This window comes from Giraffa tippelskirchi, chromosome 1, assembly GCF_054371585.1.
Source record: "Giraffa tippelskirchi isolate mGirTip1 chromosome 1, T2T-mGirTip1v1.2.pri, whole genome shotgun sequence".
Classification (NCBI taxonomy): Eukaryota; Metazoa; Chordata; class Mammalia; order Artiodactyla; family Giraffidae; genus Giraffa; species Giraffa tippelskirchi.
The window spans coordinates 45,448,953-45,521,041 of record NC_137275.1 but is presented as its reverse complement, the minus strand read 5'-3'; the positions used below and the strand labels follow the sequence as shown (position 1 = coordinate 45,521,041).

General features: G+C 42.1%; 1 protein-coding gene and 1 pseudogene across 1 annotated transcript; one reads left to right on the top strand and one right to left on the bottom strand.

Annotated features, from left to right (window-relative positions):
• LOC145515490 (histone-lysine N-methyltransferase SETMAR pseudogene) overlaps positions 1 to 11,720 on the bottom strand; it is a 14,642-nt pseudogene extending 2,922 nt beyond the window's left edge.
• A 7,553-nt stretch (positions 11,721 to 19,273) lies between these two features.
• CWH43 (cell wall biogenesis 43 C-terminal homolog) lies at positions 19,274 to 71,710 on the top strand. The gene is made up of 16 exons (XM_081590156.1): positions 19,274 to 19,401; positions 22,394 to 22,585; positions 24,465 to 24,585; positions 24,944 to 25,098; positions 28,176 to 28,377; positions 31,334 to 31,422; positions 38,321 to 38,578; positions 41,347 to 41,472; positions 42,917 to 42,996; positions 46,417 to 46,522; positions 47,547 to 47,682; positions 49,518 to 49,667; positions 55,964 to 56,108; positions 61,882 to 61,943; positions 67,606 to 67,761; positions 71,178 to 71,710. Exons 1-16 carry the CDS (start codon positions 19,359 to 19,361, stop codon positions 71,254 to 71,256), a joined length of 2,100 nt encoding a protein of 699 aa, XP_081446282.1. The 5' UTR covers positions 19,274 to 19,358; the 3' UTR covers positions 71,257 to 71,710.
• The last annotated feature ends 379 nt before the right edge of the window (positions 71,711 to 72,089 follow it).

Genomic DNA, 72,089 nt, shown 5'->3' with positions numbered 1-72,089 from the left:
GACTCAATTACTGGGTTACTGACGCCAGTTTATGACTGTCTTTGAAACAATGCAAGAGGAAGAAATCAAGATCCAATCACCTTGTTCCTCATCACTGACTCCTGACTGTGAGCCTTTGGCTTATATAAGCCCTTAGAATCCTCATGCAGCAGGGAGCACAGTTCTTGAGGCATCAGCCTTGTGTTCTCTCTGCCGGCTGAGAATTAAAGCCATCTTTCTATTTCCTCCAAACTCTGTCTTCGTATTTTTTTGATTCAGCTTTGGTGGGCAGAGAAAGCCAAGAGTTTGGCCAGCAACAATACTTATTTAACAACTGATATTCAATTAATGGCAGAAGAGAAGGAACTAATTCCTCCTGGATCCTGCAAGAGATAAAGAAGTCTACCAAGAGCCTGCAAAGCTTTATCCTAAAATTTGTATGCATTTTACAGCACTGTCTGTAGCTTACCTCTATTTGTTTTAACATGAAAATGTTATGAATTGCTTACTCTAGGTAAACTTATGGGCTTCCCAGGTGGTTCTAGTGGTAAAGAACCCACTTGCCAATGCAGGAGACATTAGAGATGCGGGTTTGATCCCTGGCTTGGGAAGATCCCCCAGAGGAGGAAACAGCAACCCACTCCAGTATTCTTGGCTGGAGAATCCCATGGACAGAGGAGCTTGGTGGGCTACAGTCCATGGGGTCGCAAAGAGTCAGACACAACTGATGAGACTTAGCACGCATGGAGGTAAACTTAATGCTTTGAAAAGATGTGCAATATTAAATTTCTGAGTCTCTATATCCTCCGATGGGCTTCCCAGGTGGCTCAGTGGTAAAGAATCTGCCTGTCAATGTAGGAGACACAGGAGACTCGGGTTTGATCCCTGGGTCGGGAAGATCCCCTGGAGAAGCGAGTGGCAACCCACTCATGTTCTTGCCTGGAAAATTCCATGGACAGAGGAGGCTGGTGGGCTACAGTCTATGGAGTCTCAAAGAGTCAGATTCAAGGGGGCACACATGCATGAGGCAGATTAACAAGCCCCACAATAGCTGTAGCTGTGAGTAAACAGACCATACTACCAGGGCCCCCAGGCCCCCAGGAAACTCAGGCTGCTGAACCAACTCCCTCCTGCAGGACTCCAGCACCAATTCAGAACTTCACATATACTTTTCATGCTGGGTTGAGATTATTGGAGCACTTCAGACTCCACCCCTGGGTCAAGAGCTCCTCCTTGCTGGGACTATGTCTTGTTCACCTCTCTCTGTGCACTCAGCCTGCCACACAGAGGGTTCCCAGGAAGTGTGAAAATACATAAGTAAAAATGTATAAATCCAAGAAACTTATGAATGATTCTTGATTTTACAAGTCTTTTTAAAAAAAATTTTTTTATTGCATTATAATTGCTTTACGAATGTGTTACTTTCTACTGTATAGCAAAGTGAATAACTTATACATACACATATAACCCTTCCTTTTCGAATTTCCTTCCCATTTAGGTCACCACAGAGCACTGAGTAGAATTCCCTGTGCTATACAGTAAGTTCTCATTACTTATCTATTTTATAGTAGTGTATATACTTCAGTCCCAATCTCCCAATTCATCCCACCTCCCCCTTCCCCCTTTAGTATCCATAAGTTTGTTCTCTACATCCGTGTCTCTATTTCTGCTTTGCAAATAAGTTCATCTGTACCATTTTTCTAGATTCTACATATTAGTGATATTATACGATATTTGTTTTTCTCTTACTTCATTCTGTATGACAGTCTCTAGGTCTATCCATGTCTCTGCAAATGTCCAGGCCTGTCTTCTATAAGCCCTTTTGTGTTTAACTTGTGCCAAGTTTATAAGTCTAAATGAAAAAGAATCTAGTGCTTATATGAGAACGTGAACTCAGTGTTTCTCAAGGTGTTCTTACTCTGTTTTCACTGTATTGAAAATGTTCACTCAAGCAGATCTTCTTTACTTTGGATTGATTCCCTTTCACCTCTTCGGGAAACCCCTGTAGCCCAGGACACAGTGATTGTTTTTGTCTCAAAACAGGCACTTCCTACTCCGCTACGGCAGGGACACAGCTTGCCTGTCTTCTGCGGTGGTGGCTTAGTCACTAAGTCATGTTCTACTCTTGTGACCCCATGGACTGTGGCCCGCCAGACTTCTCTGCCCATGGGAATCTCCAGGCAAGAATATTGGAGTGGGTTGTCATTTCCTTCTCCAGGGGATCTTCCCAACCCAGAGATCGAACCTGGGTTTCTTGTACTGCAGGTGGACTCTTTACCGACAGCTACCAGAGAAGCCCTATGACATATATCATCTTGGTCACCGCTGTCACAGGACCCCAAGTTAAATCAGCTTCAACTAGATATAAGGGGAATCCCTTCTTAACTATGTTATAGGTACGGATGGCAATTCTACAACTTTAAATAGTTTTTAAAAGCAGCATTGTTGAGATATAGTTCACATGCTATGAAATTCACCTATTTACACCATTCACTGGCTTTTGGGGTGTTCAGAGTTGTGTAACCATCACCACCTTCCATTTTGGAACATTTGCATCTGTGGGACTATCATAACCGCCTAGGATCATTTTATTAAAATTTTATTTAGTTATTTATTTATGGCTGTGCTGAGTCTTCGTTGCTGTGAAGGTTTTTCTCTAGTTCTGGAAAGCTTGGGCTACTGTCTAGTTGTGTTGCATGAGCTTCTCATCACGGTGGCTTCTCTTGCGGAGTGCAGGCTCTACAGCTCGTGGCCCCAGTAGCTGCGGTTCCCAGGCTCTGGAGCATAGGATCCATAGTTGTGTCAGTTGGGCTTAGTTGCTCTGCAGCATGTGGGATCTTCCTGGCCCAGGGATCGAACTCATGTCTCCTGCACCGGCAGGCAGATTCTTTATCACTGAGCCACCAGGGAAACCCAGCCCAGGGTTACATATGCTAACATTATTAAGAGAGAGACAAAGCCTGAATCTTGTTCAAGCCACTGTTATTTTAGAATTTCTGTCAGACTTGATCAAAGCTTGGGATAAAAGATTGGAAAAAAAAATGTTTCCTATTCTAATAATTTCTCAATCTCAATGGATTGTACTGACAAGGTAAGACAATGATATTTGCAGGTAAATCCTCAAAAAAGGAAAAAATAACCAACTTCCTGGTGGCTCAGTGATAAAGAATCTGTCCGCAATGCAAGAGACCCTGGTTCATTCCTCAGGTGGGAAGATCCCCTGGAGGAGGAAATGGCAAGCTACTCCAGTATTCTTGCCTGGGAAATCCCATGGACGGAGGAGCCTGGCAGGCTGCAGTTCATGGGGTTGCAGAGAGTTGGACATGATTTAGGGACTAAACAACAACAGCAATGTACTCTTTTTTAGGAAGTCACGGGAGTAAACCAGTTAAGAGGAAGACATGGTCCTGGCAATGCAGAGTCCAACACAGGAGACAGGAGAAAGCATTTCTCAAGTGGGACTGAAGGGAAGCTCCAGGACAACAGGCGTGCAGCCAGCCTGGGAAGCAGCCTGTTCAGATTAGAGCATGAGCAGATTCTTCTCAATTATAGATTCTTTTCCATTATAGGTTATTACAAAATATTGAATATAGTTCCCTGTGCCATACAGTTGGACCTTGTTGTTTATTCTGTATGTAATAGCTTATATCTGCTAATCCCAAACTCCCAATCCATCCCTTCCCCCTCCCCCTCCCTGCTTGGCAACACAAGTCTGTTCTTTATGTCTGTGAGTCTGTTTGTTTCACAGATAGGTTCATTTGTGTTGTATTTTATAAGTAATATCATATATATTTGTCTTTCTCTATCTGATTTATTTCACTTATATTCCAAGTCCATCCATGTTTCTGCAGATGGCATTATTTCTTTCGTTCTTACGGCTGAGTAGTATTCCATTGTACATATCAATACATACCACATTTTCTTTATCCATTCATCTGTCAGTGGACATTTACGTTGCTTCATGTCTTGGCTATTGTAACTGGTGCTGCTCTGAACATTGAGGTGGATGTAACTTTTCAAATTAGAGTTTTCTCAAGATGTATGCCCAAGAGTGGGATTGCAGGATCATACTGTAACTCTATTTTCAGTTTTTTTAGCAACTTCCACACTGTTCTCACAGAAGTTGCACCAATTTACATTCCCATCAATAGTCTAGGAGGGTTCCCTTTCTCCCCACCCTCTCCAGCCTCTATTATTGTAGACTTTTCGGAGATGACCATTCTGACTGGTGTGAGGTCCCCTCTTAACAGTTGTATTATGCTCCTCACTTTGCCAGTTCAAAAGAATGTGGTATTTCACCTAAACTGAGTTTAAAATCTGAAAAAGGACTCTGGGAGTTGAGCAGATAGGCTCCCTGCCTGTACTGACGCCCCCTAGGTGGTGTTTACTAAACAAATATTCATTCAAGGCAGCATAACAATTTCTAGAGGAGAAATTATTTTGAGCACAACATTCACATTTTGTAACTTGAATATTCTTCTTTCTCTCTTTCCTGTGCCCAGAGGGGCATAGGATGACTGCTGAAAGGTATTCCCTTTATTATTTTTTTAATTTATTTTAATTGGAGGCTAATTCCTTTACAATACTGTGGTGGTTTTTCCCATACATTCACATGAATCAGCCATGGGTGTACATGTGTTTCCCATCTTGAACCCCCCTCCCATCTCCCTCCCCATCCCATCCCTCAGGGTCATCCCAGTGCACTGGCCCTGAGCACCCTGTCTCATGCATCGAACCTGGCCTGGTGATCTATTTCACATATGATAATATACATGTTTCAGTGTTATTCTCTCAAATCATCCTACCCTCACCTTCTCCCACAGAGTCCAAAAGTGTGTTCTTTACATCTGTAAGGTATTCCCTTTAATTTGTTTACCCCTTAGCCTCTGGGGAAAGCACTGGATGGGATGTCTTGGTCAGGGCAATGTTAGTTCAGTAATGAAAAAGCCCCAACACAACTATGGCTCAGTCACACACAGCAGCCTGAGACCCGAGTCCCAGTCAAAGGGCTGGCTCTCCTCTTTGCAGCGATTCAAGGACGTAGGCCCCCTTCTTCTGGTGTCTCAGCCTTTCCCTCAGGCCTCCTTATCACAAGCAGAAAGGGAGAGACAGGAGGAATAACGCTTTCTAATCTCCTTGTCTGGCAGTGACACGTATCACTTGGTCACCTTCTACTGGTGACAACTAGTCACTCAAGATTCCATGAAGATGGCAGTGGAGCTGAGAAACATAGCCGCTGGCTGGCAGCGCCTTTCCAGCAGCAACTCTACTGCGTGACAGGGAGGACCAGCAGGGACGTTTGGTAGATGGTTAACCTTCTCTGCCATAGTTAGCTTCCATTCAAGAAAAGACACTTATCTGTGGAGAAAGGCAGGCAAAGGGTACTCCTCCATTTCCTCATAGGAAGTCTAAAGTCTGATAATCGCAAGCAAAACCCAGTGCCTTGAGACTTGGCTAAAACAGAGCTGAAACCCACCACCTTCTTAGAGAAGTTCATTACTTTTTCCATTTATCAAAGACAAGTAACCTCTCTCTCTTTTTTTTGATATCTATTTTTTCTAATTTTATTTTTTAAATTGAAGTATAGTTGATTTACAAAGTTGTACAAGTTTCAGGTATACATATATATATATATATATATATATGTATGTATATATACAGCACAGTGATTCAGTGATACATATGCATATATCCCTGGTAGTTCAGCCAATAAAGAATCCTCCTGCAATGCAGGGGACCCCGGTTCGATCCCTGAGTCGGGAAGATACCCTGGAGAAGGGATAGGCTACCCATTCCAGTATTCTTGAGCTTCCCTAGTAACTCAGACAGTAAAGAATCTGCCTGCAATGAGGGAGACCTGGGTTGGATCCCTGGGTTGGGAAGATCCCCTGGAGAAGGGACCGGCTACCCACTCCAGTATTCTTGCCTGGAGAATTCCATGGACAGAGGAGCCTGGCAGTCTACAGTCCATGGGGTTGCAAAGAGTCGGACATGACTGAGTGACTTTTCATTTTCACTTATGTATGTATCTATGTATACGTTCTTTGTCAGATTCTTTTCCCTTATAGGTTCTTATAAAACACTGAGTATCCACCAAGGACATATATGGTAGGTCTATTTTATATCTATTTTATATATAGTAGTATTGTGTGTTAATCCCAACCTCCTAATAACCTCTCTGTTTTGAACAGACTGTATGAAAAAAAAAGTTGTTCATGATTTCTAGGTGTTGAGTCTGTCCATTTGAATGTTACCCTAAACAAAGCCACTTAAATATCAAAAGAGGAACGTTAAGTAAATTAGATATAACCATGCTACGGAGTATTAACCAGCTGTTAATAGTTACTGTGCACAAGACACTTTATCAACATGAGAAAATATTCATAATGTATTAGGTAGAAAAAGCAGGGAAACAAAGATAATTAAATAGCTACTAATCAAAGACTAACTAAAATTAAACAACTAACCGAACTATATGTATCTTCTTTTTTTTTTAAAAAAAAAAGAGAATTGTAATAGACTGCATTATTATCCAAAAACCTCCTCGAGCAGACTCTGCCCCATTGAGACTGGCTTGGCCAGTGTAGGTGGAAGTGATGTGGTCCTCCCAAGAGACCTGCAGGTAGGTGCTGCTCCTAAGCTTGAGTCCCAGATGCACGATGATGGAGGACAGGTGCAGTAAACCCACTGTGGACACATGATTCGACTGAGAAATAAACACTTGTCAATGTAAAACAGGAGCTGAGCTTATCCTAAAGTCAGAGAATAATCTTTTTTTGAAAAAAATTATGAGCATAATTGAGAGCCTGAAGTAACATGGGTGGTTTCTCCTTATTTCACTTCTTCAAAGAAAAACACTTCTGTTTTTTGCTAGATCAGAACATCTTTATTATACCATAAAAGTACTATCTCTTAGTAGAGATTCTTGTCTTCTGATAAAAAGAAAAATAGTCTCAACATGTTCTCACTGAACTTGATGTGCTCATGCTGCAAGAAATAGGAGAGGCAGAAGGAAGCAGTAGGCAGTGCCATAATGGGCTTCATTCATTTCTATGCAGAGTAAGAATGCAAATGGCAAGTTGAAGTCCTAGAACAGACTCCGACAAAAATGAAAAGGCCACGGCCTTTGAAATGAAATTTAAACCAGGCAGATTGTAAACACAAAAACAGAGGTAGTAGCAATGAATTTACATATAATGGGTGCATTCACAGAGCAGGGTAAACTGGATGATGCTATTAACAGTTATACAAGTAATTCATATCCTATATGTGATGAGTAAAAAATCATATACAGTAACTATTTAAATAGCAATGACATTCAATGAAGAACAAGGTAATTAAAAATTCATTCTATTTGACTTGTGATATTTGGGAAATAACTTAAAAGCAACTTCATAGTTAACTGACTATAGGGACAATATAATTCAAACTTACAAGGTACAAAGGAAAGGATCTGGAATCATAAAATTTCTTGCCATGTGCCACCAAGGGACAAAATGATAAATCATAATAATTATTATAAACTAAAACATTCAGTTCAGTTCAGTCGCTCAGTTGTGTCCGACTCTTTGCGACCCCATGAATTGCAGCACGCCAGGCCTCTCTGTCCATCACCAACTCCTGGAGTCTACCCAAACCCATGTTCATCGAGTCGGTGATGCCATCCAACCATCTCATCCTCTGTCGTCCCCTTCTCCTCCCACCCCCAATCCTACCCAGCATCAGGGTCTTTTCCAATGAGTCAACCCTTCGCATGAGGTGGCCAAAGTATTGGAGTTTCAGCTTCAACATCAGACCTTCCAATGAACACCCAGGATTGATCTCTTTTAGGATGGATTGATTGGATCTCCTTGCAGTCCAAGGGACTCTCAAGAGACTTCTCCAACACCACAGCTCAAAAGCATCAATTCTGCGGCGCTCAGCTTTCTTCACTGTCCAACTCTCACATCCATACATGACCACTGGAAAAACCATAACCTTGACTAGACAGACTTTTGTTGGCAAAGTAATGTCTCTGCTTTTAAATATGCTGTCTAGGTTGGCCATAACCTTCCTTCCAAGGAGTAAGCGTCTCTTAATTTCATGGCTGCAGTCACCATCAGCAGTGATTCTGGAGCCCAAAAAAATAAAGTCTGACACTGTTTCCACTGTTTCCCCATCTATTTCCCATGGAGTGATGGGACCAGATGCCATGATCTTAGTTTTCTGAACGTTGAGCTTTAAGTCAACTTTTTCACTCTCCTCCTTCACCTTTATCAAGAGGCTCTTTAGTTCTTCTTCACTCTCTGCCATAAGGGTGGTGTCATCCGCATATCTGAGGTTATTGATATTTCTCCCGGCAATCTTGATTCCAGCTTGTGTTTCTTCCAGCCCAGCGTTTCTCATGATGTACTCTGCATATAAGTTAAATAAGCAGGGTGACAATATACAGCCTTGACGTACTCCTTTTCCTCTTTGGAACCAGTCTGTTGTTGCATGTCCAGTTCTAACTGTTGCTTCTTGACCTGCATACAGGTTTCTCAAGAGACAGGTCAGATGGTCTGGTATTCCCATCTCTTTCAGAATTTTCCACAGTTTATTGTGATCCACACAGTCAAAGGCTTTGGCATAGTCAATAAAGCAGAAATAGATGTTTTTCTGGAACTCTCTTGCTTTTTCGATGATCCAGCGGATATTGGCAATTTGATCTCTGGTTTCTCTGCCTTTTCTAAAACCAGCTTGAACATATGCAAGTTCACGGTTCACGTATTGCTGAAGCCTGGCTTGGAGAATTTTGAGCATTACTTTACTAGCATGTGAGATGAGTGCAATTGTGCGGTAGTTTGAGCATTCTTTGGCATTGCCTTTCTTTGGGATTGGAACGAAAACTGACCTTTTCCAGTCCTGTGGCCACTGCTGAGTTTTCCAAATTTGCTGGCATATCGAGTGCAGCACTTTCACAGCATCACCTTTGAGGATTTGAAATAGCTCAACTGGAATTCCATCACCTCCACTAGCTTTGTTCGTAGTGATGCTTTCCAAGGCCCACTTGACTTCACATTCCAGGATGTCTGGCTCTAGGTGAGTGATCACACCATCATGATTATCTGGGTCGTGAAGATGTTTTTTGTACAGTTCTTCTGTGTATTCTTGCCATCTCTTCTTAATATCTTCTGCTTCTGTTAGGTCCATACCATTTCTGTCCTTTATCGAGCCCATCTTTGCATGAAATGTTCCTTTGATATCTCTGATTTTCTTGAAGAGATCTCTAGTCTTTCCCAATCTGTTGTTTTCCTCTATTTCTTTGCACCGATCGCTGAGGAAGTCTTTCTTATCTCTCCTTGCTATTCTTTGGAACTCTGCATTGAGATGGGAATATCTTTCCTTTTCTCCTTTGCTTTTTGCTACTCTTCTCTTCCCAGCTATCTGTAAGGCCTCCTCAGACAGCCATTTTGCTTTCTTGCATTTCTTTTCCCCCTTTGTAAAAAGGGAGGGGGAAAAAAACCTCTGATGAGATTGCCCTTTACATCCTGAGTACGTTTCTTGTTTCTGCAGTCGGAAAAAAAGTCAGAATGAGAAAATCTGAATCAGTGAATTGAAAGTTGCTCAGTCGTGTCTGACTCTTTGCGACCCCATGGACTATACAGTCCGTGGAATTCTCCAGGCCAGAATACTGGAGTAGGTAGCCTTTCCCTTCTTCAGGGGATCTTCCCAACCCAGGGATTGAACTCAGGTCTCCCACATTGCAGGCAGATTCTTTACCAGCTGAGTCACAAAGGAGGCCCAAAAATACTGGAATGAGTAGCCTATCCCTTCTCCAGCAGATCTTCCTGACTGAGGGATTGAACTGGGATCTACTGCATTGCAGGCAGATTCTTTACCAACTGAGCTATGAAGGAACCCCCAGAGAAAACCTAGCAAAGGCAATGATCTCAGGATGGAGAGGTAATTGATGTAATTGCCAAACAAGCTTAGCACAAGGCCCACAGGATGTATAAGGTAGGTTTTTATGGCAGAAATGGACAGCTGCTCACCAAGACTTGGTTTCTTTTGTTATAGCCACGCGCTCCGGGAAACAAGCTCACTCAGAAGGATGATGCAGATAGTGAAGTGCAGTTTATTACACCGGCGGGCCCAAGGCAGAGTCTCCTCTTAGCCAAGGACCCCAACCAGCATTTGTGAAAATCTTTTATACCCCATGTGTATGTGTCTGAACCCACCACCCCAATTTTTTGTGACTTACGTAAACAAAGGAAAGGTAAATACAATCACAATAACCCCATGTTCAAACAATCAATTATCAATAAGCCCGAGGTGACAGAAAAAAATCTATGACTTGTCTGGAGGTAGGGGGATTAGTGTATGTTTTCTCTTAGGTGATGAGTAACCTGAATACAATCTTCAAAATTCCCCTGTCCTGAAGGGGTCTTATCCTTCTATTGTCGTTTCCACAGGCACTAAGCACAGAGTGTGGTGAGTAACCTGAATACAATCTTCAAGATTCCCCTGTCCGGAGTGGGTCTTATCCTTCTATTGTCGTTTCCACAGGCACTAAGCACAGAGTTCAGAGTTCATTAGAGAGGTGGCCGAACATGATCAGCATGAACAGGCCTAAGATGGAGTCCAGGCCCCATGAATTCCTTTTTCACTTTCCTTTCTGGGCTCATAGCTAGACAGCATTTTCCAGACTCCTTTATAGTTAGTGGTGATCAACCCCACCCCCATCACGGTGGGGAGCAGGTAAATTTGTTGGAGATTCACCCAAAATTCCAAGACAAGAATAGCAAGACAATTAAGGGAGGAGGCTGGGCCCTGCCCAGACAAAATATTTCTCATTCTTGAAGTCAGGAGACCTCCCTGACCACACATGTGCAGAAGGCTCCTTGGCGGTCAAAGGGGAATGATGCTAATACAAGGCTACTCACAGGCCTTTGAGATAGAATCCATCTTGGCTAAGAGGTGCGTGCACACACATGGGAGGATCCTGAGCTATACCAGCTATGGACTGTGAATTGGGCAAATCAAAATGACTGGCCTTGGGCTTCCTTGCTATTCCAGTGGTTAAGAACCCACCTTACAATGTAGGGGGCATTTTGAGTCCTTCTGCTGTCTAGTCTCTCACCTCACTCTACGCCCTGAAATCTACTATGAGAATTTCTCTGCCTCCTGCCCTGGCTCTCAAGCCTTGAACCCCATGCCATCTTCCGAATGCCCATAAGAAACATTCATGTTTAATGGTCTATTTTCAAGAATAAACACTAACTTAAGAATGAGGAACTATTAATAACTAGCTTGAATAATGACTTTGCTGTTGTAGCAACCGTAGGAGTTACAAAACTGGAAAGTCTGGGCAAACAAAGGGAAGGTGGGATGCCTAGGGTTTGAGGTGGGCTCATTCTATTGGTGAATTCAAAACATAAGAACAGGAATAACTGCATGGGAAAAAGGAAAACAAGATGTCAGTGAGGGGCCAGCCCATAAGGAGGAAGGGAATAAACTTAGGCAACCTCTGGGAAGATTGTTCAACCCATAGTACTCAGCCAATGAGGAACTGGGGGAGGGACTTGCACGCTAGAGAATAAATTGCTTGCTGTGACTGTCCTGGGTGTGCCTGCTCACCAGACACTTGATCTTACCCGACAGTCATTAAAAGTCTTGCTTTCACTGTGTTTTGTGTGTCCAAGTCCATCCTTTGGTTTTGGGCTAGCGAGCATGTTTCTCATACGTCTAGTTCCAAGTTTTCCAAGGGTTCCTCTTTGCATCTATCGGATCCCCTTCACTCCAAGCCTTGGCAGCCTCCACATTGCTACAGACAGCCTATTGGGCTGGCAGCTAACCAGAAGCCCAAATTATACTTTGTGGATGCTTAGTCTCAAGAAATACACTCCTAAACTGGAGGGCATAAGCTCTACAGACAAGGGATCCCTCTTCAGGAAAGTCCTGGAAACATATCTGGACTGGTTCAAAAACACTTCTCTGGCTGTACTGGGGCAGGCACCTAGTGCAAGGTCACAAGGAGGGTGTGAGACGTCTGATCAGAAGTCAACTGGCGCATAGAGGATGCTTGAAACCCAATCGGGTTCAAAGGGAATTTGGGGGGCACCCTAAACCCCTTCAGGTTTCCTGGTCAATGCTTCTAGGATTCCATTTTAGGAGTGCTCTCTTGTTATTGGTTGCAGAGTACTACATGGAGAACCCCCTTCTAAGCCAGAAGAAACACCTCTGGAGTGTATCCTTAAGAATTGGAAATTCTTTGAAATTGAAGGATTAAAAAGGGAGGAACTTCAGTTCTACTATAGCAGTGCCTGGCCTTTGTATAATTTGGGGAACAGAGAAAAATGATCTGAATATGAGTTTCTAAAGTATAATGCCATTCTGCAACTGGATCTTTAATGCTGCAGGATGGGAAAGTGGAGTGAGATTCCCTATGTTCAGGCCTTCATGCTCCTTTACAAAAATCCCACCCTATACGGCTATTGTCATTTAAAACCTGGACAACCAGAAGACTCTCCCAACATTTTGGATGATCCCCTTCTAAGCTCTCCTGTCTCTCAGCAGGGCAACTGAGCTCTCCCTGCTCCTGACAGTATTCCTACCTCTCCCGAGCCACCTACTTGTCCAGAGCCATCTACTTCTCCGGGCCCCTCTGACCAATTCCAAACTCCACCTCCCTATGTCCCTCAAACTCCACCTCCCTATGTCTCTCCTTACCCTCTGTTACCTCAAGAAACAGAGACTAGTCCTTCTGGGGTAAGACGCAGTGGAGCTTCCTATTGCCCAGGACCAGAGAAATTGTACTATCTTAGGGAAGTGGCAAATGGTGAAGGGACAATCAGAATACTTGTACCCTTCTCTTTAACCGAGTTAGCCCAGTGCAAACAGGAACTGGGTAGATTTTCTGAAGACCCTAGTAAATTTGCTGAAGGGTTTCATGCCCTCATTCTGGTCTATAATTGAACTTGGAAGGATGTGCAAAGAGTTCTATCTACCTGCTATACTCCTGAGGAAAACAGAGAGTCTGGATAGTAGCTCAGGGGCGTGCTGACCAGCTTGCCGGAAATCAACCTGAACACAATGCTACAAGTGGAGATGCAGTCTCAAATCAGGAACCCTCTTGGAATTATAATTCCCAGAAGCACATGATCCAATTAGAAAGGATGAGAAAGTATATCAAAAAGTCAGTTAACTAGGAAAAGGGATAAGGAGTGACCCAGGAAGAAAAGGGAAATCCACTCCTTCTTCACAGGCGGCTTATGGAGACATTTAGGAAAGATACCAGTAAAGATCCCTCCGACTCTGAAGGTCAGTCCCCGCTGGGACAGCCTAGCCAGTCTGCCCTTGATATTAGATGGAAACTCCTAAAGTTACAATTTGGCTCACAAACACCCATGCCCCACTCCTAGATGTGGCCTTTGAGTATTTAATAATAGAGACCAAGCTCAGGAGAAGAGAGGACCCAGTGTGAGAAAAGACAGGCCAGGGCTCATGTATAACTGATAGCCATTGCTGTCAGCCATGCCTGTGACCTTAGGCCAACCCAAGGGGTCTGAGAAGGTCCAACTATCCATCTGGAGGTAAGACCAACAAGGAGCAACATTACAAATGTAAGTCAACTGGCCACTGGGCCTGGATTGCCAGAAAGAGCCCCCAAGACCGTGCCCAACTTGCAAACAAAGAGTTCATTGGAAGAGCAACTGCCCTCAGTCCTGTAGGAGAAGGGGGATCCTGCTCCTGAGATGGCCATGTTGGATGACTGAGGTGGCCCGGGGATTCTGGTGGGTAACCCCCACCCACCAATGAGAAGTATATCTCCATCAAGGAGCCTTGGGTAGTCCTTGACATGACAGAAAATTGGTTTCTTAATTGATATGGGAACCACTTACTCTGTCTTAATTTCTCATGTTGGACCTCTCTCCTCCAAAAGCTGCACTGTGACTGTTGTCAATGGAAAGCTTTGCACCCATTATTTCACTGGGCCTCTCACTTGCCAATTGGAGCAGTGGTTGATTTCACATGCCTTTCTAGCTATACCTCAATGTATAGCTATACCTCAGTGTACACTTCTCCTTGGGAGGGACCTTCTGAGCTCTCTTGGGGTCCGTTAGGAGGCCATTGAGAAGCCCCTTATTTTGACCAATCCACATACAGAGTAATTGATATGCTCTGGTAAATTCAAATAAGTATTGTTTTCTCTGCTCTCACTCTTGCTCTCGAATTCACTGAACTTCTCTGCCGATGCTGGGTGATTTAAATATGACCCTGACTGGTGCTACTACGATGTTACTAATTGCCTTAGCTTTTCTATGTGTATTTTCCTTATCTATAGGCTGGACAGAAAACTCTCTGGTTCACATTGCACAAACTCTTGCTTCCTCTACTAGGTTGACAGAATGCTCTTTTCAAAAGGGCTTAGCTTAGTGGTTGTTTACCCAGAGCAAAGTTCATCATGGGCCATGGCGACCCCTTTATCCATCCCATAAGGAATTTTAGCCAAGTTCCTGATGGGAAATGGTCTTCTACCAGAGGCCCAAGTCTCAAAACAGTAATGTACAGGGTCAGAATTGTTCATTTTCCTACTGAAGAAAATTCTAATGTCTCTTGCCTAACCCAACCCTCCCAGAAGAAGACTTGGGACCAACAGTTTCAGACCTTCCATTTGGGAAATAGAGAAAGATATGCTGACCATGTACAACCAGATTCCTACCCTTGCTTGAGCCTCTGATTATAACAGTCTTACTGATCTTTAGCGCCTGCTTCTCTAATCTAATTATTTAGTTTGTTTTCTCTAGAGCATCACTGGACAATGGTGCTATGCAGGGACTCCAGCCACTCCCCACAGCAGATCCTACTGAAACCACAACAGAAGTCACACTGGGGCCCATTTAATAAGACACAGTGAGAGCTCCATGACCCCAACTAGGTGGGGTCTACAAGCCTCTGTCTAGCCTTAAGAAGTTACACAAGACAGACCTTCCCTCTTCATTCTCCCAATAAAGTTTTTTTGGGTTTACATCTCTCAGGGGGGATTTGAGACAAGAGATAGATGGGCACCCCCAGGGTAAAGTGATTGGAGATTTACTCCCTAAGGATCAAAACTCCAAAATAAGAATAGCAGGACAAATAAGAGAGGAGACTGGGCCCTGCCCAGACCATATATTTCTCATTCTTTAAGTGAGGAGACCTCCCCAACTGCACATGTGCAGAAAGGCTGCTTGGAGGTCAAATGGGAGTGATGCTAACTAAGGCCAGGCCACCCATAGGCCTTTGAGATAGAATCCATCTTGGCTAAGAGATGCATGTACACTTGGGAGGATCCTGAAATATACCGAATATGGACCGTGAACCAGATAAATAATAATTGGCTCAAGGAAACCTGGAAGAAATGCCCCATATAAGTGATTTAAACTGTCATGAGGGTACAACTCACAGACTCTCCTTCTGAGTCTGCCTGTGTGTCTATCCATATATACTGTACTCTTTTTCCTCCTAATAAATAAAACTTGTTTCACTACTTTCCGTCTTTAGGGGAATCGTTTCTGCAAAGCTGAAGGGCCAGGGTCCTTGTCACTGACCACTGGTTTAGTGGCTAAAATTTGGTGCTCTTTCCACCATGACCCAGCCTCAATCCCTGACTGGGAACCCAAGTTCTGCTTCAAGGTGTTGCTGGCTGAGGTCATCTGAGATCAAAATTATTAAAGATTAAAAAAAAACCCAAAAAACCACTAAGACAAAAACTGAGCTTTGAGTGGAAGAGAAAACACATTGCATCCTTAGTAGAAGCAAAGTTTTTCCTAGCACTTAGCTTTGAAAAGGGACAAATTTTGAAGAGCACCCACTAAGTATACACAGCTCAGAATTAAATGCTTTTCATATAGGTGCCTGGAAAAGAAACAAATTTAGGCAAAGAGAAAGGAAAATGCAATGTCTGATGTTTTCAATCACTAAAGCCTATCACAAGTTAAAGAATGGCTGATACTAAATGACTGGAATCCAGTCAAAACATGATGTAACTAGAATGAATTGCATGTTAAGAGCTGTCTTATTGAGATATAACTCACACTCCATATAATTCACCCATTCATTCAACATGTGCAGTGCTGTGTTTTTAGCATATTCACAAAGTTGTACAACCATTGCCCATCTAATTTGAGAAGATTTTCATCCCCCTTGAAAGAAACTATATACTAATTAATTCCTTTTCCCTCACTATCCATTTCCGCAACCCTAAAAAATCACTCCTCTACTCTAGACCACTACAAATTTGCCTATTTGGAACATGCAAATGGAATCATATAATATGTGATTTATTTATTGGCTGGCTCCTTTCACTTTGCTGTTGTTCAGTCACTTACCACTATGTTTTTGAGGTTCATCTACGTCATAGGATGTGTTGGTACTCCATTCCTTTTTATTGCTGGATGACATTCTATTGTGTGCTTATATCACGTTTTATTTATCCATTTATCCATTGCTGAATATTTGGGTTGTTTCCATTTTTGGCTATTATGAGTAATACTACTATTTGTCCACAAATTATGTATGTTTCATTTCTCTTGGGTATAAACACCTAGGGAGCTTCCCTGGTGGCTCAGTGGTAAAAGAATCTGCCTGCAATGCAGGAGACTTGGGTTCAATCCCTGGGTCAGGACAATCCCCTGGAGAAGGGCTTGGCAACCCACTCTAGTATTCTTGCTTGGAGAATCCCATGGACAGAGGAGCATGGCAGGCTACAGTCCATGGGGTTGCAAAGAGTCAGACAAGACTGAAGTGACTTAGTACCAATATTCATGCCTGGAGAATTCCATGGACAGAGTAACCTGGTGGGGTTACAGTCCATGGGGTCGCAAAGAGTCAGACACAACTGAGTAGCTAACACATACATAAACACCTAGGGGTAGAACTGATATGTCATAAGGTAATTCTATGTTTAATCATTTGAAGAATTATCAGACTGTTTTCCAAAGTGGCTGCACCATTTTACATTCCCATAAGCAATGTAGGAGTTTTCACTTCTTCCACAACCTTATCAACACTTGTTATTTTTTAAAATTTTATTTTAATTGGAGGATAATTACTTTACAATATCGTGATGGTTCCTGCCATATGTCAACATGAATCAGCCATAGGTATACATATGTTCTTAATACTTGTTATTATCTGACTTTTTGGATTATAGTCATTTTAGGGAGTGTGAAGTGGTATCTTTGTGGCTTTGATTGGTATTTCCCTAATGAAATAATGTCGAATATATTTTCCTGAGTATATTTTGCTTATAGGTTACTTGTAGATGTTCTTTGCAAAAAGGACTATCAAGTCCTTTGTTCATCTTTAAAGTGGCTATTATTAAGTTTTAATTATTAAAAATGTATATTCCAGATATCAGTTCCTTATTAGATGCATGAGGGCTTCCCAGGTGGTGCTAATGGTAAAGAACCTGCCTGCCAATGCAGGAGATCTAAGAAACTCGGGTTCAGTCCCTGAGTCGGGAATATCCCCTGGAGGAGGGCACAGCAACCCACTACAGTATTCTTGCCTGGAAAATCCCATGGATAGAGAAACCTGGTGGGCTGCAGTCCATAGGGTCCCACAGAGTAGGAGACAACTTGAGCGACTTCAATTCAGTTCACTTCAGTCACTCAGTCATGTCCAACTCTGTGACCCCATGATCCGCAGCATGCCAGGATTCGCTGTCCATCACCAACTCCCAGAGCATACTCAAACTCATGTCCATCCAGTTGGTTATGCTATCCAACCATCTCATCTTCTGTAGTCTCCTTCTCCTCCCGCCTCCACTCTTTCCCAGCATCAGGGTCTTTTCCAGTGAGTCAGTTTGTATCAGGTGGCCAAAGTATTGTAGTTTCAGCTTCAGCATCAGTCCTTCCAATGAATATTCAGGACTGATTTCCTTTAGGATTGACGGGTTTGATCTCCTTGCAGTCCAAGAGACTCTTAGCATGGGCCAGATGTATGATTTTAGAATATTTTCTCCCATTCTGCACATTGTCTTTTCACTTTCTTCAATTGTCTTTTGAAGCACAAAACCTTTTAATTTCCATTAAGTCCAGTTTAACTCTTATTTCTTTTTTCACTTGTGCTTTGCTGTTGTATCTAAGAATTCATTGTTTAACTAAAGATAATGAAAATTTACTCCTTTGTCTTGTGATTTTTACAGTTTCATCTCTTACATTTAAGTTTTTATCCATTTTAAATTAATTTTTATCTATTGTGTGAAAATGGGGGGGGGTGTCCTATTTGTTCTTTTTCATGTGGATATTCAATTATCCTAGACTGATTTATTGAAAAGACCAATCTTTCCCTCTTGTAATTGTTTTGGCAAGTTTGTTGAAAATCATTTGACCTTAAACAAGCAGGTTTATTTCCAGAACTCTCAATTCCATTCAGTTGATCTTTATCCACTTACAATGAGAACTCTTTGCTTAAAACTGCTATGGACTTACAGCAATAACTTCTCTTCACTGATTCTTATGCTTTTAGACCATCCATCATTACTTAATTCCACGGCAAACCTTCCAGAAGTGCTAGATGACAAACTGTCCCCGCCAAATTAAAGCGAATTAAAATACATTTACTTTGAGAAGGTTCTAAAAAAAATCCAAAACATTCTGGGGTGTGGTAGTATTTGAGCAAGAAATAACCGGCCTGGTTCACTGGCTCCATTGTTTGTTAGACTGTCTCTCCCTGTCTCCTCAGGGATGGGCACTCTCAAAGATCATTATCCATAGAGAGGAGGAGGGCAGCGTTTCCACTGCCATCAGTTGCTCTCTTTCCCAAGAGCAAGCGTTGAGACGTCTCTGAAAGCCAAAGAAAATTCTGTAATCTGTAGAATTTTTCAACCACCTTTCCAGAATGTGATTTCTTTACTACCAAAGCTAAGAATGAGAAGCGCACACAGGTGGCCGTCGCAGGTGCCCGCTCGCCCGAGAGCGTCGCTGGGCCTTAGGAACGCCAAGGTCCTGTTGGCACCTGCTCGCCGAAGGCGCCAGAGCCCCTGGCTGCTCAGCTCCCCATCTCGGTCTAAGCTTGCCCCGCTCGCCACGCGCCCTCGGGCCTCCTTTAAAGAGCACCGCGGGTCCAGAGTTGCCACGCTGCCGCCCTCCTGCGCGCTCGCAGCGCGCCATCCCCGGGGCTGTTCCGCGGGCTGGCCGAGAGACCTGTTTTTTTTTTTCCCCCGGAGGCAGGTCGGAGGCCCCCGGCTCCTTCGCGTTGGCGTCGGCGGTGGCGCGGGGCACCTGGCGCTCAGAGAAGCCCCGGGCGTGGCGGGGCGGAGGCGGCGGGCCCCACCCTCGCCAGGGCCGGGCGTGCGGGCTGGCCGGGGCCGGGGGCGTGGACGCAGACTCGGGAGGACGCGGCGGCTGGCCCGGGACGTAGGGGCTGCGGCCATGACCTCGCCATGGAGAGAAGTGCTCCTGGAGAGCCTCCTGGGTAAGCCGAGGCCGTCCGCCGCGCGTTCGCCGGTCGGTCCCCCTTGCCCTACCGGGAACCACGATGCTCGGCGGGCTTGGCTGAGCCCCGGGAGGAAGGAAAGCAAGCTCGGTGCCCGGAATAGAGATGCTTATCGTCCCCTGTCACCTTCTGCTGCTGAAGGAATTTTCAAAAGAGAGAAAAGCCCTAGATTGAGGTTCCGAGGAACCGGCGCTCCCCCGTCTTCCCGAGCTTCCTACGCTACCCTGGTGTTGCCCCCAAGGGGCACGACTTCTTCACCTGTCGGCCTCGAACCGCGAGGCTGGTACCAACCCCGAGTCCCCTCACCCATGACCTTTAACTGAATAAATTTCAATACCGAGCTTTGGCTTCCCAAGCGGCTCGGCGGTAAAGAATCTGCCAGCCAATGCAGGGGACTCCATTCCTGGGTCAGGAAGATCCCTTGGAGAAGGATATGGCACCTTCCAGAAGGGGGCGCCGTTCCCCCCTCCCTCGGCGCCCTGGCTGTAACACTCAGGGCCGTGTCTGCTGCTTGGGTTGGCCCGGCACAAGTGGGCTTGGGTAGTGGTCGCACCTGTGAGCATTTGGCCAAAAACATCCGACATGGGACACGAGTCCCGTCGTGTGCTCCCTTAGCAGCTTTGCAAAAAGTACCAGAACAACTGTTGTTAATATTGTCTGAGTTGTGTGGTTGATATCAGAACTCCCAGACAAACGTTGGGGAGATTGGTAGTTCACAATGAAAGGAAGGGGTGCCTTCCTAAGAACTGGGTTTTCTGGGAGCTGGTAATGCTGAGCGGTTGGGGGGTGGGGGGTGGGGGGTGGGGGGTAGGGGTGGCGGGGAGGCTCATTATTTGGCCCAGTCTGTATCTCACAAGTACACGATGTAAAAAGAATTATGCACTCAGTAGGTACCTAGGGTGCTAGGTACTCTGTGTACTTGATCTTTTTTAATCCTAATAACTCTGTGAGGTGGTTAAAAGTACTGTTTTCAGTGATTAAGAATAGTTTGGAACTGGATTGCTTGGTTTTCAGTTCACTGCTATTTGCTACTTTTGTGACCTTAGGCAGTTACTTAATTTTCAGGATCTCAAGAGTTTTTGTTGTTTGATTTTGTATTTGTAAACGAGGAGTAGAAATAGTGTCAGTTTCATAGGACACAGGTTGTCTGAGGAATCAGAAAGAAGATCCCTGTGAATACTTAGAGTTTCATACGTGTTAAATGTCCATTGGTTAATTATCATCACTGTAGAAGATTACAAGTTTGGCAAATGTGAAAGTAACTTCAAATCTGGATTTTCCACTACCCCACACTGCCTCCCAAGGCTTAGGTTTAAAATAGCCTACTCACAAGACTTCCCTGGTGGCTCAGATGGTAAAGCATCTGCCTACAATGTGGGAGACCTGGGTTTGATCCCTGGATTGGGAAGATCTGCTGGAGAAGGTAATGGCAACCCACTCCAGTACTCTTGCCTGGAAAATCCTATGGACAGAGGAACCTGGTAGGCTACAGTCCATGGGGTCACAAAGAGTCAGACATGACTGAGTGACTTCACTTTCACTTTCTTCACTTTCACTCACAAGAAAAGGATTATTTCCTGACTAACCTGCCTTTGGCTGTTGTCTGGAGTGGGAGGAAGGAGTTCTGTTTGATTTTCACTGTGTTTCTCTTCACTGTGTTTCTCATTAAAGAAAGGTCAACTTAGTTGAGGAAATTTTTTCAGGGTCCTGACAGGAAACCAGATTGAACCTAGATGGCTGAGATGAAGAGCCTTTAATAAAGGGACTGCCACCTTACAGGGCTTCCCTGGTGGCTCAGATGGTTAAGAATCTGCCTACAGTGAAAGAGACCTGGGTTTGATCCCTGATTTGGGAAGATCCCCTGGAGAAGGGAATGGTTACCTACTGCGATATTCTTGCCTGGAGAATTCCACAGACAGAGGAGCTGGTGGACTACAGCCCCTTGAATTGCAAAGAGTCAGACACCACTGAGCTACTTTCACTTTACCTACCTGTATGAACCTAGACAGCATATTAAAAAGCAGAGACATTACTTTGTCAACCAAGGTCCATCTAGTCAAGGCTATGGTTTTTCCAGTAGTCATGTGTGGATGTGAGAGTTGGACTGTGAAGAAAGCTGAGCGTCAAAGAATTGATGCTTTTGAATTGTGGTGTTGGAGAAGACTCTTGAGAGTCCCTTGGACTGCAAGGAGATCCAACCAGTCCATCCTAGAGGAGATCAGTCCTGGGTGTTCATTGGAAGGACTGATGTTGAAGCTGAAACTCCAATACTTTGGCCACCTGATGCAAAGAGGTGACTCATTGGAAAAGACCCTGATGCTGGGAAAGATTGAGGGCAGGAGGAGAAGGGGACGACAGAGGATGAGATGGTTGGATGGCATCACCGACTCAAAGGACATGAGTTTGGGTTAACTCTGGGAGCTGGTGATAGACAGGGAGGCCTGGTGTGCTGTGGTTCATGGGGTCTCAAAGAGTCGGACACAACTGACCAACTGAACTGAACTGAACTGATGAATGAGGTTAAAGGGACAAACGGGATATTGAGGGACTGAAAACAGCTGGAAGCCGTTCTCATCCTGGGCCTGAGAAGGGGATGGAATTCTCTTATTGGAACCCAGTTAAGGCCAGAGTCATGAAGGAGGGCAGCCAGCCAGAGCAGTTGTAATAGTCATTGTTGTTTAACTACTAAGTCATGTTCAGCTCTTTGCAACCCCATGGACTGTAACCTGCCAGGCTCCTCTGTCCATGGGATTCTCCAGGCAAGAATACTGGAGTGGGTAGCCATTCTGTTCTGCAGAGGATCTTCCCAACCCAGGGATTGAACTGTGTATGTGTCCCCTGCATTGGCAGGTTGAGTCACCAGGAAAGTAGTCCAGTTGTAGTGGAGGGAAGGGCTGTTGTCTGAAACAGTGACAAAGTTCCACTCTCTCTCTCTCTCTTAAAAACTGTTTTTTCCCTTTTTCCCTCCTAGGATATGTTTCTTGGTCTCTCTGCCATGACCTGGGCCCAATGATCTATTACTTTCCCCTGCAAACACTGGAACTCACTGGGCTGGAAGGTTTTGCCGTAGCATTTCTTTCTCCATTACTCCTCACAATTACTCCTGTCTGGAAACTGGTTAATAAGAAATGGATGCTAGCCTTGCTGCGGATAATTGCTGTTGGTAAGATTTAAAAGTGATTCTTTAAGTTTCTTTTCTTTTTTTTTTTAGTTAAAAATCCAGGGAAATATGTAGACTGTTCTTTGAATGCTAAATGATTAAGTAAAAAATAAAAGATGTCTCTTTCTCTTACTACTGCCTTGAAGAGTTTTAGTAGAATTGTAAGTCTAGACCAAGAGTCAGCATATTTACATTTTTAACTTTTCTGTCAGATTGGAAAATTTTAAGGACCCCTGAACTGAAGAGGGGAAAGATACCTTGGAGATGTGAAAGTATTAAATATGTTTTTGTTCATTTTTCCAGCTATGATACAAAATTCAGAAGTCATTAAAAAGTTGTTAAATGATAATGCATAAAAATAAGGAAATTATGCATGATGAACATTGTAGTAAGCAAAGGCTATCAATAAATTAGGAAAAATATTGCAACTCTTCTAGTCAAAGGGCTAATTTCACTAATATATGGAGTTTTTACAAATCAGTAATAAAAGGACCAATAACTCAATAGAAGAGAAAGCAAAGGATATAATCTCAGGAAGATCCACTGGAGAAGGGATAGGCTACCCACTCCAGTATTCTTGGGCTTTCCTTGTGGCTCAGGTGGTAAAGAATCCTCCTGGAATGGGGGAGATCTGGGTTTTATCCCTGGGTTGGGAAGATCCCCTGCGGAAGGGAAAGGCTACCCACTCCAGTATTCTGGCCTGGAGAATTCCATGGACTGCATAGTCTATGGGGTTACAAAGAAACGGACACGACTGAGTGACTTTCACTTTCAATAAAACGACCAATAACTCAATAGAAGAGAAAGCAAAGGCTATGATCAGTTTACTGGAAAAGAAATATAATTGGTTCTTTAAAAGATACTAAAAGGTATAGAATACAAATCATATATATACACACATATATATACATATTTATAGATATTTTTTCATATCAGATTGATAAAGAACAAACTTGGATAACACTATTGTAAGCATGGGAAAACAGGCACTCATGCATTGCTGGTGGGAATGTAAATTTGCACAGCTTCTGCAAAGGATAATTTGTCAGTGTTTATCAAAATTACAAATCTGTATTTTTCACTCAGCAATTCCACTTCTGGGCATATATATATCCTATAGATATATAATCAATATAATTGATTTAGATTAGTTTTGATCTTAATTACTTCGACTCACTAACATAGCCCTGATTAAAAAGATAGACAATATTAAGTTTTGACAAGAATATGAAGAAACTGAAATTCTTACACATTGCTGATGGGAATGTAAAATGGTGCAGTTGGTTTGGAAAACAGTTTGGCAGTTTCTCAGAATGTTAAACATAGTTGTCATATGATCCAACAACTCCACCCCTTGGCGTTAGACCCAAGAAAAATGGAAACATTCGCATAAGACCTAGTACATAAATGTTCATAGCAATATTATTCATAATACCCAAACAGTGGAAGCAATCCAGATGCCCATCAATGGGAGGAATGAATAAACCAAAAGCAGTATATCCATGCAACAGAATATTATTTAGCCATAAAAAGGATTGAAGCACTGACATATGCTACAACATAGATGAACTTTTTAAAAAAAAAGTTTTGTATTTAAGTTTAGTTGGTTTACAATGTAGTGTTCATTTCAGGTATAGTTGCACAACTTTGTAAACATATTAAGAACCACTGAGTCATACATCTTAACACAGTGAATTTTATGGTATGAATAATACAGCAATAAAAATGTTCAAAAAGATTTATACATACACATAATTATACATTAACTCTATCTTCCTGAGTGTAAACATGGTATTAGACACAACAGTTATCAAAGGCAGATCATTAACTAGCAGGGCATGCTTGCCACAAATGTTTAGCTCTCCTTAAAATTTGTTTGTAGGTAGCATCGCCTCCTTCCAGGCTCCAAATGCCAAACTTCGGCTCATGGTCCTTGCACTTGGTCTGTCTTCCTCGCTGGTTGTGCATGCGGTGACGTGGTGGACAGGAAGTGGCTTGCAAAGGTATAGTTTGCATCTTGTGCCTATAGGGAAACAAGTGTGGTCAGTTACCAAAGGGAAGTTGGGACCAGGTATTCCAAGATATAGTATTTAGCTTTCAGGAAGGCCTTGTCGAAGTCTCATTTTTTTTCCCTTTCACAAAACCAGGATGTGAGTATTTGCCATTACTCTCAATAATGTTGTGAGAATGGAGAAATTATAATGAGTTGCCTAGGTAACAGGCTATATAAAGGCTAAATTGTGTAGATTACCAACAAGACTACCTCATATACTCCTTCTGTGACACTGTGAAATTCATCGTGGAAGGAGTACATTGAAACCACTCACAAAAAAGTTGTTAAAAATATTTCTATACTTACAGGTACTTCAGAATCTGGGGATTTATTTTAGGACAGATTCTTCTTCTTGTTCTCCGCATTTGGTACACGTCACTAAACCCAATCTGGACTTATCAGATGTCCAACAGAGTGATACTGACATTAAGTACCATTGCCACACTTGATCGAATTTACACAGGTAAGCATTAGCCCCAGTTTATTTAGGGATTTTTCTCTCTTGCACAGTTTATTTGCCTTTCTTATCTGAATGTCACACATCTTGGAAAGATAAAATGAGTCTTTCTGCACTCTGTCTCTATGTCTGCTTTTTCTCCCTCTGCAAGAGTACCTGGCCTAGGAAGTGGACTGTTATCTGAGCAGAAGGCACCTTTTCCTTGGCAGCATGGAGGGTGACAGTAACCATTCGTCTCTGGCTTGTCTCATTGTGGAGTGGGAGAGTAGACCCAGGCCTCATGTTCCCTGCTGGCTTTCAGCTCTGTCTTCTCCTCTTTCCCTCTGAACAGGGCTTTCCAGGACGAGATCCATCAGCCCTCTGCCTCCACACTGACCCCAGTCCATCTGTAACACTCTGAAAAGTTATTTGTTAGCAAGGGCTTTGAGAACTGCATCAGTTCCATTCAGTTGCTCAGTTGTGTCCAGCTCTGCAACGCCATGGACTACAGCACTCCAGGCTTCCCTGTCCATCACCACCTCCTGGAGCTTGCTCAGACTCATGTCTAACGAATCAGTGATGCCATCCAACCATCTCATCCTCTGTTGTCCCCTTCTCCTCCTGCCTTTAATCTTTCCCAGTATCAGGATATTTTCCAATGAGTTGGCTCTTCGCATCAGGTGGCCAAAGTATTGGAGCTTCAACATCAGTCCTTCCTATGAATATTCAGGACTGATTTCCTTTAGGATGGACTGGTTTGATTTCCTTGCAGTCCAAGGGACTCTCAAATCTTCTCCAACACTGTGAGAACTGCATGGATTTGTTCTTTTTTTTTTCTTGGTTTGTGGTTTGCTTTTGCTCCCCTCCCCCCACCCACCCCACCCTGCGCTTAAGTCTGAAGGTATTTAAACTACAAATCTGAAATGTAAAAAGAAAGGAAGTCCTGAATATTCATGTGCTTGCGGGCTAAGTCGCTTCAATCAAGTCCGACTCTGTGCAACCTTATGGACTGTAGCCCACCAGTCTCCTCTGTCTGTGGGATTCTCCAAAATGCTGGAGTGGGTTGCTGTGCCGTCCTCTAGGGGATCTACCTGAGCCAGGGATCGAACCCCTGTCTCTTACATTTCTTGCATTAGCAGGCAGGTTCTTTACCACTAGCTCCATGGATATTCATTCCACCTTTCGAATCACCTGCCCGGAGCTTACAAGCGAACTTGGACGTTTGCATTACCCTCTAACTCCAGACTTCTGAAGAAAAGGAAGAAGTGTTGCTAGATTCTACTTAACTTGCTCCTGGCTTTGTGTGTAACTCTCAATGAGTCACTGTACTTCTGTAAATACAAGGAGAAATCTCACAAGTTAATGAAAGTTTGGAGAGTTTGGCTCACCATGAATAAAGAGTTTATTTAACTCCTCCAATTTTGGTATGAGATGGGGATGGTGAGAACAGGGGAACATCATGCATGTAAATTGATCAAGAGACATTGATATTGATTAGAACATTTAGAACTCGGTTCTAGCGCCCTAATATATATTTTGTATTTTATAAAATGCTCACATGTGAAGTAGAAACTCAGGCAGCAAACTTCAGAGGGACAGCCTGATAAGGATCTGAATTCAGGGTATCCCTTAGATTTCTGGACTGGAGTTTTCTTCTTTCTCGCTTCTGTTTTAAATTTTTGTGACCCAGTTGTTAGTCCCTTCCTGTTTTTGCCCTGTGCCCCATTTACAAAGTTTGACTCCTCTCCAGCTTTCCCAGGATATCTCATCATCCCTGGCAATGTTTTTGGGGGTAGTTTTATTGAAGATTTGCTGCGTCTTGAGGGGAGAGTCACACACCATAGTGTGTAGCAGTGTTGTTACTCGGGAAATTCAGCTTAAGCTGCTCTCTTTTCCAAAGACTGTCTCCTTGGCCTTCAGGCCCTGGTCACCATCTGTCTTCACCACCCTCTCCCTCACCCCCATAGCTTTCAGCTCTGCTCATCCTCCCCGTCACTCCTTTCTGGGCAGAATGGCTTTCTTCCTGCCTAGAAATTATGCTTTCATTCCCACAGGCAGACTCTCAGGTTTCTTTCTGTCCTGAAGCAGTCTTCCCAGTGTCACAAAGCATCTGCCCAGCAGGCTCTCTGTTCCTATAAAGGCATTCTCTTGCCAGCATTTTCTGCAGTTGGTATATTTCTGTATGTGAAGTCACTAAATGCAATGAACTGTGACCTCACTGTTAAACAGTCCTAGGAAGTATAGTTGGAGAAGGCAATGGCACCCCACTCTAGTACTCTTGCCTGGAAAATCCCATGGACAGAGGAGCCTGGTAGGGCTGCAGTCCATGGGGTCGCTAAGAGTCAGACACGACTGAGCGAATTCACTTTCACTTTTCCCTTTCATGCATTGGAGAAGGAAATGGCAACCCACTCCAGTGTTCTTGCCTGGAGAATCCCAGGGACGGCGGAGCCTGGTGGGCTGCCGTCTATGGGGTCGCACAGAGTCGGACATGACTGAAGCAACTTAGCAGCAGCAGCAGCAGGAAGTATAGTAGGGTAAAGTACACAGGTACTGCCTAGGCTCTCTCTACCAGCTGTGTGATCTTGGATCTGTTTTCTCTGGGCCTCTCAGTTTTTCAATCCGTGAAATGGGGTTAGTAATAGAGCCTACCTCGTAAAGTTGCTGGGAAAATTAAACGAGTTCATGTGAGGGGCTGGCCGCAGTAACTGCTCAGTCGATGCACTGTTAACGCTCTGGGGGCTCAGGGGGTTAGATGAGGACCTTGTTCTTTTTGGGAGAAGCAGCCTGGTGGACTGCATTTGTTCCCTGAACTTACCTTTCACTTTTCATACATATATTTTAGCTCATAACTGTTTGTTTCACATGAGGTACCTACCTTCCTGCATATTCAGTTGTCAGATTCCAAAATGATTTATTCTCCTGAAATCCTGATCTAGCCCCCCACTGCCTGCCTCCTGGCATGTTTTACTTGTTATGGGGTCTCACCTTCCCCTCTAAAGTAAGCTCCTTGAAGCCAGGTGCCATTTCTTACTTGTTTAAAAGTCTGCTAATATAGAGGGTAAATTTCTGCGTAACTGACCCCTTTCTGTTTTTTATTCTAGATGGTGCCTGCTGTAAACCTCAACGGAAGAAGAATGGTGAGGCAGCCAAGGCAGTGGCTTCTGGTCTGAACTGGTTGTGGGCAGGAGCTGCCTTTGGCAGCCTCGTGTTCCTCACCCACTGGATTTTTGGGGAGGTGTCTCTTGTCTCCAGATGGGCAGTGAGTGGACACCCCCATCCAGGGCCAGATCCGAACCCATTTGGGTGAGTCTGGGTTTGGAAGCAATCCAGAAATTGGCTGGTATGGTTGAAGACCTTGCTCCTCTGTGTGAGCAGCTAGAAAAGCATGACATTACTGTGTACTCTGGAGATGAAGGAGCTTGAGGGCTGTTTGCCCCGTGCTGAGGGAATGCAGGGAGGTGACAGGGAGGATTGAGGACTGTGTGTGGCCAGGTGAGTGGCCCCCCTGGACTGTGAGCACGTGAAGGGAAGGGCTGTTTGTTCACAGATGCATCCCAAGCCCCTGGAACAGAGCCTGGCACACAGTAGGTCCTCATCAATGTTTGTCGTTCACTTGGAGACAGACAGTGATCAACTGTGTCCTCTCAGGCCTTTGCTGTCTTCTGAACACTCAGGGCCATCCTTCACCTTAGAGGGTGGGAGCAGGCAGGAGAGCAGCCGAGAGCCTCACTCCAGAGCCGGAGGGCCTGTTTCAGATTCTTTGTCCTACGTGGGCGGCTGTGTCTAATATCCAACAGGTTACTCAAGTGCTCTTTTCCCCTGTGTCCTCCTCTGTGAAATGGGGGTAATTGTAGCATTTACTTTGGGCTTCCCTGGTGGCTCAGACAGTAAAGAATCTACCTGCAATGAGACAAGACCTGGTTTCGATCCCTGGGTTAGGATGATCACCTGGAGAAGGGAATAGCAACCCATTCCAGTATTCTTGCCTGGAGAATCCCATGGGTAGAAGAGCCTGGTGTTCTACAGTCCATGGGGTCACAAAGAGTCGGACACAACTGAGCAACTAACACTTTGACTTCTTCACAGCATTTACTTTATAGACCTGTGAGAATTAGCTGAGCTAGTATATGTAAAAATCTTCAAACAGTTCCTGCTATCTAGTAAGCCTCTATATTTTTTCAGTTCAGTTCAGTCGCTCAGTCGTGTCTGACTCTTTGCGACCCCATGAATTGCAGCACCCCCATGAATTGCAGCACGCCAGGCCTCTCTGTCCATCACCAACTCCCGGAGTCCACCCAAACCCATGTCCATCAAGTCAGCGATGCCATCCAACCATCTCGTCCTCTGTCGTCCCCTTCTCCTCCTGCCCCCAATCCTACCCAGCATTGGGGTCTTTTCCAATGAGTCAACACTTCGCATGAGGTGGCCAAAGTATTGGAGTTTCAGCTTCAACATCAGACCTTCCAATGAACACCCAGGATTGATCTCTTTTAGGATGGATTGATTGGATCTCCTTGCAGTCCAAGGGACTCTCAAGAGTCTTCTCCAACACCACAATTCAAAAGCATCAATTCTGCGGCGCTCAGCTTTCTTCACAGTCCAAGTCTCACATCCATACATGACCACTGGAAAAACCATAGCCTTAACTAGATGGACTTTTGTTGGCAAAGTAATGTCTCTGCTTTTAAATATGCTATCTAGGTTGGCCATAACCTTCCTTCCGAGGAGTAAGCATCTTTTAATTTCATGGCTGCAGTCACCATCAGCAGTGATTCTGGAGCCCCAAAAAATAAAGTCTGACACTGTTTCCACTGTTTCCCCATCTATTTCCCATGAAGTGATGGGACCAGATGCCATGATCTTAGTTTTCTGAACGTTGAGCTTTAAGCCAACTTTTTCACTCTCCTCTTTCACTTTCATCAAGAGGCTCTTTAGTTCTTCTTCACTTTCTGCCATAAGGGTGGTGTCATCCGCATATCTGAGGTTATTGATATTTCTCCTGGCAATCTTGATTCCAGCTTGTGTTTCTTCCAGCCCAGCATTTCTCATGATGTACTCTGCATATAAGTTAAATAAGCAGGGTGACAATATACAGCCTTGACGTACTCCTTTTCCTCTTTGGAACCAGTTTGTTGTTCCATGTCCAGTTCTAACTGTTGCTTCCTGACCTGCATACCGGTTTCTCAAGAGACAGGTCAGATGGTCTGGTATTCCCATCTGTTTCGGAATTTTCCACAGTTTATTGTGATCCACACAGTCAAAGGCTTTGGCATAGTCAACAAAGCAGAAATAGATGTGTTTCTGGAACTCTCTTGCTTTTTTGATGATCCAGCAGATATTGGCAATTTGATCTCTGGTTCCTCTGCCTTTTCTAAAACCAGCTTTTAGAAAAGTTTTTTAGTTTATTTTTTAGCATTTTTTAGTTTATTTATATTATAGCTACTTCATTGAGTGCCATGTTGTAATTTCCCACTAAAGTTTAAATTCTTTTTTTAAATATTATTTTTATTTATTTATTATTAAAATTTATTTGGTTGCAGTGGGTCTTTGTTGCAGCATCCAAGATCATTAGTTGAAGCATGCAGACTCTTAGTAATGACATGCAAACTCTTAGTTCCAGCATGTGGAATCTAGTTCCCTGACCAGGGATTGAAACTGGGATCCCTATATTGGGAGTGTGGAGTCTTAGCCACTGGACCACCAGGGAAGTCCTGTTTAGTTCAATTCTTTTTCTCCTCCCCATCTCATACAAGTTTTTGCCAAAGTAGTTAAAGAATGAAATAGTTTGTGGTTATTTTCAAAGACACACAATTTATAATTATTTATCAAACTCACCTCAGTCCTAGGAAGGCAGAGACTAGTGATAAAAGCAGGACTGAGGTTGAGAAAAGAATGAAAAGAGGTAATAGAAACTATTCCCAGTGACTTTTTCTTTTTGACTTTGGCAGAGTCATTTAAAATGTCCCATGGCCAGTATGAACTATAATAGTCTGAGAAAGCTCAGTTACTTTGTTTACATTGACCATGAAAGACTGCAGATGTCATTTATGACAAGTCAGAGGTGCTCTTATGTCAGTGTTCTGAATGTATATAATATTGTTTCCCAGTGGACTTTGGTGATCTCATTGGTTGTTTCACACTCACGTTGTCTCTTGGATGTGCCTAGAGGCAGAAGATACATTTCCGTTCTATATTTTGGGGCAATGGAATAGTAACAGCGTCAGATGTCCTAGAACATATCTGTTTTTGTTTTTTACAGAGGTGCAGTTCTGCTGGGCTTGGCGAGTGGATTAATGCTCTCGCCTTGTTCATGGTTTCCTGATTCCAGTTTAATCTGGTGGATTACAGGTATGTGGTTTCTCTGCAGAAATGCTTGGTTGTCCAATTTACTCACAAGTACGTGCCCCTGGGATGGAAGGAGATGACCATATAAGCCTGTGCCATTGCGGGTGGGACAGTCTCACCAGCTGCAGCCCCTAGAACTCAGATGTCACCACGGTTACCACGGGCTACTGCCTCCAGGTTCCTGCTTCCTCCTCATTTCCCCACTCCTCCTTAGCTGTCTTATCTGCCTGATGGTGCTAACATCCTCTCCCCTGTCTCCTAGATAACTTATCTGGGTCCAGATGTCTGTAGCAGTTTTACTGACGGTCTGAGGAGACGGAGGGTTGGACATGCCATGTGGCCAAACCCCTTCCCCTGTCTTGCTTCTCTGGTTTTCAGGAATGCCCTCCTTTGGGACTTCACAGTGAAGTTCAATTTCCCTTTTTCTTGTGCAGGTAACAATTTCACCCCTCACTCCTCTATTCAGCCTTGGGAGGGCCCACGTTTGTTTATTCAAAAGCCTGTACCCTTTCTGCCCAGTCATATCCTTTATGATTATAGACTGTTGATGAAGACTATCATATTTCCAGAATGATCTACTTATTGTTTTTAAAGGTTTTTTGGTATGGACCATTTTTAAAATCTTTACTGAATTTGTTACAATATTGCTTCTGTTTTATGTTTTGCTTTTTTGGCCCGAAGGCATGTAGGATCTTAGCTCCCCACCCAGGGATTGAACCCTCACCCCATGCATGGGAAGGTGACGTCTTAACCACTGGGATGGCCAAGGAAGTCCCCAATCTACTTATTTTAATGATTGTGACTGTTTCGTTTCTGTGACTGAATTTTGCCACTCTTTTCCCTTCCCCTTAAAAGGCAGGAATGGTTAGAGTCAATTTTAGTGTTAAGTTAAAAAAAAAATACCCACTCTGTGACAGTGCAGATGCTATGTTTGGTTTATGTGAACAGAGGTGTCCTTATACGTTTTAATTAAGCAGGTGATTCAGAGTTTTGTACTAGATGCTGGGTATGGGTTTGTGAGATAACTTGTAATGATAATGGAAGATAAGGTTAAATAACCTCATAGGTGGTGGTGGTGGTGGTTGTTCAGCTGCTAAGTCACGACCAGCTCTTTGTGACCCCATGGACTGCAGCAGTCCAGGCTTCCCTGTCCTTCACTATCTCCCAATACGTTTCTGTACACCCTCAGTGCCATCACCCTTGCGTGGAGGTGTGTGTCAGCCAGTAGACTGCTCAATTCCTGAGGTTAACCAGGCCCTCATTCTCCTGGAGCTGTGTGAGCAAACAGTTGTAGTCATGTTGAGCTGTTTTTACTTGTTTGTGTATTTTCAGGTAGACGTTCCTTAAGGGAATGCTTGGTGTGAATATAATGTTAGGAGTAACCTTTCTTCTCATCAAAGAAATGCCTCCTGTGATTGTGCACAAAAATGGCCAGAGAATCTTGTCAGTGCTGAGTGTGCAGTGAGCATATGTAGCTTCTTAATCTGTATGCAATTAGGAAAAAGAACATGAAGTGCATTGAAAGTTGTTCAGCATTTATATCATGCCTTTTCTCATGGCATAGGAGCAAAATGTTAATTGGGCATGTAATTAGCAGCTTCATTTTAAACCTGGGAAAACTGAGGTCCACAAAAACATAAAGAACAGAAAGCCTTGAACTTACAGTTTTATGCTTATATTTATTTCCCCAGATAAGTAAGCATAGCCTGGCACATTAAAGCTAATCTAGTTCGACTATCTCTCTGAAGTATAAACGGAGAAGGAAATGGCAACCCACTCCAGTGTTCTTGCCTGGAGAATCCCAGGGACGAGGGAGCCTGGTGGCCTACCGTCTATGGGGTCGCACAGAATTGGACACAACTGAAGCAACTTAGCAGCCGCAGCAGCTGAAGTATTAAATAAAAGGCCCTAGGGGCAAGCTGATTTAAGTCTTCTAATGGCTATTTGCAGTAGAGAGGAAAGCAGGGCTATAATTCATGAACTCCATCTGCCTCTCTGCCTGCTCACCTGGATTAAGTTGGAGCTCACACTTAATTATCTGGAGATAGTGCCCACTTTTCACCATAATTCATCTCTGGAAAACATCTGAAAGTAGAGTGAAGAAAAAGAAATCGTATATTTTCATTGTACAGTTTAAGTCCCAACTGGATCCGAGTGTGAAATTCATTATGGCAGTGACCAATAGAATTTCCCAAATGCAAAGAGACAGGAACTTTAGATCTTGATGCCAATTAAATTACTAAAATCAAAGTTTCTACTTAAAAAGACATCAATGTCCTAAATGCACAGATAGGACCCCAAGGTACTATACAGCATGCTTATAATTTTATTGTATGAGGAACTTGGTCAATTAAAAATGAATATGTTGGCTATTATAAATATCATTGGAATATTCAATTACTATGAATTCTGCTTGTAGTCTTAGATATTATAAAGATTTGGGGGAGATTATTTGGGAGGACTCAGCCTCAAACAAAACACTAGTTAAGCTACATGGTTAAGAGAAACAGGCAAAGTTAACAGTGTATCATATGCTCCCAGTGGTGTACAAAAAGGGAGGAAAATGCACACATATGCCTTTTTCTTCCTGTGCACAGACTGTCTCCAGGAGGATGGCAAAGCAAATGCTAACATTGGTCGCCTTCACTAAGGGGAACTCATAGGGGACCAGAGAAACTCTTTTTTACCTTTCAGATTTTGGGGGTTTGAATTTATAACCTACTTAGAAATACAATTTTAATGGATTGAAAAATATGTAGCCTGTTTAAAAATAGAAATGAAATTAAAAATGAAAGCGATCACTGTCAAGGGTAATTTGAAGAGAGATTTTCTTTCTCTTCTTTGTAGTAAGACGGATACAACAATGTCATAGATTAAAATATCTAATTAGGACTCATTTTTTTGAAAAACAGTCATTGTAAGCTGGTAAACTTGGAGCTTCCCTGGTCGCTCGCTGGTAAAGAATCTGCCTGCAATGAGGAAGATCTGGGTTTGATCCCTGGGTTGGGAAGATCCCCTGGAGAAGGGAAAGGCTACCCACTCCAGTATTCTGGCCTGGAGAATTCCATGGACTGCATAGTCAATAGAGTTGCAAAGAGTTGGACACTACTGAGTGACTTACACTTTCACTTTCACTTAAATTGGTAAACAGAAAAATTCCCTCTCCCTAATAATCAAATAAATGAAAATCAAAATATGCTATAAATTTCACCATTAATTTGGTAAAACTTTTTAGAAAGAAATGCTTTTGGCAGCATTTCTGGAGGAAGTGAGAACTGCTATAACCTCTCAGGAAAGCTCCGCAAGTATTGACTCTTTAAAATGCTTTTGTCTGCTGATGGAGTAGTTGTGCTTCTAAGAATCTTTTTAAGAATTATTTTAAGGAAATAATCAGAGATGTAGTGACAGTAATTGACAAAGAAAGGTGTTCCTCACAGTGTTGAAAGCTTTCTAAATGGCCATCAGTAGGAAGATGATTATTTATTTTTTGTTCTATATTTGTCCAGTGGAAGAATATATATACATAAACATGTTTTAGAAGAAAAATATTAATGACATGAAAAAAATGTTCTTGATATAATGTCCCACAAAAAGCAGAATATAATCCTTAATATGTGGCTTGATTTCATTTTTTTATGTAAAAATACTTCTGTATATATATACAGAAAATGACATAGGGGAAATATATAGGAGTATTAGCTGGGATCGTCTTATCTCAGTCCTCAGTTCAGTTCAGTTGCTCAGTCGTGTCCGACTCTTTGAGACCCCATGAACCACAGCACGCCAGGCCTCCCTGTCCATCACCAACTCCCAGAGTCCACCCAAACTCACGTCCATCGAGTCAGTGATGCCATACAGCCATCTCATCCTCTGTCGTCCCCTTCTCCTCCTGCCCCCAACCCTTCCCAGCATCAGGGTCTTTTCCAATGAGTCAACTCTTCGCATGAGGTGGCCAAAGTATTGGAGTTTCAGCTTCAACATCAGTCCTTCCAATGAACACCCAGGACTGATCTCCTTTAGGATGGACTGCTTGGATCTCCTTGCAGTCCAAGGGACTCTCAAGAGTCTTCTCCAACACCACAGTTCAAAAGCATCAATTCTTCGGTGCTCAGCTTTCTTCACAGTCCAACTCTCACATCCTTACATGACTACTGGAAAAACCATAGCGTTGACTAGATGGACCTTTGTTCGCAAAGTAATGTCTCTGCTTTTTAATATGCTATCTAGGTTGGTCGTAATTTTCCTTCCAAGGAGTAAGCGTCTTTTAATTTCATGGCTGCAGTCACCATCTGCAGTGATTTTGGAGCCCCAAAAAATAAAGTCTGACACTGTTTCCACTGTTTCCCCATTTATTTCCCATGAAATGATGGGACCAGATGCCATGATCTTTGTTTTCTGAATGTTGAGCTTTAAGCCAACTTTTTCACTCTCCTCTTTCACTTTCATCAAGAGGCTCTTTAGTTCTTCTTCACTTTCTGCCATAAGGGTGGTGTCATCTGCATATCTGAGGTTACTGATATTTCTCCCGGCAATCTTGATTCCACCTTGTGCTTCTTCCAGCCCAGCGTTTCTCATAATGTACTCTGCATATAAGTTAAATAAGCAGGGTGACAATATACAGCCTTGACGTACTCCTTTTCCTATTTGGAAGCAGTCTGTTGTTCCATGTCCAGTTCTAACTGTTGCTTCCTGATCTGCATACAGATTTCTCAAGAGGCAGGTCAGGTTGTCTGGTAGTCCCATCTCTTTCAGAATTTTCCATAGTTTATTGTGATTCATGCAAAGATGGGCTCAATAAAGGACAGAAATGGTATGGACCTAACAGAAGCAGAGGATATTAAGAAGAGGTGGCAAGAATACACAGAAGAACTGTACAAAAAAGATCTTCATGACCCAGATAATCACAATGGTGTGATCACTCACCTAGAGCCAGGCATCCTGGAATGTGAAGTCAAGTGGGCCTTAGAAAGCATCACTTCAAACAAAGCTAGTGGAGGTGATGGAATTCTAGTTGAGCTATTTCAAATCCTGAAAGATGATACTGTGAAAGTGCTGCACTCAATATGCCAGCAAATTTGGAAAACTCAGCAGTGGCCACAGGACTGGAAAAGGTCAGTTTTCATTCCAATCCCAAAGAAAGGCAATGCCAAAGAATGCTTAAACTACCGCACAATTGCACTTATCTGACATGCTAGTAAAGTAATGCTCAAAATTCTCCAAGCCAGGCTTCAGCAATACATGAAACATGAACTTCCAGATGTTCAAGCTGGTTTTAGAAAAGGCAGAGGACCAGAGATCAAATTGCCAATATCCGCTGGATCATCGAAAAAGCAAGAGAGTTCCAGAAGAACATCTGCTTTATTGACTATGCCAAAACCTTTGACTGTGTGGATCTCAGTCCTGCTGCTGCTGCTGCTAAGTCGCTTCAGTCGTGTCCGACTCTGTGCGACCCCACAGATGGAAGCCCATCAGGCTCCACCGTCCCTGGGATTCTCCAGGCAAGAATACTGGAGTGGGTTTCCATTTCCTTCTCCAATGCATGAAAGTGAAAAGTAAAAGTGAAGTCACTCAGTCGTGTCCAACTCCTAGCGACCCCATGGACTGCAGCCTACCAGGCTCCTCCGTCCATGGGATTTTCCAGGCAAGAGTACTGGAGTGGGGTGCCATTGCCTTCTCCGATCTCAGTCCTAGGTGATCCTTAATTGCTTCTTTACAGTTCTGCATTCTTAAATTTCTGCAGTGAATACATTTGTTTATTTAAAATTAAAAAAAATTGTTATTATAATAAACATGTTAAAAATTTGAAGGTCTAACTATGGAATTAAAATCTATGGGTTGTAGCAGGCCCTGGAGTCCAGTTCTCACACATCTGAGTGATGTTCTTTTTGAAGTGGGGAAGGATAATCACATGGCACTGTCCTGTGATGGTGCAGGTGGAACTTGCTGCTGGATGAGAGCCATGGGGTGCTAAGAAGCTGGCTGGATCCTCTCCCTGGAATTCTTGCCCCAAGCAGTCAGAGGCTACTGTAGATATCCTTAAAGGATGGGTCTCTATTATATATAATGTTGACAGAAATGTCCAGTGTCTAGAAAATGTCATATTCTGTGCAAAGGCGTTATATTGATGGCTCCAAAATGGAGTTCTGTGCTGCCATCTCAAAGCCAATTTCATAGGAATATAGAGAAAGGTCATATTCCTTCATATCTGGCTCAATGAATTAGCAAACATTTACTAAGTGCCTCCAATGGACCAGGCAGATCCACAGCCCCCTAGCACCTCAAGGGCTGATGTGTGCATGAATGAACTGCCTGCAGAACTATAAAGCAGTGAGTCCAGGAATGCAATCTCAGTCATAGCTTCTTTTAGGACTATGAGATTGAGAAGGTCGATTTATGTATTGTGGGTTGAGGGGCAGCATTTAAATGGATGGAACCTACTTTAGAAAATTTCTTAACAAAAATGTTTCAGAAACTACACTGACTTTACCTGTTTCCTAATGTCCTAGATTTGGCTGGTTAAATTAAATTAACATATTCTTGGTATTTCAGATAATTAAGTTTCTTTTTTCAGTTTTTGCTATGCAAATCTTAACACAACCTAAAAATGCCTTCTTCTCTTCCACTGCTCTTCTCGAAGACTTAGCATTGGACTGAGATTTTCTGGACCTACATTCCACCTCCAGCTGTGCAAGTAACTAGCTGCGTGACTTGAAGCAAAGGATATTAACCTTGCCAAGACCTTGGTTTCTCATCAGTCTACAAATTGAACCAGCATGCCCCCTGAGGTCCCTTCTGGCTCTAAATAGCTATAAATTGGTCATTGTATAAGCTTTTTTTTTTTTTAAGAAGATGGAAGAGGCTTTCCTGTCTGATTGGTTTTCTTTCTCTCTGTCACAAACAGGAGCGACCTCTGCAGCAGGACTCCTTTACCTGCCCACGTGGGCAGCCGCCGTGTCTGGCTGTGTGCTTGCCCTCTTCACGGCATCCATGTGGCCTCAAGTGCTTGGACACCTTATTAGCTCAGGCTCAAGGCCTGGGAAAGCCATGACCACTGCCATGATATTTTATCTTCTAGAAATATTTTTCTGTGCCTGGTGCACGGCTTTTAAATTTGTCCCAGGAGGTGTGTATGCTCGAGAAAGATCTGATGTGCTTTTGGGTGAGTACCTTTGAAAGGTCTGGATTCAAGTCACTACTCAAACATTCCCTTCAGGACTGACTGGGATTTAGCACTTTACACGACTGATTAGAATAAATAGGATGATTTTGCCTTTCTTATTGAAATAGACTCTTTTGGTTAAAGAAAAATAAAAAATGTAAGTTAAGAAAAGAAAGAAATTTCTTAGTTCATTGATGACTTTCAGTAATATTTATTACTGCAAAGGCCTTAGAAGTAAATTTGTTGTTGTTGTTTAGTCGCTGAGTCATGTCTCAGTCTTTTGCAACCCCATGGACTGTAGCCCTGTGCCCGTGGGATTCTCTAGGCAAGAATACTGGAGTGAATTGCCATTTCCTTCTCCAGGGGATCTTCCAGGCCCAGGGATTGAGCCCCAGTCTCTTGCTTGGCAGATGACTTCTTTACCACTGAGCCACCTGGGAAGCTGTTGGAAATAAATAACTGTGAAAAAACCAAGTTTATAAGATGTAAAAGAGGTCCATGAAACATGGTATTATATGATATGTAAGGAAAAAATATGAGCATTGTGCTCACATTGCTATTTTGATGGTAGGCTTGTCAATATGTATATAGAAAGTATGTTTTTTTGGTTCTCCTGAATTTTATATATGGCTTTTATTTACCCTCGTTTTACCAATAAAATATATTTTGCATATGTAAATCTTAGTGTAAGTGATAAATGATAAGTGAAATGTAAATGATAAAATCATAGAGTATATATCTTCCATTTCAGTGATTATGACCTTACATACCAAAATTAAAATTTCATAGGCTTAGCTCAGTTTAATATTTCAGAAATTGTCTTCTGGCAGTAATGAAATTACTGATGTGTACCAAGCAGACACAGATCAAATGTTGCTTGTCATTTTAGTTTTAAGTAAAACATGTCCAATGCCTCCAAGATAAAATCTTTGAAAAACTGAGGAGATAAAACATGTTTTAATAAGGGATTCCCTGGTGGCTCAGATGGTAAAGAATCTGCCCTCAATGCCAGAGACCTGGGTTCGATCCCTGGGTCAGGAAGATAAACCCTGGAAAAGGAAATGGCAACCCACTCCAGTATTCTTGCCTGGAGAACTCCATGGACAGAGGAGTCTGGTGGGCTACAGTCCATGGGGGTCACAAAGAGTTGGACACAACTGAGCAACTAACAGTTCTTGTTTGTTCACACATTTTTCTACTTGTTCATTTATTTATTAAAAAATGATCGCGTACCTACTGTGGTCCAAGCCTAGTGCCAAGTACCGGAGATATAAGAGGCAAAATCCTGCCCACCTGGAGCTTCTGTGTTGTGGGCGAAACACCACACATCACATGAGACAAATACTTAGGGAGTTATGCTGGGGTGAATGCTGCACGGAAGTCTGGGCTTCTGCTTATGTTCTTCTGCCAGTCCCCCTTGTGCCCGTGGAATATATCCAACCACTCTGTGCATTTGCACATAAACTTTTCTTCTCTGTGAGCTAGACATCTGTCAGGACAGGACGGTTTGAAAGAGGTATTTTTTAATTATGTGAAATATTTTAAAACAACTTTTGAAGATTTGTTGTTTTTGGTAGATATCAAAGCTGTGACCCAATCAGAGACATACACTGCTGCGTTTCCTCTGCGATAGTCTTGGCTTTGCAAACTTTGTGTTTCTTCTGATTTCTTTCAGGTGTGTGTACTCTATCCTGCTCTATCTTCCTGTCCAATGAGCTGCTTTTTTTCTTACTCCAGCTTGCTTGGGGGTCTGCCATGTGGAGCAATGGAACGAAAGAGCCATTCTAAGCGTACGTTTCTTTCTTTAGAATGTTATGAGCGACAGGTGTTTTGAGTTCCTTCTCACTACTTATGGAATTGCAGAGATCGTGCTTTATTACAGCTTCAAATAACTAAGAATTCTTTTTAGCAATAGTGACATTATGTTGATAAGGCCTCAGAAACTGAGGAACATCGGTAAAGTTCAGAGTAGCTTTGGATAACCATTGTAAAGAATCTGTATTAGATCAGAAACTCGTTATAAATGTATTGTCTAGGTTTCTCCTGCTGTTTCCTAGTAATTGCACATAACTTTTTTTTAGCCTTCCACCTAAACATCTTTTACCTGACATTCCCTAATTTATATATTGTTCAATCACACCTCTGTTTCTAATTCTCATTATATACAATGTTAGAAGTATGCAGACTTCACATGTAAGCTACATAGAAATGCACCCCAGTTGAGCTTGTCTTTCTCGGCCCAGTGTGAGTTCCAGTGTGCATCCTCTGCTTGGACACACAATCCAGGCCATGAATGCTGCTATGTTAAGAACCTCTTCTTGTTATTAATACTCTTCATATTAAGTATCCACTTCTTGTGCTCCTCAACTCGGTGTATATGGTCCCTTTGGTGGAGAAGACCAAGTCCCTGAGGCAGTCCAGAAGATGACTTCTTTTTGTCCTACCCTTCCCTGGATGATCAATAGTCAGTGACCAACACTACTGCCAACCTAACAACTAGGAAATACTCAGGAAATTGTAAGAAGCCGCTTATCAAGAAAAGATTAGGGTCTTTTAATGTACAACTTAATTTCTAAAACCCTTCCTGATTTCTTATGATTATCCTAATAATTCAAAAGTAATATTGGAGTAATTGCTTAGGTACTGAGATAGCTCACTAACTGAATTTTCAGGATATATCCATTTAAATGGAATTTAGGCGCCTGGAATTTGCCACTGGAGGTAGTTTTGGATCAAAATGTAATATATTCATCTTTCTTTTTTGACAGGGACAGTGATGCTAATTATTGGGCTGAGTATGCTTTTGGGTCCCAAGAAAAGCCTTGATTTTCATTTTCAAACAAAAAACAGTCCTAAAGTTCTTTTCAGAGAGAGTGAAAAATATGTGAAACTTTGTGAGTATAGTTTTGCTTTATTTTTAAAAACATTTTATTATAAACATAAATTTTCAAACGTGAGATTAAAAAGTATAATGAACCTGCATGTACCCTTTAACCTAGTTCCAACAATTATTAACATTTTGCCCATGTTGTTCATACCTTTTTTTTATGAAATACTTTACAGGTGATCTTTGATTATTGAGTCATTTCAACCATAAATACTCTGTGTTAGTTTTGTTTCACTTCTAACATAGATTTAACTAGAATTTCCAGAATATTTGTTGAAATCGTTGAGACTATTTATTTTGTTTCTTGTTCTCCTTTTTTTTGGAAATTAAATATGTTAGTGTTTGGAATACTGATGAGCAGAAACAGATATTAAATTAGTTTACTATTCAGTCTGACTCATCTCAGAATACACTAGATTAAATAAAAATGTTTATTGAATGTATAACATTTGCAGATAGTGTCTTAGCACACACCCATCCATACTCAGTCATGTCTCTTTGCGACCCCATGGACTGTAACCTGCTAGGCTCCTCTGTCCACAGGATTTCCCAGGCAAGAATACTAGAGTGGGTGGCCATACCCTCCTTCGGGTATCTTCCTGACCCAGGGATTGAACCCAGGTCTCCTGCGTTTCCTGTGTCTTCTGCATTGCAGGTGGATTCTTTATTGCTGAGCCACCGGAGAAACCCCAATATACTGCATTGTTGTTGCTGTTTAGTCGCTAAGTCATGTCTGACTTTGTGATCCCATGGACTGCAGTGCTCCAGGCTTCCCTGTCCTTCACTATCTCCCAGAGTTGGCTCAAACTTGTGTCCACTGAGTCGGTGATACTATCCAACCATCTTATCCTGTGTCACCCTCTTCTCCTCCTGCTCTTAACTTTTCCCAGCATCAGGGTTTTTTCCAATGAGTCGGCTGTTCGTGTCAGGGGGCCAAAGTATTGGAGCTTCAGTTTCAGCATCTGTCCTTCCAGTGAATATTCAGGGTTGATTTCTTTTAGAATTGATTGGTTTGATCTCCTTGCAGTCCAAGGGACTTTTAAAAGTCTTCTCTAGCACCATTAGTTTGAAAGCATCAATTCTTTGGCATTCAGCCTTGGATTCTAAAAATTTTAATATAAGAAATATTTTGGGCTTGATCCTGCAGGGTGTTTTTGCAGTGGTTACTGCTCAAGGAGAATTGTTTTCTTGTATATTATTTCTTGTATATATTAATGATTTTATTTTATTTTATTTATTTTGTTTTCATGGTTCTTGGAATGTTTTTAGCAAAGCTTCTTTGATGTCTGAGTTTAAAGTATGGGTTATATATGCATGTCAAACATGAACCCAAGAAATAGACATTTCCTCTTTACATAAAATCCATGGCTAATAAATTCAATAATTTCATTAAAACTATTAAAAAATAAGCTTATTTTCTTCTAAACAATTATTTTCTGTTTTCTGTTCAGTTTTGTGGCTGCTTGTTGGTGTGGGATTGTTGGGATTAGGACTACGGCATAAAACCTATGAGAAGAAATTGGGGAAAGGGGTAAGTAATTAAAAGTTTTGATATAGAATTTTAAATGATGCCTATGTATATGCATGCATTTGTACACTTCACCATTATGATTGAACCCTAGACCTGGGTCTGAGGACTTCAGGGCTCTGGACTCCACATTCTTAACCTTTAGGTTGGGCTTCCCCATTGGCTCAATGGTAAAGAATCCTCCTGCAATGCAGGAGACAAGTATTCGATCCCTGGATTGGAAAGATCCCCCGGAGAAGGAAATGACAATCCACTCCAGTATTCTTGCCTGGATAATCCCATGGACAGAGGAGCCTGGTGGTTATAGTCCATGGAGTCACAAAGAGTTGAACACAACTGAGCGACTAATCAGCAACAAAAACAGCAACAGCAAACCGTTAGATCACAGGCTGACAACATAGTGGAACTAATTTATGAAGTTGGGTTCTTGGGACAGGATAGACCCATATATTAGAGTTAAACTCATCATGATTTGTTATATAAAGTTATTTTTGTCATTCAATGACTTAACATATCCAAACTAGGAGATAAAAAACTATTTTATAGTGGGCTTCTTGGTACTATTTGGTAGATATTTCTGAAGGCAACATATATGATTCTTTAAGAAAAATCTTAAAGATAATTCTAGATTTTGTGGATTATGCTTGGTATTGATGGGTCATGGAAGTTTTCTCATCTCTTCCTTTCCTCTCTTGTCTATAGTTTAATGTTTTATTGTCCTTGTCTCTTCCAGGCAGGTGGGCAGAAGCAAGAGTAAGTCATTGCAATGTGATGCTTTCCATCTGCTCTGATTAAAAGTTTGGTATGTTTCATAATGCAGTTAGAATTATAGTTTGACAAAAACAGAATTTAAGGGTTAACTTTGAATTTTAGCAATCTGAATTATCAGGCAATTTTCCCCATTAATTAAAAAGCTATAATGAGGATGGAGCCCATGCTCCTTTCATTTAGCTTTGTATGTCCAGCACCTCACAGAGTACTTGGCACATACTCAGAACTCAGTAACTATTCCTTAAAAAGTAAATAGTTCATTACATGGTCTCTTTCTTTTGCCCTTCAATTGTTAATTTTATTATTGTAACAAGATGTCAATTAGAAGAGGATCCCCAATGTCAGCAAGGGGTTCTTTTAAACAGGAATCATTTAATTTAGATTTAATACCTGTTTTTTTATTAGTTCATTCATTGATTAATTCATGTGATACATGAATGTTATTTGATAAATGCTTATTGAATGTCTCTTGTGTGCCTGGTGTCAGGGATACAGAGGTAAACTAGTTGGACATGATTCCTGCCCTCATGGTAATGTAAACTTATGGAGTTTACATTCTAATTGGGGAGAAAGACTGTAGTCAGAGGAACAAGTAAATAAAGACTATCACTTTAGATCAGATGGCTCTGAAGCATGTGAGATGATGGAGTAGAGAGTAACTGGCCTGGGTGGTTAGAGGAGGCTGCTCTGAGGACGTGACATTTCAGTTGAGATAAGAGAGCTAGGAGTAAAGGATTCAGGTAAAAGGAACACAAGTAAAGAATGGAAAGGAAACAGACTTGGAGTGTTTGAAGGGCATCAGAGTGGGCATTGTGGCTGAATCTTGGTAAGCAAAGGGAAGCGTGGCAGAAGATGAGGATGGGGACACAAGTGAGGTCACATCATATAGGACCTATAGCACACAGGAGGGAATTCCGATTTTAGTTTTCTTGCAGTGGAAGCCACCAGAATATTTCAACCATTAGTGCAAAGAGATATCATATGATATGATATATATGTATATATGTGTGGTGTGCATGTGTGCTAAGTCAATTCAGTTGTGTCAGACTCTTTGTGACCCTATAGACTGTAGTCCACCAGGCTCCCATGTCCATGGGATTCTCCTGGCAAGAAGGCTGGAGTATTGCTGTGCCCACCTCCAGGGAATCTTCCTGACCCAGCATCTCTTACATCTCCTGCATTGGTAGGCAGGTTTCTTTACCACTGGCACCACCTTGGAAGCCTATATATATAAATTTTGGCTGCTTTGTAAAGAATGGATTGACAGATTGTAGAGTGGAAGCAGGGAGATAGGTTATGAGGCTTTTTCAGGTGTCCAGGAGAGAGACCCTGGAATTTTGGATGGGTGCCATGGTACTGGAATTGGAGAGGAGTGGATAAACTTAGAATATATTTTGAAAGTAGAGCTGATAAGATTTGCTGATGGATTAGATGTAGATGGATGAAGGGAAGGGAAGAATTGCGGATGACTTCTATGCTTTTGGCTTGAGCAACTGGATGGAGTGTGGTGACATTTACTGACATGGGACTAATGAAAGAATAACAGGTTTTGGAGTGATGAAAGCCAGAGTGAATCATAGGTATGTAGTGATGTGAAAAAGTATAACTTTTTATGAATGTAATCATGCCTCTGGAAGTCTCTGCTGATGGTTCCACTCTCTTTATAGGACATTGCTAAACGGAGTCATCTTTCTTGTATAGAGATGAGAGGCCTGCTGTAGCACACCAAGCTGCTTAGAAGTGGTAGCCCTCCTCTTTCAAGAGGTGGTATTCACTCTTCTCTCAACCTGAATTTTTATGTTCCACTTTGTTTTTCTCAGTTGTGGTAGTGTAGTTGGTCTAATCTGGCCATACGTTTTCATGGGATCCATGCTGTTGGTCAGCTGGAGTTAGTTTGAAATAGTTAGGGTTGGGTACCGCATTCTCTGACTGGGCCTATGGACTTAAAAGAGGAATTTTCAGAGGGTGCTGTCCTCCTGAACCTCAGCCTTGCCAGTGCAGAACTGGCAGGCCACTCTGCAAAAATGGTAAAGGACTCTGTGTATCCTTCTGCGATCCCCTTCTCTAATGCAAGGGTAACCCCAACCCTAAATCATTCATTAGGGCCGAGTAGTATGCTAGTATATGTATGATCTTTTTTTTCATTCATTTTCTTATTTTTCCTTCTGAAACAACAGCCAGGTTGTTTCTAGTTTTTTGCTGTTATAAATATCACTTTCCAAACATTCCTCCTAATTTCCAAGCCTAAGCTAGAAACTCACAAATTTATTATGCAAATACCAGCTAGCAAATATCTCCTTATGATTGTGCATTGCATGTTAGTCTCTCAGTCATGTCCGACTCTTTGTGACCTCATGGACTGTAGCCCACTAGGCTCCTCTGTTCATGGAATTCTCCAGGCAAGAATACTGGAGTGGGTAGCCATTCCCTTCTCCAGAGGATCTTCCCAACTTAGGGATCGAACCCAGGTCTCCTGCATTGCAGGTGGATTATTTACCACCTGAACCACCAGGGAAACCATGGTTATGCATTAGCTGTGGGCAAATGGCTGAAAATCCCTTTGCTGAAAAATGAATTTTGGTAGAGAGAGGTGGAGAAAAGTGGTTCACTGCCATTGTTCAATCCTAAATTATCATTAAAACAATTCCTCAGGCACCAGCCACAGAGGTCTCTGCTGCCATCTGGCCTTTCAGGTTTGGCTTTGACAATGATGGATGGTCCAGTCTTGAAAGATCAGCTCAACTGCTCAATCAAACGGGTAAGTTGTACTGGAATTAATTTCAGGCTTTGAGAAACTATTGTTATTTTCATTTTGCGCAAGATCATAAGTAATTGGAGGAGGATTTGCTGGGTCATAAACTAATCTCTTAAAAAGGCTTTACTTTGGTGAGTGGCTACAGGAGGATGAAGCTTCTGTAACCACATCTGTGTTTGCTTGAAAGCAATTAAATAGTGATTCTGGGACAAGGTCTCAGACCGGGTGTCTGCAGGAGAGTCTTGTTATGCCTTTGCTCTTGGAAATGCCCCTGCTGGGGGCTCCTGTCACTTGGGAACCTACTACTGAGGACCAGAAAACCGTCAGATTAAAAGGCAGATTGGGGTGCAGTGATGCTCATTTGCAAAGCAAATTATTTTCAAGAGCCTGAGGGCCAGTTTTACTTGTTTCCATTCCCTGGGGCGCTCATCTTTGGTTGAAGCCTCCTTTAAAATATGTGGGTGTTTGGCTCTTAGATCAACTAGAGGTCTCTGGCGTGGAGTTATTCCTAAAGATAAGCTTGTCTTCTGAGAAATAGCTGAGGGTTTGTATGATTCTAATGCTGTTAAGAAATTTATTGGGCCCTTAATCATTTAGTACTGATTACAGGCTTCTGCAGCACATTCAACCAGGTTATCTGAATAAATTCACCTCTGTGTCAGTACCATGGAAGTGTTTGCCCAGGAATAAAACAATATTGTACACTATATTGTTTCCGAACATAAATTAGATATTTGAGAAAGGCATTAAGGATATTTGAAATTTTGGAAAAGATATGAATATTTGAAAATTTAGGAAAGTTATGTTTTTATCTTCTCCCCCATTTCCACAAGGTGTCCCATACATTCTAAATATGGTAAATATGTTTTTAGCTCAGATTTGAGCCAGTTCACTTTAGTAACTCATTAGGAATTACTTGGTTTTTTGATCTATGATTAAAGGTAGAGGATTACAAGAATCAAGTTTTGATAATTGTTTTTACATTGCTGTGGCTAATCACCACGTCCATTTTTTCCCTGCTAAACAGGTGCAGATTTCATAACAATTTTGGAGAGTGATGCTTCTAAGCCCTATATTGGAAACAATGACTTGACCATGTGGTTAGGGGAGAAGTTGGGTTTCTACACCGACTTTGGTCCAAGTGCACGGGATCACACTTGGGGGTAAGCGTACCTTGGGAATGAATCCTGAACGTATAACAGACTAGGCAGCATAAGCTTAGAGTGGACAGTTGATATTGTTATGCCTTATCCCTAGGAGTATGTTCCATTGATGCTTCTTGGGGGATGAGGAGGTACTGAAGATAGGCACATTCCATCACTGTTTTAATAGTCTCTCTGTTGCCGCATATTTTCAGTTCTTCACTATTATAAACCATTCCATGTAAGAACTGAGGTTACAGCACTAAATGTGTCTGCCCTGCATGCCGTTCTCATGGAGCTTACATTCCAGTGTGATGAGACAGAAAATAATCACATACACACAAAAATAAATAAGATAATTTAAGATAGTGGTGAGTGCTGTGTAGAAAAGGAGAGCGGCAGGGTAGGCAGGACAGTGGGCGACGATGTTGCAGGCAGCGTGGTCAGGAGGGGGTCTCTCTGCCCACCCCACGATGGGGAGGACTAGGACCGGCTGTGGGAGGAGCCAGTGTGGACTTGAGGCAGATCACGTGTGGTGTGCCTGAGCACGGGGATTGAGGGGGAACTAGTAAGGAAGGAGGTCAGGAGTGGGCCCTTGGTCTTATAGGGTCCATAAGCCATGCTTAGCACTGACTTAACTCAGTTTTGATGGAAAACCACTGGAGGATTTTAAACATGGGAGCAGTCTGATCTGGCATACGTTTTTGGAAGATCATTCCAGCTGTTCCTAGAAGAACAGATTGTTGGGGGCAAGAGTGGGAGCAGGGAGACAGGTGATGAGGTGGAGGTGCTAACACAGGTAGGAAATGACAGTGGGAGTCGTGGAGATGGAGAAGAGGGCAAACTCAGGAGCTATTTTGGAGCAGAGCTGACAGGAATTCCTGATTTGGGGAGTTTGGGGAGTTTTGTGTTTGATTTTTTTTTTTTTGTCAAGCTTGTGAGATCTTAGTTCCCTGACCAGAGATCAAACCCAGGCCTATAGCAGTGAGAGAACCGTGTGCTAACACTGGATCGTCAGGGAATTCCCAGGACTTCCTGGTGGTTTAGATGTCAGAAAGTGACAAGGGCAGCACCTGGGTTTTTTACCTGAGTCCCTGATAGGAGATGATGCCATTGAATGGGACAGGAACGACCAGGTGAGCAGCAGGGTTGTGCTAAGTTCGAGATGCCCTGGGACAGTCAAGTGATGTCCAGTAGGCAGTTGTGGGCAGCTTGGAGGGCCAAGTTGGACAGCAGAAGCTGGGCATGTGCATTCAGGATCATCACTGTAGAGGTGGTTTTGCGGGAGAAACTTCACGAGGGGCCGCATAGACTATGCATGAGGCCGGGGAGGCGAAGCCAGCTGAGGTCTGAGCTCCGGTCGCCCTTTCCATGTGTAGTTCTCTGACTTAGAGTGAGGTGGGACATGTTTTCCTATCTTTATTGGACCATTTGTAATTTCTAATTTTGTAAATTGTTGCTCTGAGTCCTTGCTGGCAGGATTGTACATTCCTAAATGTGTTGATTAATGTTAGAATTGTTTATGCAGATCAGTTGCCAGAGGAATAATGCAAGTAAAATGGAGTGTGTCCATTTGTATGGCCCTAATCCCGCCCTTTTCGTGTCTCCATGGCACTTATGAGACAGAGTTGATAGTGTTGTGCCTGGTGACACAGTGAGTGAGACATGCTCAATAGTCCTCTTGCAGTGAATCGTTCTACAGAAGGTCCCATCCGTCTTCGCCACACTGTTGCTCTCAATGCCCCTCGTGAGACGCTTGAAGTGTGTGCATCCCTAAGAACACATATTCTTAGTCCTGTTGGCATGAAATGGTGGGACCAATAGTGATGCACGTGTTTCTTTCCATTCAAATACAGGATTATGGTTTTGTCAAGATACCCAATTGTGAAATCGGAGCATCACCTTCTCCCGTCGCCAGAGGGCGAGATTGCACCAGCCATCACGCTGACTGTCAACATTTCCGACAAACTGGTGGATTTTGTTGTGACCCACTTTGGCAATTATGAGTGGGTTTCTTTGGTCTTTCTCGTAGTGCACAAATGCCAAAAAAATATTATCAACACATTACTTTGATTTCCATGCATTGACCTTTCTTACTTTTTTAAAAAATTATTATTCCCAGAGTGGTTTTCTGGGTTTTTTTTGGTTTTAAAAATCAGGCATAGAAGAAGTTCCTTGATGGCCTAATGGTTAGGATTCCGGACTTTCACTGCTGGGGCCTGAGTTCAGTCCCTCGTCTGGGAACTGAGATCTCACAAATTGCACGGTGTGGCCAAAAAAAAAAAAAGGAGAAAAAAAAATCAGGCACAGAAACATTTGAGATGCCTGCAGTCCTTAATGGTGTACAAGACAGCAGTGATGGCCATGTTAGCCAGCAATTACTGAGCAGGCGCTGTGCTAAGTGCGCCGTTGTATTTAATCTACATTTTGTATAACAGTACATAGTCCCATTTAACAGAGAAACTAAACTGAGAGGTCAGATGACTTATCCAACCAGGGTCACACGGGTAGGAATCAGGTAGACCTAACTCAGAGCCTGCGAGTGCTTGAAACCCGTGGTAAACCAGACTACAGAAAGGTGGTGTTCCCTTTTTCTAAGGATGACTCCAGTTGGAAGCACCAGAGGGATCTGAGGTACTAAACGACATTCCTTTCCCTCTCATGTTTCCAGTCAGTTGAGAGGTAGGCAGAGGAATCTGGCAGGGAGATCAACATCTCTTTTGATTCTGATAAACCTATTTGGACAACATGGCTTAAGTGTGCCCACATGGACCTGCTAATACATCCATCCCTCCAGTAATACATGACGCCAGCTCCCCCCAAAGCAGCAGAGCCATGAGGCAGGGACTGAGTCCGCCCTGTCCCACTCTCCCCTTAGTGAAGAGAATAACGCAAGAAAACTCCCTGTTGGCAAACCGGCAGGTTCCAAGAAGAGATAGGAAGGGTTTGAGACAAGCGTCCTTAGTTCATTCTTCCAAACTTGATTTATTAGAAAAATCCTCCCAAGAAGTAAAGGATGAGAGAGAGGGAGGCCAAGATGGTTTTCTAAGTTGGTTCCCCTCCAAGGAGACATGAGGAATGGGGAATGAGTTTTATCTACAAAGAATAACATTCACAACCAGTGGCTTAGCACTGAATAAATCACAAATAATGCCAACATTATGTTATTAAAGCCAAGATAAAAGTATATAATTTATATTCTACCATACTGAACATCTGGAGAAGGAAATGGCAACCCACTCCAGTATTATTGCCTGGAGAATCCCATGGACAGAGGAGCCTGGCAGGCTACAGTCCATGGGGTCGCAAAGAGTCAGACATGACTGAGTGACTAACAATACTGAACACTCTCTAATAGTCATTGAAAACAACAGGCGAAGTGCTTAGTGCTATAAAATATGGCAAATGGGCGTTGTCTATCTGCATGACACAAAAGGCCACAGAGCTTTACAGGGAGGTAGAGAAAATTGAAAAACAACGAACAGAGGTAGCAGCCACATTTGTTTTGTTTGGATGAAACTTACAGTCCAACAGAGGGCTACCCTGGTGGCTCAGTGCCAATGCAGGCGATGTGGGTTTGGTCCCTGGCTCAGGAAGATCTCCTAGAGAAGGAAATGGCAAACCGTTTCAGTATTCTTGCCTGGGAAATCGCATGAACAGAGGAGTCTGGCAGGCTACAGTCCATGGGTCCTAAAAGAATCAGACACGACTTAGTGACTAAAACAACAACAGTACAAAAAACCCCAACATTGTTGTACTGTAAGTTTCACCTAAACAAGATGAGTATGTCTGCTATCCTTACCTCCTATCACCTCTCTTTTTCTCACAGTGTTATGTGCATCTGTAAAAGTGCACTTAACTATTTTCTGAAATAAAGTCAGAGCATAAGTAATATAAGCCAGCCATTCAAATGTGATTAATGGGGACTGTTTGCTAATTGGACTCTTGCTGGTCTTCTTAGAAATGAGAAGGTGTTTGGAGCATGGATGGTATAGACAGTCCATATCTCTGTAAAAAACTGTTTAAAGAAATGCCTTCTGTTTCTCCTAGCAATTTTCATGTCACAAGTATAGGCATTCAGCAATCAGTCCACTGAGCTTAAATTGCAGTTGAATTGGGTTTATCTTTTGAAAAATAGGCATTTTTGTGTTTAAAGCTGGCAAGGTCTCAACCTAAGAAATAGTTGAACACACTCCTTCCCCTTTTTCCTTTGCTTCCCGCCCCCCCCGACCCGCTGTCTCCTTTAACTTCTTCTGACCTCCTCTGAAATGTGAAGAATAGACTTGAGAGGGAAGAGAAAACTAAAACACAGCCCTCAAATTGTTTGGAAAAGAGCAGGGAAGAATTATCTTTTCTAACTCTATTAATCATATATTTAAATCTCTGTAACTAACAATATACCTTTGCTTGTTAGCTTACTCTCATGATTTAATAATGATGACAACAACAGAATAATGATAAGAACAAACATCTATTGAGGAACTGCCACTTTAGGGAGGGGAGTAGTGTGGTTAAATGGAAAGAACAGGAAAGCTGAGCGCCGAAGAATTGATGCTTTTGAACTATGGTGTTGGAGAAGACTCTTGAGAGTCCCTTGGACTGCAAGGAGAGCCAACCAGTCCATCCTAAAGGAGATCAGTCCTGAATATTCATTGGAAGGACTGATGCTGAAGCTGAAGCTCTAATATTTTGACCATCTGATGCGAACAGCTGACTCATTTGAAAAGACCCTGATGTTGGGAAAGATTGAAGGCAGGAGGGGAAGGGGATGGCAGAGGATGAGATGGTTAGATGGCATCACCAACTCAATGGACATGAGTTTGGGTAAATTCCAGGAGTTGGTGATGGACAGGGAGGCCTGGCATGCTGCAGTTCATGGGGTTGCAAAGAATCAGACACGACTGAGCGACTGAACTGAACTGAACTGAGAGTAATGCTCAGTTAATACTGGCCATTGTTATGAAACTAAATTGGATACCTCTAAATGTGTGGTACATTGGGCAGCTTAAAAGATTATTTATCAAACACAAATCAAGCATCTGTCATGTCCCAAGCACAGTGCTGGGTGCAGTCTTTTCCCTTAAAGCCTTGGCTCTTGTCCATGCCCAACAAGTGACATGAAAAAGTTCACACTTCAAACAGTTTGTAACACCATCGTTACATATTTCTATTTGCTGTTGTTTTCTATAATACTACATAAAATTTTTTATTCTGGATAAATATTTAAAGATTTCACTTTCTAGTGATTATGGCTTATAAACATGAAATCAGATTAATATTAAGAATGAATTACAAAATGCTTATGCATGTTATCAACTGATTCAATGGGATTTCTAAAATTACCGACTATACAAATGTCTTTACAACCAATTAACAGAAAACAGTAGCATTCCTTAATTATTTAGGTATATACCATAACTAAAATTGGTATTATTTTAGGTAATTAACTGAGTCACCACTTAATTACCGTGTTTTTTCCCCCCTATAACAGGCAGAAATATACAAAGAAGAAAATATATACAAACCAGTACAGAACCTGTAATCTGTAGTTATAGTTTTGGTTCTGTTGTAAGATAAACTCAGTGAGTTATAGTTCCCTTGTCTCTGAAAATCAGATAAAATTAGTTTTTTTCAGCCCACATTATAGGGCTATTGGGCTGATTATACATCAACAGATAAGGAAACATAAAACATGCATTCAGTTGCCCTCTGTTTCTCCCTCTCTCCTAGTCCCTCCTCCTTCTTGCTCTATACCTATATATACATATATATTTTAATTATTATCACTGGATGAAATTTATCTCCTGAGAAAATGTAAAACCAAATTCACAGATAATTTTCCAATAGTATATTGCTAAAACATATTTGAATGAGAACTCTATCTGTGGAGCAGTAACTTTGGCAGGCTCTAGACTCGATTTGAATCCCAGCTGTGGGTGTCAGAAGGAAAAGAATTCACTGCAGACTTAATGAAGGGACTACTTAAAAAGATGTTGGAAGGGTCAGGGGAACAGGTTAGAGATACTAAGATACTCAAACACTAGTTAACAGTGGAGAATCATTATGATACTTAGGGCTGAAGGGACAGAGAGAGAAACTGTTCCCAGAGCCCTGTTTGATCTTGAACCAGAAAAGGGCCACCAGGCATGAAGAATGCAGCTACTGGAGAAGAAATATCCCAGCTTCTCTCTCTTCCTACCTGTTCATCTCCTGCTGGTGCCTTCACTTGGCCACACCTCACTGGAAATTAGCAGACAAGGGAGCCCATGAGATGAAATCTGCTGGGATCAGCCTCCAGGGCATAGAGAAGGGTGGGCAATGGATCTGGGCAAAGATGTTCAACAAATGGTCATTCTTTTTACTTTTCTACTTCTTGAGACATCTTTTGATAGTGCTCAGCTGTCTGTGCATAAGAATGGGTAAGTTTAGTCCTGTCTTCTACTTCAGTGAGTTTTCTCCAGTCTTCTCAGTCCTCGGTGATCTCTCTCGACCTTCCTTTCCCACTGCTGTTTCTTAACAGTCATGTATTAGCTGTCTCTTGCTTCCCAGGTGGCTCAGTGGTAAAGAATCTTCCTGCCAATGTAGGAGCCACAGGAGACGTGGGGTCAATCCCTGGGTTGGGAAGATCCCCTGGATTCTTGCCAGGCTACTCCCATGGACAGAGGAGCCTGGCAGGCTATACAGTCCATGGGGTCGCAAAGAGTCGGACACGACTGAGTGACTGAGCGTGCACATTAGCTGTCTTACTCTCTAATGCCTGTGTTGGTCTACTGCCTGTTTGCTCTTGGATCCATTCCTGGTTCATCTCCCTTCCAGCTACAGATTGCTGGAAACCACATTTCCCAGAGTCTGTTGCCTTCTGGCTTCTGAATAGGTTGAGCCAGTGGAATGTACTAATGCAAGGAGGAGGGGAGGAGATAGAGTATTTCTCATTCTCTCTCTCAGCTGTCTTTGTTGTCTCTGGCAGCAGCTGAGTCTCCCCTGTGGCTCCAACCCCTCCTTCAGTGGTAGCAGATCCTTCTAAGTAGCCTTCTCCATAGTACCATTTCCCATCAGCTAGTACCGGCTTGTGGATTCCGGGAATATCACCTCTTTCTGTTGTCCCTCTGGCCCTCGAGGTGGTAGTCATTTCTCACTCAACTCCAGTTGCCTCACTCAGTCCTATTTGGCTTCCTGTCACCAATCCCCTAGTAGCCAATCCCCTACATTAAATTCACTCTGTTTGAAATGCCTAGAGTGGTTTCACTTTTCCTCTCTGGATCATACCAACTATGATGTCCCTGTTTTTCCCCAGACTGACAATAACCCCCCAAAAGCTTGATGTATTTGCCTGATTGTCAGTTACACACTTAGAGTGCTCAACATAATAAAAGCAGCATGCTTAGCTAGTATCTGTCCAGGAGAGTTGTGGAGACTTTTAGAAAGTGTTCAGTTGAAAGAGTTGAGTAGGTTAACAAACCTGGTGTGTTGTGTTCTGTGAATATTAGGATTCTCCCTCTTACTCCTTGATTTTTTTAAACTACTAATCTTCAGCTCTAATACCAATGACCAAGTCTTATGATTATTCATATAATTTCCTCTGATAAAAAGTTGAACAAATGCTGCTTTTAGTTATTTAGATCCATTCGATTCCAAATGATCTGTGGGGAAAGGTTATATCATTCTTAGTCAAAATTTTGTCAGCTGCTCAGTTGAAGCACAATAGCTGTCTTGCTCATTTGTATAACATTAGTCAAAGCTATGGTTTTTCCAGTGGTCATGTATGGATGTGAGAGTTGGACCATAAAGAAAGCTGAGCACCAAAGAATTGATGCTTTCAAACTGTGGTGTTGGATAAGACTCTTGAGAGCCCCTTGGACTGCAAGGAGATCCAACCAGTCCTGAATATTCATTGGAAAGACTGATGCTGTAGCTGAAACTCCAGTACTTTGGCCACCTGATGCATAGAACTGACTCCTTGGAAAAGATCCTGATGCTGGGAAAGATTGAAGGCAGAAGGATAAGGGGACGACAGAGGATGAGATGGTTGGATGGCATCACCAACTCGATGAACATAATTTTGAGCAAGCTCCGGGAGTTGGTGATGGACAGGGAAGCCTGGTGTGCTACAGTCCATGGGGTTGCAGAGAGTCAGACATGACTGAGTGACAACTGAACTGAAGTTAATGTGTCCTAATAGGAATTATTCTGGGTTTGCACACTGTTTGAAGATATTCTTTGGGAACTTAGGTACCTAGTATTTTTTTTTTAAAAAAACTGTTTTGCACATACAATAAAGAGGTATATTTTGGCATTTTTTCAGAGATGACCTCGACAGGAAACTTCAAGCTATTGCTGTTTCAAAACTGCTGAAAAATAGCTCTGAGCAAGTGATATTTCTGGGATATATCACATCAGCACCTGGTTCCAGAGATTATCTACAGCTCATTAAACACGGCAATGTGAAGGTAACACAACCTTAATAGGTGTTCCGATTTCTGAAATAAAGTGTTGCTTCTTCAGGTTTCAAAAAACCCAACCCAACATTTTAATATGTATCATGATTATCTAACTGCTGCATGGAAAACTACCAAAACATACTGGCCTTAAATAGCATTCATCTCTCTGCTCATGAATCTGCAGATTGGACAAGACCCAGCTCTTGTCTGCGGCACACAGCAAGGTGGCTCAACTGGGGGACTGGAGGAGCCACTTTGCAGATGACTCATAAGGGGCAAGTTGGTGGGGCTGTTGACGAGGAGCTCAGCTGGGGCTTTGGACTCAGAGTCCTGGTTCTTTTCTGTAGGCTTCGTGGGCTTCTTTCTTGCATGATGGCTGGGTTCTAAAAGTGAGTGTCCCAAGAGACCCAGGAAGAAGCTGTAGTGTCTTGTATGACCTTGCAAGTCATACAGTATCATGTCTGTCATCGTCACAAGCCTGCTCACATTCAAGTGGACAAAACATAAACCCCATCTCTTGGTGAGGAGAGTGTCAAATTCACATAAAAATAGTATATGGAAGGTGGATTACTGTAGCCATGTTTAGAGAATACAATCTGCCACATTGTACAAGTTAATCATGATGAGGGTAGAAGATAATATGTCATATAGAGAGGCTGGCTGATCAGGGCCTCACTAAATGACACTGAGTTTGTCCTTATCTGTTCAGGTCCCAAATGGTTGAATTTGTTGGTGTATCTACATATAATCATGCTCTGGGAAACTGACAGTTTAATCCTTGAGAGATATATACACTAGAATGTTAAATGCATTATTTTATTTTATTTTTTAAAAAATAGCAGTGGATCTTTTTTTAAAAAAATTATTTATGTGGCTGCACTGGGTCTTAGTTGTCACACTTGGGATCTTTGATCTTTGCTGTGACATGTGCGATCTGGTTCCCTGACCAGGAATCGAACTGGGACCCCCTGCATTGGGAGCGAGGTGTCTTAGCCACTGGATCACCAGGAAAGTCCCAAATGCATTAATTTATAATGACAAATGTAATTGTTATATTTAGTTAAGCCTGATGTAAATTTCTTGGTCCTTTACATGTCTCTTTTAAGTTCATTGTCTTGAGAGAATATCTGCAAACAAAAAGGCTTATCCATCTTATCAAGTACTTAGAGAGATAGGTGAGAGTGTGGCATGATGAGGGTTTTCTGTGTGTGAGAAAACAAAATGACAGTGGCTTAAATAAGAGAGGTATGTTTCTTTATGTGAATGTCTGGGCAGGTGATTTACTGTGAGTATGGTACTTGGGGTATTGAGAACGTGCTCCTTCTATTTGTGGCTCCACATTACAAGGCCTCCACTCCCAAGTCTGCTTCATGTTCCAAGATGGCTGCATCCTTGTTCTAGTTAGCAAGACAGAGGAAGGGATAAAGAAGTGGCCAGGAGCATATTCGAGTTATCTCTAAGGCAAACTCCAACACTCACACTTACATTTCGTTGATTAGAATTTAGTCATTGGCCATATCTCACTGTTCAGGAAATTGAAAGATGCTGTGTGCGTGCGTGTGTGCTAAGTCGCTTCAGATGTGTCCAAGTCTGTGTGACACTATGGACTGTAGCCCCCTAGGCTCCTCTGTCCATGGGGATTCCCCAGGCAAGAATATTGCAGTGGGTTTCCATGCCCTCCTCCAGGGGATCCTTCCAACTCAGATCAGACCCTCGTCTCTTATGTCTCCTGCATTGGCAGGTGGGTTCTTCACCACTGGTGACACCTGGGAAGCCTGAGAGATGCAATATTTAATTTTTTTCTTTTTTTTGTAGTTGAAATATAGTTTATTTACAATGTTCTGCTAGACTGATTCTCTCACTTGAATTTTTTTTGTTGGAATGTACTTGCTTTACAATGTTGTGTTGGTTTCTGCTGTACAGTGAAGTGGATCAGTCATATGCATACATATATCCCCTCTCTCTTGGACCTCCCTCCTAACCTACCCCCATCCCACCCATCTGGGTCATCATAGAGCACCGAGATGCACTGCAATATTGAATCTTGATACTCTTGCTGCTGCTGCTGCTGCTGCTGCTGCTGCTGCTAAGTCGCTTCAGTCGTGTCCGACTCTGTGCGACCCCATAGACGGCAGCCCACCAGGCTCCCCCGTCCCTGGGATTCTCCAGGCAAGAATACTGGAGTGGGTTGCCATTTCCTTCTCCAATGCATGAAAGTGAAAAGTGAAAGTGAAGTTGCTCAGTTGTTTCCGACTCTTAGCAACTCCATGGTCTGCAGCCTACCAGGCTCCTCTGTCCCTGGGATTTTCCAGGCAAGAGTACTGGAGTGGAGTGCCATTGCCTTCTCTGCTTGATACTCTTAGATCTGGCTAAAAATCCTACAACTTTGGAATGGGGCAAGGCAGATATTAGGGAGATGAGTTAATCTCTGCCCTAGTGGATAAAGTAGAAGTGGAGTCAAGGTGGACTCCTAATTTTGGCTTTGGTCAGAGGGAGGGTTTATGATGGTGACACATTATTATAGAGAACATGTAAGGAAGGAGAGGTTTGCAAAGATGAGTTCAGCTATGGGCTGAGTTGAACAATCTGTGGGATATTAGGGGAGATGTCTACTAGGCAGCTGAATATATGGATCTGGAACTAAGATCAGAAAACTAAGATCATGGCATCTGGTCCCATCACTTCATGGGAAATAGATGGGGAAACAGTGGAAACAGTGGCTTACTTTATTTTTTTGGGCTCCAAAATCACTGCTGATGGTGACTGCAGCCATGAAATTAAAAGACGCTTACTCCTTGGAAGGAAGGTTATGACCAACCTAGATAGCATATTGAAAAGCAGAGACATTACTTTGCCAGAAAAGGTCCATCTAGTCAAGGCTATGGTTTTTCCAGTGGTCATGTATGGATATGAGAGTTGGATGGTGAAGAAAGCTGAGCACCGCAGAATTGATGCTTTTGAACTGTGGTGTTGGAGAAGACTCTTGAGAGTCCCTTGGACTGCAAGGAGATCCAAGCAGTCCACCCTAAAGGAGATCAGTCCTGGGTGTTCATTGGAAGGACAGATGTTGAAGCTGAAACTCCAATACTTTGGCCACCTCATGCGAAGAGTTGACTCATTGGAAAAGACCCTAATGCTGGGAAGGATTGGGGGCAGGAGGAGAAGGGGACGACAGAGGATGAGATGGTTGGATGGCATCACCGACTCGATGGACATGGGTTTGAGTAAACTCCGGGAGTTGGCGATGGACAGGGAGGCCTGGCGTGCTGCTATTCATGGGGTCGCAAAGAGTTGAACACGACTGAGCGACTGAACTGAACTGGAACTAAGAAGGGAAGTCAGGGCCAGAAATATAGATTAAGGAGTTGTCATTATCTAGGTGATTATTCCAACTATAGGAGGGGATGTTGTTGCTTAAGGAGTTAAGAGAATTGCAAAAAGAAGACCAAAGAAAACCCCTAATAGAGTCACCTTTAGTGTGGCTCTCATGAGGGTAATGGATGAGGGAAGAGAAGGGAGAGATTATCTCAGAAAAGAGATTAAGTAGAGATAAGAAGAGTAAGAGGAAAATCTGAAGAGTGTGGAGTCACAGGAGTCACATAAATAGCATTAGCTATTTATCACTGTGTATCACTGTGCAAGCTGCAAACCTTAGTGGCTTAAAAAGAACAGTGGCCTAATAACCTCGTGACTCTGTGGGTCTGCTGAGTGGTGTTCTGTTCTTGCCTGGGTTCACTTGTGTAGTCAGCTGGTGCCTGTGGCTGGGGGTTCTGACATGTCCCCCACTCACTTGTCTGGGCCTTGGTGCTGGTTGCTGGCTGCTGGCTGGGCCTCTCTCTCCATGTAGTCTCTTCATACCTGGTGTCACATTTACCAGCTTTGTGACCTTGGGGCAAGTTACTTAACCTTTCTGGTTAACCATCTATAAAGTAGGGATAATAATACCTATCGTGGGGTTGTCATGAGGATGTAAGATAAGATAATGTCTAAAAAGCCCTCAGCTTTGTATATAGGATGTACTCAGTAAGGGGTAGCTATATATTTGTATTATGTATGTCTGGCTGTATGTATAAAATCATATTAGATAAACATGTAAGTGTATGGTCTATAAAGCACAGGAGAATATTAGACAAGATGATATTTGGCAAGTTTAAGAAAAAATTGATTTTATCCTAGTAAGAGAGGGAGTGTGTGTGTGTGTGTGTGTGTGTGTGTGTGTGCAGGGAAGAGGAATTTTATTTCATTTTAATTTAATACTCTATTGGGTTCCACTGCATGGTCAGAAGCTGTGTCAAGATTGGCAGCAGATTCTTATATAACTTTTTCTATTAGGAACTTTATTAATGCAGAGAGGAATTTTAATCATAAATGCTTGAGTGAATAGATATTCCTCTTTAAGAAATGAGTATTTAAATGCTGCAGTCTTAAAATTTGAGAGCATCTTTTTAAAAAAATTTAGTAAAATAAAAAGATAGTAAGACATATTCTTAATTGATTATTCCCACTACATATAGGTGAATGACTAAATTTTTATCTCTTCCCAAGGCAAGCCAGAGCAGTACTTTTAAAATATATTTGCTTTTTTCATCATTAAAAAATTTAAAAAAAATTTACTTTTGGCCCGTTGTGTGCCATGTGGAGCTTCCCCAACTAGAGATTGAACCTGTGCCTCCTACATTGAAAGTGCAGAGTCTTAACCATTGGACCACCAGGGAAATCCAATTTAAATTTAATTTTTAAAATTTATTACAATTTTTCTGTGTATACAAAAATCATATTGTATGTGTGTGATATGTAAATAATAGTAAAGATTAATTAACAAGAATCCATAGTTCCCTGGTGATCTAGTTAGGATTCCAGGCTTTCACTGCTGTGGCCCAGGGATTCAACCCTTGGTCAGGAACTGAGATCTCACAAGCCACATGGAGGGGCCAAAGAAAAAAAACAACCAGCATTTATGTGTCCACTACCAAGCTTAAGAAAAAAATTTAGAAATACATAATAAATTGTGTGTATTCTTTTAGTTATTTAAAAATATATTTTAAATTATATTTAAATAGTAAAATTTAGTCAAAATAGTAAACAGTCAGGTATATTTTTTAAAAGAAGAAAATGAAGCTTTCTTTAGTATAAAAGCTCCATATTTAGAGTTTTCCTAACACATTATAGCAAAAAATGCTTACGTTCTGATTTTCTATTGAAAAATAACGCTGCTCTCAAGCTTTCTACATCAAAGAGACTCATGATTACTCCTGAAATGTGTGTGTTTCCAATGAGTCAATTTAACAAATACAGACTGAACTCTTGCCAGATGCCGGGCTTCATGCTAAGCACCAGGGAGCCAAGGTGATTAAGAGGCTCTCTGCTCAGGCAGGGGAGAGTGGAGGCTAGAAACAGTTAAGCAGAATGGTGTAGCTGGTGGACCTACAGGACTACAGAGGATGACCGAGGAGCATGTACTCAGTTCTGCTTGGGATGCGAGACTTGGGAAGCCGTGGGGAGCCAGGTGCTGTGTAGTAATTATTGATTTACTTGCTTAACTCCCTCTCTAGACCACTTTCCTGTTTTACAGGGGCTAGAAGGGGAAAAGGTAGGTGTTTTGGAAGTATCTGTAGAATGAATAAATAACTTGGACCTTAAAACATCAGTAGGAGTCAGGCGGAGTAAATAGCATGTACAAAGAAAGGCATATTTATTACTGCAGCTCACACATTTCCCTGGCAATTCAAAATAGAGCACTGTTTTTAATGCTTTAAACATTCTCTTCTCTCTCCATCATTAGGATATTGACAGCACAGATCAAGACAGATGGTGTGAATACATTATGTATCGAGGGCTGATCAGGTAAGCATAGGTGTTTGAGAGTTGTTTTTCTGAATCTGTTATTACTGTGATCTTTTGGGTCTATCCTGGAAGGAAAAACTTTATGGAAGCAATTAATTAATTTTGTTACTTTTCATAAACATTGATGTGGTTAGTTGTCCAATTTAACATTTTTTTCAGGGAGTGGCCTAATGATTTAAGAAAGAGTAAATGGTTAAGCAAATCAACTTTAATTATACAAAGAGGATACTGTGTAAGCTGTTAAGCATGATAATTATTAACTGTCAAAACATGTTAGGAATGGCACCATTTTTGACTGTATGACATGGTAGAAACAGCATGAACCTGGGCTTGAATTCCAGCTTTGCTGACTTCTAATCATGTAATCTTGGGTAAGGTGCTATATTGTGGTGAGCTCTCTAGGTAGATTATATTTTTTAAAAAAGATCACCCCATATCAAAAAGTGAACATTATTCATATATATAAAATTCCAAAATAGTACAGCTGAAAAAAATCTCAAAATTCAAGCATGTAACTGTAAATCTTGTTTTGAAGGCAGTGTTTCTTTAAACAAAGCAAAGGGCAGTTTAATATCAAAAAAAAGACTGATATCTCAGATTGAAAATACTACTTATGTTTAAATTCATATTAAACTGGTTGCTTTAATGGGGGATATTAGAGTCTCTAGAAAACAGTTTATGATATAGATTGAAATAGGTATAAGTTCAAAATGTAAAAATTGTTAGTTGTCAAGTAACAGGGGTATTTGTAGTACCAGTGCCCATAATAACTAATCACTGGGCTCTGTTTGTACATTTGTGGCCCAAGACCTTCTTTGTTTCTCCTTAGGAGAGTGGGATGGCAAATACATGTATATATTTAGATATTTTTGGACATATATATACATACATATAATGGTCATCTGAGTTAAATTCACCCATTCAAGTCCATCTTAGTTCACTGATTCCTAGAATGTCGATGTTCACTCTTGTCATCTCCTGTTTGACCACTGCCAATTTGCCTTGATTCATGGAGCTAACATTCCAGGTTCCTATGCAATATTGCTCTTTACAGCATCAAACTTTGCTTCTGTCACCAGTCCCATCTACAACTGGGTGTTGTTTTTGCTTTGGCTCCATCCCTTCATTCTTTCTGGAGTTATTTCTCCACTGATCTCCAGTAGCATATTGGGCACCTACCAACCTGAGGAGTTCATCTTTCAGTGTCTTATCTTTTTTGTCTTTTCATACTGTTCATGGGGTTCTCAAGGCAAGAATACTGAAGTGGTTTGCCATTCCCTTCACCAGGGGACCACATTCTGTCAGACCTCTCCGCACACATCTCATACGCTAGTAAAGTAACGCTTAAAATTCTCCAAGCCAGGCTTCAGCAATACATGAACCGTGAACTTCCAGATGTTCAAGCTGGTTTTCGAAAAGGCAGAGGAACCAGAGATCAAATTGCTAACATCCGTTGAATCATCGAAAAAGCAAGAGAGTTCCAGGAAAACATCTATTTCTGCTTTATTGACTATGCCAAAGCCTTTGACTGTGTGGATCACAATAAACTGTGGAAAATTCTTAAAGAGATGGGAATACCAGACCACCTGACCTGTCTCTTGAGAAACCTGTATGCAGGTCAGGAAGCAACAATTAGAATGGGACGTGGAACAACAGACTGGTTCCAAATAGGAAAAGGAGTACGTCAAGGCTGTATATTGTCACCCTTCTTATTTAGCTTATATGCAGAATACATCATGAGAAATGCTGGGCTGGAGGAAGCACAAGCTGGAATCAAGATTGCGGGGAGAAATATCAATAACCTCAGATATGCAGATGACACCACCCTTATGGCAGAAAGTGAAGAAGAACTAAAGAGCCTCTTGATGAAAGTGAAAGAGGAGAGTGAAAAAGTTGGCTTAAAGCTCAACATTCAGAAAACTAAGATCATGGCATCCAGCCCCATCACTTCATGGCAAATAGATGGGGAAACAGTGGCTGACTTTATTTTTCTGGGCTCCAAAATCACTGCAGATGGTAATTGCTGCCATGAAATTAAAAGACGCTTTACTCCTTGGAAGGAAAGTTATGACCAACCTAGACAGCATATGAAAAAGCAGAGACATTACTTTGTCAACAAAGGTCCGTCTAGTCAAGGCTATGGTTTTTCCAGTGGTCATGTATGGATGTGAGAGCTGGACTATAAAGAAAGCTGAGCGCCAAAGAATTGATGCTTTTGAACTGTGGTGTTGGAGGAGACTCTTGAGAGTCCCTTGGACTTCAAGGAGATCCAGCCAGTCCATCTTAAAGGAGATCAGTCCTGGGTGTTCATTGGAAGGAGTGATGTTGAAGCTGAAACTCCAATACTTTGGCCACCTGATGTGAAGAGCTGACTCATTTGAAAAGACTCTCATTCTGGGAAAGATTGAGGGCTGGAGGAGAAGGGGATGACAGAGGATGAGATGGTTGGATGGCATCACCAACTTGATGGACATGGGTTTGGGTGGACTCTGGGAGTTGGTGATGGACAGGGAGGCCTGACGTGCTGCGGTTCATGGGGTTGCAAAGAGTCGGACACGACTTAGCGACTGAACTGAACTGAATACATACATATGGCTTCCCAGGTGGCACAGTGGTAAACAATCTGCCTGCCAGTGCATGAGACTCAAGAGACGTGGGTTCAATCCCTGGTTCGGGAAGATCCCCTGGAGTAGGAAATGGCAACCCACTCCAGTATTCTTGCCTGGAAAATTCCATGGACAGAGGAGCCTAGCGAACTACAGTCCATGGGGTGTCAAAGAGTCAGACATGACTGAGCAACTGAGGGCAACGCGCGTGCACACACACACAGACATATAGTGACTCTGACAGTGAGAGATGGTATCTTGATCTGCTCAGGTTGCCATAACAAAAATACAATAGACTGGGTGTCTTTAACAACAGAAATTAATGTTCTTATGGTTTTGGGGACAGAGGGAAAGAGCATGCATGTTCTGTGATATCTTTTCCTTTTGTTGTTTAGTCACCAAGTTGTGTCCAACTCTTTGGGACCCCATGGACTATAGCCTGCCAGGCTCCTCTGTCCATGGGATTTCCCAGGCAAGAACATTGGAGTGGGTTGCCATCTCCAGGGGATCTTCCTGACCCAGGGATTGAACCCACATCTCTTGCATTGGCAGGTGCATTCTCTACCACCAAGCTACCAGGGAAGCCGATACTCTTCCTATAAGGACACTAATCCTATTGGATCAGGGACCTACCCCACCTAATTTAACTTAATTACTTCCTTAGAGGTCCAAATGTGGCTGCACAGGGCAGAGGGTGGGGTTTAGGGCTTCAACATATGAATTTTGAGGGAGGAGACACAAACATTTAGTCTGTAACAGATGGGAAGGTAATTTTGAAAATACCAAAATTAATGCAGTTAGGGACTACTGTTATTCAGTTTCTGTCCAGAAAACCAATTCTATAAACTTTACCTGGATCATCTAATTCAATGCCCTGCTTTCAGTAGGCACTTAATAAATATTTACTGGACAACAGTGAAAGATTCTCTGCTTTGGCAGAAGATTTAGATTGTCAGGTTCCTTGTCGTCAATGGCTTTTTGAAGGCAGAATCTATGAAATGGGTTAAACTTTGATCTTAGAGATTTGGGAAATAAATGACCTAGATTTACTAGAGAGAGTGACGTTGAATTACAGGGAACTGCACAGAATTAGGACCTGAGCTTAGACAAATGCATTAACCTGTCAGACAGCTCAGACCCACATCTGATGCTGAGATTGTGCTTCTCTCATCCGCTGTGGTGGGCAGGCTTGCTTCTCCACTTGTTCCAGCTCTGGGTTTCTGTCTCTCTTCTGGATGCAGCTACAGGTTTTAAGTGTTCTTCCCTCTGCCATTGTGGCCCAAGCCCCTGTTGGTCTTTCATCTAAATTATCTCTGTACCCTTCTGACTGGTCTCTCTTCTTTGACTGTTACCCTGATGTCTGCTCTCTACACTGCAGCCACTGTATCTCTGCACAATGTACCATCTCACTTTCAGAGAAACTCTGAAATCTGTCAGGAAGGCTTTGCATCATCTGCTACCCCATGCAAACTCAGGTTCCTCTTATGCACGCCATACCAGTCATTGTGGAGCTGGTTCTCAGAAAAGCCAAGTACATTTGACCTCACGACCTTTGCATATGCTGTTCTCGTTCCCGAGAACACCCTTCCTCCAATACCTGTGTGGCTTGCTCCCTCACTTCATTCAGCTTTTTGCTCAAATGTCACTTTGTCAGAGAGGTATCTCTGACCATCCATTATAGAATAATAACCTTTGCCACCTAGTGTTTTCTATACTCTGTCCTCTGCTTGTTCCCCCACAGTACTTGGGTACTTATCACCATACCTATATACATATATTTGTTCTCCTCAATTAGAATGTAAACTCTATGAGGGCAAGAAATTTGTTTTATCCACTGTTTGTTTCCAATACCTGGAACAATGCCTCCATGTAGTAGGAACTTGATATATATTTGTTCTTTGAATAGTGAACAAATGAATATATTTGTTCTTTGAATAAAAGTCAGACTGAAGCTGACTTTTAAAGAGGCAAACTATAAATAAAATTAATTCTTGGCTGCTCATGGTTCCCCCATTTTTCCACCTGAGCTTCTGATAACTATTTGGATAACATCTACAAAGTGCTTTGAAATTCCTGGAGAACTGAAAGCTCGAAGCAAAAGCAGGATGTACATTTTTTTTCCAGACATTAAAAATGTGCAGTTTTTCATACGTTGTTGTTTAGTTGCTAAGTCATGTCCAACTTTTTGTGACCCCATGGACAGCAAGCATGCCAGGCTTCCCTGTCCTTCACCATCTCCCAAAGCTTGCTCACACTCATATCCACTGAGTCAGTGATGCCATCCAACCATCTCATCTTTTGTAGCCCCCTTCTGCTCATACCCTCAATCTTTCCCAGCATCACGATCTTTTCCAATGAGTTGGCTCTTTGCATCAGGTGGCCAAAGTATTGTAGCTTCAGCTTTAGCATCAGTCCTTCCAATGAATATTCAGGGTTTATTTCCTTTAGGATTGACTGGTTTGATCTCCTTGCTGTTTAAGGGACTCTCAAGAGTCTTCTCCAGCACTACAGTTCAAAAGCATCAATTTTTTGGCAGTCCAGTTCTTTGGACCATAAAGAAGGCTGAGTGCTAAAGAATTGATGCTTTCAGCCATTAAAGATCTTTTCTTTAGATGTTTAAATGTGAATGAAAATGTGCATGTGGTCTTTGGATTTTTTTTTTAAGGTAAAAAAAGAATTTAGGACTATGCTCTTAAATTCTGGAGGATTTTGCTCCTAAATTCTCCAGGAATTCTGGAGAATTCCTGCTACTGACACAAAACAATTATGTGAGAGGCAATTTGTATATATAGAATATTTGTTAGTTACTATAAAAAAGTAGAGTAAGGTTGCCAGTTATGTTAATTAAATCCATGTGCATGTTCCTTATTCATTTATATCATAAAAGAAGTATTTTGGTAAATATTTAGAGTAATAAATCAAGTTCATTCTAGTGATATACAGAGTAGAGTTAGAAATGGGAAACTGACTAATTAGTGAAGGTATTATCTGCCAGATCTCATCAGATTTCAGTATGATGATAAAATCTTTACAAACCATTTCTGTTTCTGCCACAGACTGGGTTACGCAAGAATCTCCCACGCTGAACTGAGTGACTCTGAAATTCAGGTAGCCAAATTTAGGATTCCTGATGACCCAATTAATTATAGAGACAACCAGAAAGTGGTCACAGACCATAGGGAAGTTCCAGAGAAAATTCACTTCAATCCCAGGTGAGTGAGTTCCTTTATGTGAACTAGAGCTATGAGCTCACGCATCCCTTCTAGGGACCTAAATAGTACCTCACAGTGAGCTACCGATTAGATTCTAGAGGTTTATTCACGTAAGGAGCTCCTGGTAAACTTTATAACATCTCACTTGGGCTGAAGTTATGGTCCCTGCTCTCTGAGACAGAGAAATGTGCTGAAGTCCCAGCCTCAGGCACAAACAACCACATGCTACCATACCATCACCATTGTAATAGCTAATGTTAAAGTCTTGCTGCGTCCCAGACCCTGTTCTAGGTGTGTCTAGGATTATCTCCATTAATCCTCATTGGATCAGTCTTCTTGTTATACCCATTTTGGAGGTATGGAAGCTCAGGCTGAGGAACATAACAGAACTTCATCAGGATTATGTGGCTAGTCAGTGACAGAGCCAACAAACGGGTAGGAAGCCTGTTGGCATCACTGGGTTGCTGTGATTCTCAGTGTTGGCTGCACTAATACTCACCTGGAGAGCTTTTAATAACTCCCTCTGCCTGGTCCCACCCCAGACCAATTCATTAGAACTTCTTGGTGATACCTGGGCTTTGGGTTAAAAAAAACCTTTGCAGGTAATTCTAACGTGCAATTAGGATTGCGACTATGGAGAATGGATCATTCATTTCCATTACAGATATTCCACCCTGTGAAACATATTGGATGCCATTTAGTTTTAAATAGAGGTTATCTGAGAAACCTATCTGCAGGAAAACATGTGATTTGGAGTAAGTACTTTGTGCTTCTCCCATGACTGGGTAATGAGAGGCAATATCTGTCTCAAAGCAAGCTCAGAATGAATCATATATTCAATACATTGTTAGTATTATTTGACATTTCTACTACCTTTACCAGTTAATAGCTATAGGAACATCTCAGACCTCATTTTGTATGGGGGAAAAATGACATTTAGGTATTCTCTTTTTTTCCTTGTCTCTCCTTACAACAAGACATAACTGTACCATAGTATAGGCAGTGAATTTAAGGAGCGCTCTAGCCCAGTCTGGATTTGCTTCAGTTGCTGTATTTGACCTTGCCCTTTGTAACTGCAATGTGCTTGTGAAGAGCATGGGCCCCGGGGTGAAGCTGCCCAGTTGCGAGCCTCAGTCTTATCAGTGAAGAGCTGGGCAACTGTGGACAAGTTGCTTAACCTCTCAGAACTTCAAATCTCATTTGCAAAGTGGGAAAAACAGTAGTGCCTGACTCTTGAGGTTATTTAGGTTTGAATGACACACAAAGTTCTTAAAATAGTGCCTGGTAAATGCTCCAGAGCCAGTAGCTGCAATGGCGGCAACAATATTTGTAGCAGTAACAGTAGAAATAAAATAGAAATCTTCCCTGCTTTTGTTGACTGACTGAAAGCCACTCAGTCCTGTCTGTATCTTTGCGACCCCATGCACTATACAGTCCATGGAATTCTCCAGGCCAGAATACTAGAGTGGGTAGCCTTTCTCTTCTCCAGGGGATCTTCTCAACCCAGGGATCGAACCCAGGTTTCCTGCATTGTAAGTGGATTCTTTACCAGCTGAGCCACCAGGGAAGCCCAAGAATACTGCAGTGGGCAGCCTATCCCTTCTCCAGCAGATCTTCCCGACCCAGGAATCAAACCGGGGTCTACTGCATTGCAGATGGATTCTTTACCAACTGAGCTATCAGGGAAGCCCTTTGTTGACTAAGGTGACTTCTTAAACGGAAGCTCAAAGATCTGCGAAGAAAAAAAATATTTCCTGTTTCCTTATTCTCATATCAGGAGTGTTAAGAAGTCCAAATAAAGTGTTTTTGGCTAATCACAACTGCAGATTGGTCCAAGCCGACTGTGAAAGGGTTTGATCTGCTTTCTCACTCAGTTTAATTATGAAAATAACAGAAGCATAAGTAGAAGGCCTGCTTTAAAATTTCTTATTATAAAAATGTGTACATATGAAAATTTATAAAATAGAAATAGCCAAAGAATACCAAGTTTAAAAAAATCCCATTCCTTAATTCAGCAAATAGCCATTGAGTATCATGATGCCAGTACCATGCTAGCAGCAAGACATGCTGGAAACTGGGGACAGAGTGGTGAATAAGACCACATATTTGTCCTGTGGAGCTTATGTTCTAGGGGGAAATCAGCAATTCAAAGATTATCACTGGTAATATTTTTGGATACATCTTTGCTTTTTTTATATGCATATGTATCTATATATATCACACAAATATATATGTATATGTATCTATATGGGCTTCCCTGGTGGCTCAGACTGTAACGAATCTGCCTGCAATGAAGGAGAAGTGGGTTTGATCTCTGGATCAGGAAGATCCCCTGGAGAAGGGAATGGCTACCTACTCCAGTATTCTTGCCTGGAGAGTTCCATGGACAGAGGAGCCTGGAGGGCTATAGTCCATGGGGTCACAGAGTCAGAAACGGCTGAGTGACTAACACTTTCACTTTTTGTGTATCTATATATCACCCAACTTTGTAAATGTATGAAACATACATGTGTGTATATGTTCATTCTATTTGTTAATCTAACTTTTTCATACAAATAGTATATGATGAACTTCCTTCTATAAAAAAGTACTCTTCCAAAAAATATATTTAATGATTTCATAATATTCCATTATATGGCTATACCAAACTTAGTTAACCAACTGGGTTTTTATACCTTGAGTCTTTCATTGTTATAGAAAGCCTCCAAGGGACTCTTTACATCTTTGGATATATCCTTGATTACTTCCTTAGTACTTGGTCTAGTTGTGGAATAGTAAAAAGATTATGCAAAATTTTAATGTCTCTTATTTTTGTTTTGCAATGACAAAGTATACAGATCTCCTATCTCCTACATTATTGAGGTTATTTGGATATTGCAATCGCTGATGAAGAAAAGGGAGTCATGGCTTCCTTTCCAGTGCCTTTTGTATTTCATCATACCAACCAGAGCTATATAATTACCTAAGTATTCACTGGTAAATTAAATCATTAATTTGTAGAACCTGAGCACTGTAGAAGACTTCAAAGTTGCAAATGTACCAAAATAGATTTTATAGGTCCATACATGTAACATGAATAACTTCCCTTCAACTGTAAAATGGATATTATTCCAACTGAGCATGGGAGAAAATCCAGACTTATTTTTCACAAATGTTATCAGCCAATAATTCTTAAACAGTTGTGTTTGTGGACTAATCTGTAATCATGGAATGAGGACTTTGAAGGTTAAACTTAATATGACTTTTCCAAGGGCATGAATCCTTTTTTCCCCCTCTTCATTTTCTGTTTTATAAATTAATCACATCTCTGCAGGTTTTATGATAGATAAGTAAGCCACAATAGATTATGGTTGAAATTTTACATAAGAACCTATCTTTTGGATAATTTTTACTTATCAATTACTTTTTTTTTTTAGATTTGGATCCTACAAAGAGGGGCACAACTTTGAGAACAACCATCATTTTCATATGAGTACTCCCAAATACTTTCTATGAACTATTTAAAACAAGAATTCACTGACTGAATAATCCTAAGAAAAAGAAAAATATTATAAGATAAAAAGAAGAGATGAACTAAAAGTGGGAAGATACACACAAAAAAACCCCTTAATTTTGGAAAAATACGGTACCTACCCAGTGGGAAATTCTATCAATATAACGTGTGTGTTAAGTCGCTTCAGTCGTGACCGACTCTTTGCAACCCCATGGACCGTAGCCCGCCAGGCTCCTCTGTCCAGGCAAGAATACTGGAGTGGGTTGCCATGCCCTCCTCTGGGGGATCTTCCCAACTCAGGGACTGAACCTGAATCTCTTATGTCTCCTGCAGTGGCAGGCGGGTTCTTTACCACTAGCGCCACCTGGAAGCCTATCAATATAACATATGTTGTTAAATACAAGCATTTCTCCAAATTGTCTTTCTTAATTTTTTAAATAAAAAAATAGAATGTGGGGTAATCTAAGAAAGTTTTACTATGAGAGATAGAATAACAAAAATGTCTTAAGTTTTTAATGCTTAAAAATAGGAAATGGATTTTTTTTTTTATGAGCTGGAAGGATTACTTACAAAAATCAAGCAGCCTTAAATCCCTCTTGGGACAAAGCAGGGGGAAAATGTTTAAAGATTAAGCCTAATTGTTAGAAGAATACTGTATACATACAGCTGCTGAGGCAGCAGCTGCAGCATGCCTATCGCCATCCTGCCCTGAGCTCTGATAGAATCGTGTCTCTACTCTGTGTTTACATCACTTCCTGGCTGTACAGGCATACTCCGTTGATGTCTCCAGTCAGGCCACCAGCTGTCAAGGAACACATCTCTGCACACAGACGGG

Coding starts and splice junctions, on each gene's coding strand:
- CWH43 (XM_081590156.1), top strand. CDS start 19,359: ATGACCTCGCCATGGAGAGAAGTGCTCCTGGAGAGCCTCCTGG. Junction 24,586..24,943: donor ACAGGAAGTGGCTTGCAAAG/GTATAGTTTGCA, acceptor CTATACTTACAG/GTACTTCAGAATCTGGGGAT. Junction 25,099..28,175: donor ACTTGATCGAATTTACACAG/GTAAGCATTAGC, acceptor TTTTTATTCTAG/ATGGTGCCTGCTGTAAACCT.